Raw genomic sequence first — 72089 nt, forward strand, 5'->3', positions numbered from 1 at the left:
AGCAAGGCACTTGATTTAACCCTATCAAAATCGTTTAAACAAAAATTATATCCAAACAACAAAAGTAACTGTCCCAAATTCCAGTAAGAAAAAACATGAATGTTGTCTTGTGCTTTCCACCCCCTTGCTGTAAACAGGACAATGCAACCATTTTAGAAAAGATGGTTTCTAGGAGTACTCTAAAGAAATATTCTCTGCCATGCGGTTCAAAATAAACCTACAGGACTTTCCGAAAGAACAGAATTAAAAGCTATGCAAACAGATTACTAAAACGTCCGTGTAAATAACATAATGAAAAAAGAAAAACACCCTTTCCCAATTTCTTCCTGGAAAATTAGGATCTTGAATAGGTTATGGGAATCTGGGTTCATACTTTTTTTCTCTCTTGATAACAAGAAAAGTAATAAGCTTGAATCGGCTGCTTTATGGCTTGTCTGTCTCTAATATAATGACACACTCTAGTTTCAATTTGCACTCTGCAATAGTTTAAAGAACATAGTAGTTCATGTGGTCTTTCAAGTTTCCTCGTTATATTGACATTGTAACCACAAAAAGCCCACACAGAAGCCTGGAAAGGTCTACGGTATCTATCTACGTAATTGTGTTAGAACAGTGTGTTTACTGTGTGCGTGTGTCTGGCTGGTTTAGGACCTGGGTCTCTTGCATGCCACAAGAACTAGGCATTAGCCTGGGGAGCTAATGCAAGTCTTCAGTTTTCCGGCAAGGTTACTCATCACGAACATGTGGTTCACTGAAGATTTAACATGTGCAAGGCAAGGTGTAGGCAGTACGGAAAAGAGTGTACATAGATAAAATGTCATTGATTTATTATACAGAAATTATTTTTGGAGGCAATTATTTATGTTTTCAAATTGTTTCACCAATCAGTGATGTGAATATTGTGACGCCAGTATTACAGATTAATAGTTTGATTTGAATGTACACTGTGTGTACAAAACATTAGGAACACCTGCTCTTTCCATGACATAGACTGATCAGGTGAGTCCAGGTGAAAGCTATGATCCCTTATTGATGTCACTTGTTAAATCCACTTCAATCAGTGTAGATGAAGGGGAGGAGACAGGTTAAAGAAGGATTTTTAAGCCTTGAGACAATGTAGACATGCATTGTGTATTTGTGCCATTCAGAGGGTGAATGGGCAAGACAAAAGACGTAAGATGTAAGCACAACTAAATATTAGGAAGGTGTTCCTAATGTTTTGTACACTCAGTGTATGTTGATAAGCAAACTGAAAATGATGTCAACAACTTGTCATATTCTGTTGTGTGGAGTAAGATATCTAATATGATTCTTGATAGCATGCTGCCTCACAGTGACACATTTCTGTTGGAAAATAAAAACAATGATCATTTTCCAGCAGATTACTTCATTTTAGAGTGGTATCGTCTTGCAGCTCATGAATATAACAACATTAATATCAATGACAAAAGAGCTGTAAACCAACGGCTGTTTGAGAAGTAGAAAAGTATCATAGTTCCCCCTGGCCCCGCAATGGCCGGACAAACCTCAAAGGCTGAGGAGGTTAGAGATACCTCTGGGCCCTGCTGCCACAGTGGACCTAAAAAACACAGGCTAAGATCTACATTTCCAGAAGTTGAAGACTTCCAGATCTCATTTCAAAGATGTGGAGCCCACAGCATGCCTGCTGGGTCTGAGAGCACATGGGAAGGCTCATCCTTACACTCCCGCCATAAGATATGTGAAGAGGCCAGGATCCTCTTACCTGTCAATCAGCATTGTTTGTAATTGCCATGCATCATGCTTTGCTGAGGTGAACCTCAGAACACTGTAATGGATCGTGATGGTCTGCTAGCAAACAACATCATGAGAGGAAAACTAATGATGTACATTTGGAAACAGTCAACTCACTCAACCGCATGGAACAAAACAAGCTTCTATATATGGTAGTCTATTTACATTTTATTATGTGCTTGATGGGAAAAACAGAGCCTTCATGCTTGAATTATGGCTTACTGTGTGTGTGTGTGTATGTGTGTGTCTTTGCACGTGCATGTGTGCCTTTCTATATCGTATAATGTAGAGAGCTTTTGCAGGAAAAAAAAATACTCTTCCAGATTGGCTGTTGGCACTGTGGTTTCTTCGACTGAGCTTGGCTTTGCTCTCTGTTAGTTCTGCTTAGGCATTCACCTCTATGTCTCCCTACCATGTCTCCATCTCACCCAGATCAGATTATGTAGGGCCTATAGATGTTTGGAGTCCCTGATAGCTTTGAGTTCAGCTATTAAATTATCTCTGGAGCCTGAATAGCTCAGAGATAGCAATAAAGAGGGTGGAGGTGGAGGGAATCACAGGGGACCAGGAAGTCATGCTGCCGAGTACTTTGAAGATTGCTGAGAATCAGGGCCCTTTTCGATAAAGAGATCGTTTTCTCAGATACAAACTTCCCATGAAATTGTACGCACAAAATCAGTGGTGTATTTGTACTACGGTGATGCAGTTGCAAGCACGGAACGTGAACGTAACCTGTGGTCTGCACACTTCTATCTCTTACCATGCAAAGCTACACACAATAGGATAATATTTGATATTACAATCGGAAGGCTCCACCCACACAAAATAACTTTGTTTGTTCCTCAGGGTCTACTCTTTCGACTGGTTACGTGCACTGTTACACAGACAATGTCCTCGGCTCCCAGTCTGGAAGTGTAGTCAGAGCCCAGGGAGCTGTACAGGATCACAGGCGTGCCGGAGCCAAATTGTACAGAGAACTAAATTGTCCGCCGCCCACTGTCTGCTGCCTGTGGAGAGGGCCCTGGAGAGTGGCTCAGGCTACTGCCGGAGAGCCTGCCTGAGGCCTAGCCTGACACAGTCAACACCCAGATTCGCTTTCTATCCACTGATAATTAAAAGCACTGCTTGGACTGCAAGCCACTGTTTCATACCAGCATAGTGCAATTCAATCTCCAGTGATGTCAGCGCTTTCCCACTTCCGGACACATTTTTTTACTGTGCTTCTGGGTGGACGAATAGAAACCCAGTGTGCTGTGGGTTACATCTTGTGTAGCATTTAAGACTGATGGCATCCAACCGCCCATGAGTGTATGAGCTTACAGACGCCATAGAGGTGTTGTATAGAGGGGCTGTGTTACCTTTCCTAGGACCTTCACCCATTTGCACACAAATAAACACATCAGATTAAAAGGCTGTTGAGTAGAAAGGACTTCCTCAGATAACCTTTGCTATATTCAGTACCTAGCACACTGACTCACAAGGCCGTCAGTCCAACCAATTAATATCAAGATATAAAGAGTGATGTAATGTTTAAAGATAAGATCTCATTTGTATCACTGGATAACTCACTTAAGAAGACATTACCTTTCTATCACAAGATGGATTACTGTGAACGGGCTGGCACAGAATGCACTGCAGAGGGAGAGAGGATATAAGCTGATTAGGAAAGAACTCCTTTTCCTGTACACATCATCCAAGATGGATGAAATGGACTGGCCTGCCCGAAACCCTTCCCCTCAAATTCGTCTTTCCTGGAATGTTGCTGTGATTGTTCCCGCTGATTGTAACACTTCTGTTCACGCAGCTCTTTAAAAGGAAACCTGATCGCTCACAGCCAAAGCTTTCTGCCGAATTCTCCACCCTTTTAACTAAGATGTCTGTGTTGATGTGGTGTACAGTATACAGTATAACGTATTCTGCAGCAGTGCACTTACATCACTGAAATTGATCACATCAACTCGCCTCTGAGCAAGGCAAGGTGAAGTCAGTCAGGAAGAGAATGTACTTAGCAATAAACTCAGATTAATGCTTCCTGAATAATTTAAGAAGGCACAGTTTTGCTTCTGTTTTTTTTATTATTCCGCTTTGGTGAATGGAAAAGTACTTCATACACGAGTGGCAAAACATAAATTGTCTAGCAAAGAAATACATTTAATAAAAATGTGTGCCATATAATAATTTGACACTCAGTCATGTTTTACCTCAAAATCATTTATTGCAATAGATTGCTAGCAGAGCATGATTTATTCAGTGAAAAATGTTACGTGAACAAATGAACAGAATATTAACATAAGCGGAACAATGGGAAACTACTGGGATTAGACTTTCAGTAGCTGTTTAAGAAATGTAAGATATAATATATAGAAAATAAGCTTTACCAATAGGATATTTGACTCGCTCATTCAATTTTTGGTAAATTAATAATTGTGGGAAAGTGTGCTGGAGCATAAAGGAAAAATGAACAAATTATAAAACCCAAGCAACCCAGGTGTTCTATCAATTATATCTTCCTTTATGGGTCAAGGAGACAGAGAATGAGTGAGACAGTGAGCAAGGCCAACAGACATGCCCACAGACCAATCAATTCCTATCACACCATCTTTGACAGACACAGCTGATGTTAGCTTGGGGGCACTTGCTCTGAGGGGTCTTAATCGTCAGCTAGAGACATATGGAAAATCAATACTTTGAAGATGGCGAGACAGCTCTGACCATATTTAGCTCGCTCTATATCAACCTTCAGAGTACAAAAGCAGTCATGAAATGTTACAGCTTTGTGATTCTACAGCCATTTTGTTGTCTGTTACATTCCCTTGACTTTTTGTTTGGCGCCACCGTGACTGAAGCCATTGGATCCATCAAGACGCTCCTAATGGGTAGATGCTTACATACAGAGAAACAGTCACAGTCTAAACAGCTCCATAGCTCAGACAGAAGAGGGACCATGCCTTCTGATGCAAGTCTTTCACGCTGCATATCACGCAACCAGCGAAGGTTCCTGCTGTTGCGTTCTCACTCAGTCCACCTTGAGTCAATCACCTTGAGTCCCCTCACGCAGTACATCTTGAGTCAGTACTTTAGTAATCTAGATCTGAATGGTAGATATTGATGGAGAGGGTGAAAAATGAACCTCAAAGCCGTGAGAGTCATGCCTTTTGGTCCATTGTTTTTTCTCGATCATAAGATCATACCAACTGATAATGATTTTTGTGTACTTTTCTCAACATTAATTTTTAAATGTTGCAGATAGTATTTGACAAATGAAATAAACAGGTAATTTGTTGTAAGTATTTATTATACTTGAAAAAATAAGTTGTATTTCTACCAGGTGAAAATAAAATGGAACATGCTATTTTCTTCATATTCCATAAGCTCCTAGGATATGGAGGGATGGGGATTATTTCCTGGGTGTTCAGAGAGAGAGTTTGTGACCTACTTGAGAAAAAGTGATGAGAGACAGTCTCCCCACATTACACTGAATCAAAGCTTCTCTCTTCACTTGAGGTGCTGTGAGCTCACAGTTACGCAACGCAATACGCACCCTTTTACATACACAATAACGAACTGCCACAATAGAACAGTGTAAAGAATTATTCACTCTCAGATGACTGTGCAAAAACTCCCAAAAATATTCCCCTTCGACATCGGACATAACTCTGATTTTTGTGTATGTCAAGTATCGGTGTAAATGGGAGATTTGCTTTTCAAGAAAATAAAATGTTCTCAAAACATGTAAGTGGAATGAATCATCATGGTGTGAATAGTTTGTCTCTTGGCAGGTAAAATACTAAGAGGATAGGGTAAAGTCTGCTTTGGCTTTACTAAGGCGTTGCCTACCAGTGTCTTCTCTTTCCATTTCTGTTCGGCACTCTACTATGAAAACCATTCTAACCAAAATGTATCGGACACAAGGAAATCAACCCTAAACATTCCACAATTACCACCATCAAGAGCAACATCTTTCTGTTTTCAGTTAGTTTATTGAACGTGACACTTTAAACTTTAATACAATTAATAGCATTTTGTACAGTGCTTTTATATCAATAAGATATAAACCAGTGCCTTGGGCCTTATTGTTTTCCTCTGACTTTGTTCGTTGTTTCATTGCCACAGAGGGAATATAATTTATGCATTGCAGTCTTAGTAAGGGAAGGAAAGGAACTCTTGTTTGATGGCAAAGGGAGGGCAGGAGCCGCATAGAACATGTCATTGTAACATTAGTAGTGCTGATCGTTTCTAGTGATTATAACTTCAAAGTAGCATAACGGCTCTTTAGTAGGTATATGGTTGAAGGGGTGAGTGGTTGACCCCTGAGACTCATTTTAAATATGGAACGGGAACCAAATTCATGTTCACAATGTCATCAAGAGGAAAGAAACATTGGATTCAATCAAACTGTAATTTAAGAGCATGGTGCATTTGGAGCATGACCGGGACCCAGCATGGTGTCCATAAAAGCTAGGATTGGATCCATCGCTCACAATGATAAATGTCACCTCTGTAATGTCCATATACTACTGTACTCAAGGAGGCTGGGATGAAACACAGCCCCCTTTTGACATTTATGATCTGGCTCCCTGTGCCTGGCTTACTAAGGATAGCTAAATAAACACAGGCATGCAGCTGGCGATTGGGTTCCCTTCTCAATGTCAGCTAAGACTTTGTCTCTGAAACTTAAACCCCACCGTTTAGTTTTTTCTTAACGTCTGGAAATTGGCTACTCTTTCAAAATAAAGGTGGATTTACGAATAAGGCCCACATTACACCTCGTATCAACATAGATTTGCCATCTGCATGGCGTTTCTATTTCAAAGTAGGGGAGGCAACAGTCTCCTATTATATGAAGGCCCGTAATGAAAGCCAGCACAACCTTTGCCACATGACCTCGAGACCCACATCTGAATACCCTGCATGCTGTTTGCCTAAAAAAGAGATATGTCTCAGTGACTCAAAGAGTGCATGGAGCTACTGAATCATCAGAGTACGCTTGGGATTTCATAGTTCCCAAAGTTTGATTTAAAAAAAATGGTGGTTCTTAACCAAAACCTTCAACCAAAGAATTGGAAGAATCTAGCTTGTATATATATATATATATATTAGCATAAAGTAATGAATTAAAACCTAACTTCCGCTCTAAATTAATATGATCAAACAACCAAGCAATGTGTATATTTAATCAAGCTTGTGTTTGCATTTCAAAATTAAAATATTGGAAACAATCATGTGATTCTTTTCTTTTAACCCATTGAATCCTACATAAGATGACATATTTCCCTGCGGCGTACCATCGCAAATATGTGATTGGAACAGGAGCAACAGAAGGTACGATGCAACAAACGCGTGTAAACAGCATTGTTGTCTGAATAGCATCTAAACAATGTTCTGTACTGATGGGAAATAAAGGTCTTCACAACTTCACAATTTCACCATTTAGTGTAAAAGATAAACGCTAATTTCATCATCCAAACATCACACGGAACACGTTCACGGCCAAACTCATTTCAAAAACCAGTCTAAATAACAGGTTGCACTGACTAAAAACAAAACATAAGTTAGCGACAAAACAACTAAACTCGTTTACAATGTACCACATCTCTGGTGAGCACAAGGAAGAAATGTAATATTTTTTAGAAAATAGATGCATGTCAGCTAAGCTAACAGATGCTGAATTCTTTATGATGGCATTCACGTTTGTTTATATTTGACAAGCGAAAACTCCCTAATCCCATAATGCCATGGACTATAATACGTAAATAAACAAAGTCAAAGTCAAAGATGTCCAGTATTCAGCATACTACAAATCTTCAATGTACTTGTTACTGTGCATACAAGAACCGGAGAACATGACTTGACAAGTCGTTTACCGTTTTTGACAAATCACAAAGCAAATAAAATGTTATCACCTCACAGATCAAGTCCATGGGGGGTAAAAATGAGGGACGGTACAGTTGAAGTCAGAAGTTTACATACATTTAGGATGGAGTCATTAAAACTGGTTTTTCAACCACTTCACAAATTTCTTGTTAACAAACTATAGTTTTGGCAAGTCGGTTAGGACATCTACTTTGAGCATGACACAAGTAATTTTTTCCAACAATTGTTTAAAGACAAATTATTTCACTTATAATTCACTGTATCACAATCCCAGTGGGTCAGAAGTTTACACACACTAAGTTGACTGTGCCTTTAAACAGCTGGGAAAATTCCAGAAAATTATGTCATGGCTTTAGAAGTTTCTGATAGGCTAAATTACATCATTTCAGTCAATTGACCTCAATCCCATAGAAAATTTGTGGGCAGAACTGGAAAAGCGTGTGTGAGCAAGGAGACCTATAAACCTGACTCAGTTACACCAGTTCTGTGAGGAGGAATGGGCCAAAATTCACCCAACTTATCGTGGGGTGCTTGTGGAAGGCTACCAGAAAAATTTGACCCAAGTTAAACAATTTAAAGGCAAAGCTATCAAATACTAATTGAGTGAATGTTAACTTCTGACCCACTGGGAATGTGATGAAAGAAATAAAAGCTGAAATGAATCATTCTCTCTACTATTATTCTGACATTGCACATTCTTAAAATAAACTGGTGATCCTAACTGAACTAAGACAGGGAATTTTTACTAGAATTAAATGTCAGGAATTGTGAAAAACTGAGTTTAAATATATTTGGCTAAGGTATATGTAAACTTCCGACTTCAACTGTACATGCAATACATACATACAGTACATGCATATGGTATGCTACAGTAGAAACGACAACACGATATACTGAAAATAAGGCTCTTTGATAGGAACGCACACGTGTCCAAAGTTATTATTTGTACGGAAAACAACAATGATGGTAATGCAGGCACCAGCCAGAAAATGTGCAAGGCCTGTTCTGACTAGAGTTGCGCAATGTCTTCATACTTGATATGGGGAAACACTGGGGAAGTGCTTGGGCTCTCGTCGAAGAGAGAAGTTTGTCCGGCTCAGTAAAGCCACATAAATTCAGCAAAAATGAAATGGGGTAATTCTTATGTGAATTAATGAGGAGGCGGAACACACCTCAATTCAAACTTCTTAGAAAATAAAACTTTTTAGAAAATAATTTGAAATTGGCAAGTTGAAACATAGCCTGTAGATAATTAGCAGGCAGCGTACCTTAGTTTGAGGGCAGCGCGGGTTAACTGTTGCGTGACAATCACATTTTGCAACAGTAAGTGCTTTCTGAATTTACGCACGTAAAAAAATCTTGTGTGAAAAGGTTGAAACCCATCAGAGTCTTAGCCTTGTATAAGCCTGGGGAGAGGAGGGTCTCGTCCAAGACATAGGGGGGTCTACTATGCTATATGGAATTGTTTTAATAAGGTTATACCAAAGATCATTTAGCTATTTGACTTTGAATTTTAAGACCCCTTGAAGTATCCCAAAAGTATATTTAATTTTTTTGGGGGGGCCTTACTGCTATTAGCCTATACAAAGGCATTGAATAACAGATAGTCCCCAAAAATATTATCAAAAGTAAGTTTGTTCTGAAGTGTCTCTACTATATCTGAGAGATATAAGAAAGATCAGGAAACATTTGCTATTTTTGTTTTACTTGTTTTTAAGCCCATATTTTTGGCATTTAACTGTCTCCATATACTGTACTTCCATCATTATTTTAACTGGTACCGGGAAATTCAGATGAGTCTTGTGAGGCCTGTGGGCGTCCTAGAGCAAAACAACCGACATGTTCGTGTTTGAGAGAGTCTCACATTTGCACAGCTGAGTCATATACTAGGCCATGGTAGGCCAAACCGTTCGGGACCCTACAGACGACTTTGTGAGAAAAAAGTTTTTCTGGATGTCTCATGGTCTGACAAACACCGCTCTAGCTCTGTCACCTTTCACCGCAGATGCGGAAGTGCGACATAGGTGGATGCGGTGGATTGAGATGCATCCAATACAAAAAAAAACGGATTTCTCTAGCAAAAAAATGACGGATTTGTATGGGAATTGTTTTATTATGCTAATTAATTAATTTCCACGAGGGGCGTGGTTATCGACCATAGGGTTTTTAAAATCAAGAATTTTGACTTTTCTGAAAATAGGTTTATTTAAGGTGTTCTCTTTTGTGTAATTCAAAGCTGTAATGATTATGCATACTGTTACACATACTGTTGCACACTTTTATCCAAAATGTATTTCCTACTTTGATTTTATGGACATCAGAAATAGCCCATGGGGAAATGAGTGATTTAGTAAAATTGCATTAGTCAAGTGCTACAGTAACTTGGGGTTTTGCCAAATCCCCTGGGATACATGAGCATATTCAAATTACTTGTGGACAAATAGCCAGACTGAAAGTTTATATAGTTGTAAGGAAGAATATTACATCAGAAATATATGGTTTAACTCTACAAAGATATTATCCTTTCATGTGAGCTGATTCAAATTATACTGTGGGAAAATAATGGAGCATTTGTTTTCTTTCATAAAGATCAGAAAGATTTCCAATTAAATCTTAACATAGTTCCCTGCCCTAAAAAAGCCTGGCTAATTGCATTTGAAGAAAAACTCCCTGTTACAATTCAATAGGGGGAACCGGAGAGAGCCCTAACAGCAAATTGAAATTGCACTCCCTCTCCCCAGAAGTGAGTTGAAATGCCAAGTCTATGAGAGGCAGACCAGGGCGGAGCAGAATGGAGCAGAGTGGCGTGTTTTACCCAGAGGGGTATGCTCCTCCCTGCACTCATCACTGTACTGTAGGTGCTCCTGACAAGCTGAGGACACACATGGAGAGAGGGGGGAACGGCAAGCTCCCTCCCACAGGCTCTCAGCCAACCCACTGATAGGATCAAGAGATGGCCAGACTGGGGCCCTATGACTCTGCCTGGAGGTCCAGCTCTCCTCTTGTGAAGTCTGTCTTTTAAAACCTTCTTAGGTCGATGTCCGCGCCCCCAGCGGAAATCTAATTAGCATCATAAAAAAATCCCCATTAAAATACGGCAGTTTAAGCTAGAGATTTCTGTTATTTTGCATTGGGTGCGTCTCAATCCATTTCATCCACCTATGTCGCACTTCCGCATCTGCAGTGAAAGGTGACAGAGCTAGAACTGTGTTTTCAGACCATGAGACATCCTGAAAATTGGCCTTCTTACAAAATCATTTGTAGCGTCGTGGGACTTGTCTGAAGTTGGTACAGCCGATCTGCCAACTTCTGTCTGTAGTGTCCAAACTGCTTGGGCTACACACTAATACGGGCCCTCTGTGCAAAGGTGAGACTCACACAAATATGAACATGTCAGTTGTTTTGCTCTAGAATGCTCACAAGCCTCACAAGACTCATATGAAGGTCCCCTGGTACCAGTTAAAAAAATATGAAAGTACAGTATATAAGTGTCACGTATACTCCCTCTCCGGCCTCTAGGTCATCAGGCTGCTGATTATCCCGCACACCTGTCACCATCATCTCACACACCTGCGCCTCATGACACTCACCTGGACTCCATCACCTCCTTGATTATCTCCCTATATCTGTCACTCTCCTTGGTTCTTTCCTCAGGTGTTATTGACTCTGTTTCATGTCGGTGCGTTGTTTGTGTTTCGTGTTTATTTATTAAAACACTCCCTGTACTTGCTTCCCGACTCTCAGCGCCCTTGTTACAATAAAGAGACTGTTTAGTAGCAAAAATAAGGGGTTAAATACATGTAAAAAATATATTTATACTGTATAACAAATCTTTCCTGAACTTTCTTAAATCGCTAAAATATAGGATAGACACTTCAGAACAAACTTCCTTTTGATTTTTCGGGTGACTCTCTGTTGTTCCATTTAGTGAATCTGTTATTCAATGTGTTTGTATGGACAAAAATCATTTTTCATTTTTATACTTCAAGGGGTCTTAACATTCAAAATCAAATAGCTAACTGATGGCATGGTATGAACTTCTTAAAACAATTCAATAGCTTAGTAGAACCCCCTCCCCCAGCTTAGAAACACCCCTTGTTATAGAATCAACTGTGTTACGGGCGCAAGGAATACAACTGAAACTCAGAACTCTATACTCTCCTATACTCAAGGTGCAACATATGCTGGACAATGTTAAGCTATTGTAATTTTATTCCTCAATTTGGATAATCTGTGGTGAATTAAAATCTAAATTCAGTCCGTTTCACATCTTCCACTGCCTGATAGTTTTAATTACTTAATGAGGCTTACATTTATTTATTCTTCATGGTTTGCTGTTGGAAATGTAACAATAAACTCTATTATATGACATCAGCCATTACACTATTACAAATAGGCATTCATGCTTTGCCTGTCTCTCCCTCTCTCCCTCTCCCTCTCTCTCTGTTGCTAGATGACAGAAGTAATTCGACATGCATTGTGACATTTAATAAGGTGACTTCAGTAGGTTTATCATTTCAGAAAAATGTGCATATTGTGATGGCGACTGTGTAAAGATCCACATTGATGACATATAGGATATGTAACATTACATAATGTGTTATATTATCAAGTAAAGACATTTGTACAGGTTAAAACTTTAGATGTTTGCCTGTTTTAACTCTGGCTTCTTTTTCCATGTGTTTCCACATATTCTCTGGAGATAAAGAAAATCTAAACCAATAAGGGCTTAATTTAATCAACTTCAAAACATACAGGTCAATTGGCATATGACTTGCATTACAGCAGAGTTAAATGTCTCATGCAAAACTAATTTAACATGACTACAAGGGCTGCTATTGACAGAACTTCACAAAAGGTAAAAAAACACTTTTTTTTATAATAAGTATGTTTTTAACTGGCACCAAATAGTTACCTGCTGGTGTAGGCCTATGCTTCATCCTATATGTTCGAACATTATTTTAGATTTAGGTAATAGGTGGTTTATTGATGGCTGAACAGACTGATCTTCTGTTGGGTTGGTTGACACCAGTCTCTGTGACTACAACGTACAGTACATGTACACTGAGTGTACAAAACATTAGGAAACCTTCCTAATATTGAGTTACAACCCCTTTTGCCCTCAGAACAGCCTCAATTCACCGGGGAATGGACTCTACAAGGTTCTACAGGGATATGCTGGCTGATGTTGACTCCAATGCTTCCCAGTTGTGTCAAGTTGGCTGGATGTACTTTGGGAGGTGGACCAGTCTTGATACACATGGGATACTGTTGAGAGTAAAAAACACAGCAGCGTTGCGGTTCTTGACACACTCAAACCGGTGCGCCTGGCACTTACAACCATACCCTGCCCATTCACTCTCTGAATGGCACACAAACGCAATCCATGTCTCAACTGTCTCAAAGCTTAAAAATCATTCTTTAACCTGTCTCTTCCCCTTCATCGATAGTGACTGAAGTGGATTTAACAAGTGACATCAATAACAATAACAAGTGACACCAATAACAAGTGACATTGGGGCGGCAGGCAGCCTAGTGGTTAGAGTGTTTGACTTGTAACCGAAAGGTTGCAAGTTCGAATCCCGTAGCTGACAAGGTAAAAATCTGTCATTCTGCTCCTGAACAAGGCAGTTAACTTACTGTTCCTAGTCTGTCATTGAAAATAAGAATTTGTTCTTAACTGACTTGCATAGTTAAATAAAAAAAATAAGGGATCATAGCTTTCACCTGTGCTGTCATGGAAAGAGTTCTTCAAATTTTGTACAGTGTATACACAATACTCTCACCCTGTTAACAACAACCAACGGTAAAATTTTAAATTTGAATCCAAGCTATTTGCATCCAGAGATGCCACCCACATTCCAGTCTATTTAGTCTGGATTCACCTGGTCAGTCTATGTCATGGAAATGTTTTGTACACTCAGTGTACTCTAAGATACATTTCTTAATACATTTCTTAATATGTTCTAAGATAACATACATTTCCAAATATGTTTTTGACCCAAGAACTAAAAGACCGGAATTCAATCAGTACATATAATGGTTCTGCAATGCAGTTCATGCTGTATTAGGACCAAAACATATTGAGCTTGAATGGAACCCATGGTAGGTGTAGACATATCTATAGTTCCCTATTTTCTTTGCTTTGAAGCAATTGAAACCTAGGTGTTAGAAGTGACATCTGCTTTCATATGTTTAAGAACAAATGTTTTTGGGGTGTTTGATCATTCTCTGAGTATTTTGGGCTATATTTTACATGAAACACACTCATTGAGGTGCTTTTTGAATTAATTAAAGTCAGTTATGTAAAGTAAAGTAATTTATTAAAATTAGACTTTCAACATCAATATGTGTCGCTAAACACTTAGTAAAAATGTATTGTAACCTAATTCTGACATTAACATGTAGAGCTGCATACAGTACCAGTCAAACGTTTGGACACACCTACTCATTCAAGGGTTTTTAATGTATTTGTACTATTTTCTACATTGTAGAATAATAGTGAAGACATCAAAACTATGAAAACACATATGGAATCATGTAGTAACCAAAAAAGTGTTAAACAAATCAAAATATGTTTGATATTTTAGATTCTTCAAAGTAGCCATTCTTTGCCTTGATGACAGCTTTGCACACTCTTGGCATTCTCTCAACCAGCTTCACCTGGAATGCTTTTCCAACAGTCTTGAAGGAGTTCCCACATGCTGAGCACTTGTTGGCTGCTTTTCCTTCACTCTGCGGTCCAACTCATTCCAAACCATCTCAATTGGGTTGAGGATGGATGATTGTGGAGGTCAGGTCATCTGATGCAGCACTCCATCCCTCCTTCTTGGCTAAATAGCCCTTACACAACCTCGAGGTGTGTTGGGTCGTTGTCCTGTTGAAAACAGTACAAATAAAGAAAAACCCTTGAATGTCCAAACTTTCCAAACTTTTGACTGATACTGTATATGTCTTGTTTGTCTATACTTTTTCTGCAATTTACTATACACTGTATATTTTTGTAGTGGGTGTATGTACTGTAGCATGATATAAAAGATGAAGATGATTCTATTTTACTTACAGCACTTCAATTAACGCATCCTCTAAAAATAAATCGTTGATTCTGTTTATGTGTGTGTGCATGTGCGTGTGCATGTGCATTTGTGTGAGAATGCTTTTTGCCAAGCTGGCCTTTCTCCAGTGTTAGCCCCTGGGCTTAGCAACAGCACCGCACTGCAACACCGCATTGAGGATCATTTGTCTCCCTTCTTTCAAGTGCATTTACCCAAACTACATCCGGCAGAAAGAGGTTTATTAGGACATAAAGTCAAACTGGCTAACATCATGGTGATGAAATGCCCTAATATCTCATTTTGTAATGAACCCAAAAATATTTGTTGTAATTATAATATCATGCTTCAACAATTGTACAATTGTATTACCATTCCCAGACATGGAGAGGAATTTAATAACAGCTAATTGTCAAAAGCAGTTCTAGTGTTTAGTTGTCTCGTCTGGTAGCAGGACAAAATGGATTATTGCTTACTAAAATACTAAAAAGCAATTACTGATAAGACAATGTCTTGCTTTTTAAATGATGTCTCTGTCTGCAGGCTCAGACTGGTTGCGGAACAGACACCATCAATGAGAGAACTAGTGCCAGTCATCTGTGGCTATTCATCTAAGGAAAGTCTGTATAATTTATAATCAGAATCTCATGCAATTATTTCTACCCGTGGACAACATTTGGAAACAAGATAATCTCATGAAATAAAAAAGTGGGGGAAAATCTATATTGCTGATAAGACTAAGAGGCCTCTGGAAAATGATCAACTAGACCACGATAAAATCAAATAAATGTTTTGCATTTCATCCATGAATTATTGGCCGAGAGAACAACTCCCTCTAGGTATGGGGTATTTAATCTCCCTCTCTCAAGTGAGAAATTCACATCTCTTGCATCACGTGTTGGGCTTACTGGAAAAACTGCTGATACGGAAACCTTTGAGGTACTGCATCTCTTGGAGGAAGAACCTCTGTGTCAATTGGATGCTCTAGGGATACAAATATTTTAGACAACAATGGATGCACTCATGTTAAATATCGGTGTGCCACAAAATCCAGATAATGTCATTTCAGTTCAGGACTTAAACTCAGGGTCAAGTTTTGCTGTCAAATCTAAACGGTTAGATTGCCTAGCTATTCACGAATAAGATACATTTTCTCAGATATTAGAATGATAAAATATTAAGTGTCTATAACTGAAGAGAACTTCCCAAGGTAAGAAAACACAAAGGTTTTCAGATGTATTAATTGAAAGACAAAACTGAGCAGACATTCCTCTCCGTCACACCATCATGATGAGGGTCTGCCTCTGAGAGACTGCAATCTAGAAGATCTCTCTTTGGCTGTGGAATTAGGTTCCTTTTGATTTGGGGCTTTAGAGAAGAGTAAAAGCACCAGCACTCCTGGAGGAATATCCGGACAAGACCATTGTCTCTGCTGCCTGCGGCATAAGCCAAAGGTAGCCACAGAGGGTGAGCACTCTCTGTTTCTTTATCCACCAGCTGTACATGAGTCCCATGCAGTGCCTGGAACAAAAGTAAAATACCTTTTTGTTTAAAAGACAGAGAGAGCGGGAGATACAGACAATGAAAGAATGGCTGCCCATCAGTGGTGGGAAATAATCAAAGCAGCTGTCCACTTTAAGGTCTTGAGGAACAAGTAAAGCTAGGGTACACATATTGGAGAAAAAAATGGTTCACTTACATTGGTTTACATGATTTTATCTCTTTCATTAGTAAAGCATTCATTATGATTATGCATACAGCCATTTATGTTCCACTTTGATATGTTTAGGGTGATGTTACATTACGGTTTGAATGTCACACTAAATGGCAGTACAGTGCCTTGCAAAAGTATTCATCCCCCTTGGCGTTTTTCATATTTTTTTGCATTACAACCTGTAATTTAAATAGATTTTGGGGAGATTTCATGTAATGGACATACACAAAATTGTTCAAATTGGTGAAGTGAAATGAAAAAAATACCTGAATACGGAAAAGTGGTGTGTGGATATGTATTCACAACCCTTTGCTATGAAGCCCCTGAATAAGATCTGGTGCAACCAATTACATTCAGAAGTCACATAATTAAGTTAGATTTTACACAGGTGGACTTTATTTATGTGTCACATGATCTGTCACATGATCTCAGTATATATACCCCTGTTCTGAAAGGCCCCAGAGTCCGCAACACCACTAAGCAAGGGGCACCACCAAGAAAGCGGAACCATGAAGACCAAGGAGCTCTCCAAACTTGTCAGGGACAAAGTTGGAAAAGTACAGATCAGGGTTGGGTTATAAAAAAATATCCAAAACTTTGAACATCCCACGGAGCACCAATAAATCCATTATTAAAAAATGGAAAGAATATGGCACCACAGCAAACCTGCCAAGAGAGGTCCGCCCACCAAAACTCACGGACCAAGCAAGGAGGGCATTAATCAGAGAGGCCAAAGATAACCCTGAAGGAGCTGCAAAGCTCCACAGCGGAGATTAGAGTATCTGTCCATAGGACCATTTTAAGCCGTACACTCCACAGAGCTGGGCTTGTGGCCAGAAAAAGACATTGCTTAAAGAAAAACATTGGTGTTCACCAAAATAAATGTGGGAGACTCCCCAAACATATGGAAGAAGGTACTCTGGTCAGATGAGACTAAAATGGAGCTTTTTGGCCATCAAGGAAATCGCTATGTCTGGCGCAAACCCAACACCTCTCATCACCCCGAGAACCCCATCCCCTCAGTGAAGCATGTTGGTGGCAGCATAATGCTGTGGGGGTGTTTTTCATCGGCAGGGACTGGGAAACTGGTCAGAATTGAAGGTATGATGGATGGCGCTAAATACAGGGAAATTCTTGAGGGAAACCTGTTTCAGTCTTCCAGAGATTTGAGACTGGGAAGGAGGTTCACCTTCCAGCAGGACAATGACCCTAAGCATACTGCTAAAGCAACTCTTGAGTGGTTTAAGGGGAAACATTTAAATGTCTTGGAATGGCCTAGTCAAAGCCCAGACCTCAGTCCAGTTTAGAATCTGTGGTATGACTTAAAGATTGCTGTACACCAGCGGAACCCATCCGCCTTGAAGGAGCTGGAGTAGTTTTGCCTTGAAGAATGGGCAAAAATCCCAGTGGCTAAATGTGCCAAGCTTATGGAGACATACCCCAAGAGACTTGCAGCTGTAATTGCTGCAAAAGGTGACTCTACAAAGTATTGACTTTGGGGAGGTGAGTAGTTATGCACGCTCAAGTTTTCTGCTTTTTTTTACTTACTTCTTGATTGTTTCACAATATAAAATATTTTGCATCTTCAAAGTGGTAGGCATGTTGTGTAAATCAAATGATACAACCCCCCAAAAATCAATTTTAATTCCAGGTTGTAAAGCAACAAAATAGGAAAAATGCCAATGGGGGTGAATACTTTCGCAAGCCACTGTATTTTCATTGTTCAGGCAAACATTTACAGTAGGTTTTGAAGGTTCTCTGAAGTGATGTTGGCTTTAACAGATATTGTTAAAGGAATGTATTATGCATCATTGCTCAAAGCATCCAGGGATGAGAATGTATATGTTCTGGGAAAATGTGTGTCTGCAAGTCATGACCAAATGCTGACGTTTGACACTTATTAAATGCCCGTGTGTTTCTTGCTTCTTGCATCTTGCTGTGGGTGTACAGGTAGGTCAGTGTGATTTACACAGTGATAATTCTACTTTGTATGGATTACAAAGAACCTGAAGCAATCTTTAATAACTCCAAAGAGGATTTGTAAGTATACAAAACATTATGGACACCTGCTCTTTCCATGACATAGACTGACCAGGTGAATCCAGGCGAAAGCTATGATCCCTTATTGATATCACTTGTTAAATCCACTTTAATCAGTGTAGATGAAGGGGCGGAGACAGGTTAAAGAAGGATTTTCCGCTTTGAGACAATGTAGTCATGCATTGGGTATGTGTGCCATTCAGAGTTTGAATGGGCAACACAAAATATTTATTTTCCTTTGAACGGGGTATGATAGTAGGTGCCAGGCACACCGGTTTGTGTCAAGAACTGCAACATTGCTGGGTTTTTCATGCTCAACAGTTTCCCGTGTGTATCAAGAATGGTCCACCACCCCAAGGACACCCAGCCAACTTCACACAACCGTGGGAAGCATTGGAGTCAACATGGGCCATGGGGGAGGGGGGGACTCAATATTAGGAAGGTGTCCATAATGTTTTGTGTCCGTAATGTTTTGTATACTCAGTGTACAACACATTGGATCAACTGTGATTGTCATAAATGTCTATACCATTCTATATACGACAACAAAAATATACGTTTTTACGTCATCTATACACACCACGTCTACACATAGTCTCTCTGACATTGTTAAAATCTTCTGATAAATAGCGCAATATTCTCTGAGCACTGTAAAAGTCTCAAGGGTGAGCCGGAAAGCTGTGATATAACCTTTTCATGGACAACGCCTCAGCACTTGAATTATCTTTTCCCTTAAAACCGCTTGACCTTCATTGCTTTGTGTCATAATGATTTGCTGCTGCCACTGCCCTGCTCATTTCCCCCCATCAGCATCGAGACAGGGGCCTGAGAGTCTAATTGCAGTCAAAGCAACAAACAGCGCCATGTTGACAATCAGGCCTTATTAGATTCCTGCCTGCATTTCCCATTCCTGGCACACAGAGAGGCCACAGTGGAATGAAGCTCATTAATATGCGTAGCATACCAGCATATTATTGAGGCTTTAAAGGGAGGGGAAGATTGCAGTTGTTCCAACGTGACTCCATGGTCCGAAATAAATACATTAAAATACATTGATATAAAGAAAACAGAATAGTGCAACGGGTCAATGATACGGGAGTCATTGTTTGTGCATCTGGCAAACAGATGGCTTTCTGATAAAATATTAGATTGAATGGGTTCAGTGAGGGGTGGGATGTCAGTAGTGTAAAATGTATGGATGGCTGTGACAGGTCACATATTTCCCAAACAGATTAAACAGGTAATGTGGTTAACCAGCACTAACCCACAAGCCTTTGGCCAATGAGAGGTAAACCAACTCCACTTGCAGATGGGCTGTTAATTAGTGAGACAAGACCAAGACCACATCTGCATTCTGCTAATGTGAGGTGTCCCAGGCCTCTTGTTAAGAGATAATACAGTTATAGACACCTGCACAGCTATACAAGTTAATGATAGCCTGAAACAGAGGCAGTGAAGTAAAACACCCCGTTTCTTCCATAAGAAGTACTTGTAAAGCTTCCATACACTGCCTCAAACTTATGATCTAGATTTTCAAAGGGATATTGAAAATAAGATGCATTATCAAGTTTGATTGGGACAATGGTGCTATTTATCAGGGTCTTCACCATTTCTACTGTTTCATGTATTTCCCTTGGTTGTGGTACTGATTGATAACTGCAGCTGTTTCTCTGTGTCTAATGCCAAAAAAAGAACAATGTCTAGAGACATTGACACAATGTGGAGCTGACTTGGAAATCAATACCAAAAAGAAGAGAAATTGACACAAACGGAATTAGTTTGCCTAGGCAACAGTCAGCTTGCGCCACAGGGAACTCAAAATTGGAAAGGCTTTGTCATTCTACCCCACTGTTTATTTGTTGTGTCAAATACATTTTCCAGAATTCAGCTGGTTGATTTGTAGTCAAAGGAATGTATATTTCCAAGCATTCCTAATGATCAACTGTATTAATTGGAAGATTCAGTACGTTCCCAAGATATAGAAATACTATGACTGAATATGAAGTCAACTGATATTCCCAGGAATACTGTAACTCTAAAGCAAAGCGGGTCCACTGTAGGCCTATGCAACCTTTCATCAACATATGGATCTTACTGAATATATTCAAAAGTATTCATTTCATTTCACACAACATTAAACACATTAAATAACTAATTAGGTTAAAATGCAATGCTCATTTGAAAGATCCATTGAAGTTCCAGAAGTTTTTAGCAGTTGTGACTGACCATAGAATTAAAATCAAGTTGCTTTTCCACAACGACCAATGACTGGTGTTTGATTTATAGCGGCATACTGTAGTGCATACCACTAGTCTTGAGACTGTAAATGTACAACTCAATATTTGATTTACTCAATACAATATTGGGGAACCATAGCAAGAATCAATGGCTGTTTGATTTGATTTCCTTTATGACTAAACATTGAGTGATTTATAGCATCATCAGCATCGTATGGATATGCTAGTAACCCGTTTAAGATCTCACGCGCACACCCCATAATTGGGTTACCTAGAGACTCAGAGAGGAATCTGTCTACAAATAGAGAGTAGAATAAACAGGAGCCCTTTATGTACAGCACCACGGGCCGCAAGGATATATACTAAGAACTAGCAGTATTACCTATTTAAAATTAATTCATATTTAGGCTGATATGTGGAGCATGTCAATCATGCTACTAGTAAGATTGTGTTAATGCAATGTTGTTACTACTGTGATTACAGCATTACTACACAGGTATAAGAACATCCTGACCTAAAGTCAAACCTAAAAGAGTTTAAGAAATTGTGTGAGTAGGAATGACAGTAAAAGGTATCAAACCACACAAAATACATACTTTAGGGAGAACAGCATCTGCTTCCCCCACTGTGAGGATTCCTGAGGGAGGATTCCAGTGGGAGCTATGGTGTCAAGGTGGTCCTGTCTAATCTGCTGTTCACTTTGAAGTCGGGTTGGGTACTGTACCTGCTCTCCATCACTGTCATACAGGGTATGCAAGAGGCTAACTGTGCATCCATGCATCACAAGGCCACCCTGCAGAGTCACTTGACTAAACCATTCTTGGAATGCTCTGCTGCCTGCAACAAAGCCACAACTGCTAATGCATCACACACAGTTTATTCCCCAACTGCAAAACTCGATGACGCCGGAGGGTAGGGCTGCCGTCTTATCGGCTCTCAACCAATCATGCTATTTTGTTTTGTTTTTCGCGTTGTTGCTTTTACCGTCTCTTACAACCGAAAAGAGCTTCTGGACATCAGAACTTGGATTACTCACCTCAAATTGGACAAGGAGTTCTTATTCAATGAGTCGGACGCGAGGGACATATTGCAGACACCCGACCAGGCCCCAATCCCTATGATTCGCAGGAGAAGGAAACAGATATTTTGAGGCAAAAGATTTGAGTGCCTTGCAAGGATCAGGTGACGAGTGCTAGCTAAGGTTCAATCGATGGAAAATAAATGGGATGAACTGAAAGCATATCCTACCATACGCATATCCTACCAACGGGACATTAAAAACTGTAATATCTTATGTTTCACTGAGTCGTGGCTGAACGACGACATTAAGGACATACAGCTGGAGGGCTATACATTCTATCGGCAAAACAGAACAGCAGCCTTGGGTAAGACACGGGGCAGGGGCCTATGCATTTATGTAAACAACAGCTGGTGCACGATATCTAAGGAAGTCTCAAAGTTTGCTCGCCTAAGGTAGAGTATCTCATGATAAGCTGTAGACCACACTATATACCTAGAGAGTATTCATCTGAATTTTTTGTAGCTGTCTTACATACCACCACAGAGCGAAGTTGGCACTAAAACAGCTGTATTCCGCCATAAGAAAACAGGAAAACATTCACCCAGAGGTGGTGATCCTGGTGGTCGGTGACTTTAATGCAAGGAAACTTAAATCAGTTAAAATGAATTTCTATCAGCATGTTATATGTGCAACCAGAGGGGGAAAAGAATTCTCGACCACCTTTACTCCACACACAGAGACGCGTACAAAGCTCTCCCTCACCCTCCATTTGGCAAATCTGACCATAACTCTATCCTCCAGATTCCTGCTTACAAGCAAAAAATGAAAGCAAGAAGCACCAGTGACTCGCTCAATAAAAAAGTGGTCAGATGAAGCTGATGTTAAACTACGGGACTGTTTTGCTAGCAAAGACTGGAATATGTTCCGGGGTTTTTCCAACGGCATTGAGGAGTACACCACATCTGTCACTGGCTTTATCAATATGTGCATCAAGGACGTCGTCCCCACAGTGACTGTACGTACACACAACAACAGGAAGCCATGGATTACATTCACACCGAGCTAAAGGGCAGAGCTGCCGCTTTCAAGGAGCGGGACATCTAACCCGGGAGCTTACCAGAAATCCAACTATGCCCTCGACAAACCATCAAACAGGCAAAGCATCAATACAGGACTAAGATCGAATCGCACTACACCGGCTCCGACGCTCGTCGGATGTGGCAGGGCTTGCAAACTATTACAGACTACAAAGGGAAGCACAACCGAGAGCTGCCCAGTGACACGAGCCTACAAGACGAGCTACATAATTTCTATGCTCGCTTCGAGGCAAGTAACACTGAAACATGCATGAGAGCATCAGCTGGTCTGGATGACTGTGTGATCACGCTCTCCGCAGCCGATGTAAGACCTTTAAACAGGTCAACATTCACAGGGCCTCTGGGCCAGACGGATTACCAGGACGTGTACTCCGAGCATGCGCTGACCAACTGGCAAGTGTCTTCACTGACATTTTCAACCTCTCCCTGTCTCAGTCTGTAATACCAACATGTTTCAAGCAGACCACCATAGTCCCTGTGCCCAAGAACACTAAGGTAACCTGCCTAAATGACTACCGACGCGTAGCACTCACGTCTGTAGCCATAAATTATTTTATGGAAAGGCTGGTCATGGCTCACATCAACACCATTATCACAGAAACCCTAGACCCACTCCAATTTGAATACCGCACCAACAGATCCACAGATGATGCAATCTCTATTCCACTCCACACTGCCCTTTCCCACCTGGACAAAAGGAACACCTATGTGAGAATGCTATTCATTGACTACAGCTCAGCGTTCAACACCATTGTGCCCTCAAAGCTCATCAATAAGCTAAGGACCCTGGGACTAAACACCTCCCTCTGCAACTGGATCCTAGACTTCCTGAAAGGCCGCCACCAGGTGGTAAGGGTAGGTAACAACACATCTACCACACTGATCCTCAACACGGGGGCCCCTCAGGGGTGCGTGTTCAGTCCCCTCCTGTCCTCCCTGTTCACTCATGACTGCACGACCAGGCATGACTCCAACACATTTACATTACATTTAAGTCATTTAGCAGACGCTCTTATCCAGAGCGACTTACAAATTGGTGCATTCACCTTATGACATCCAGTGGAACAGCCACTTTACAATAGTGCATCTAAATCTTTTAAGGGGGGGGGGGGGGGGTCAGAAGGATTACTTTATCCTATCCTAGGTATTCCTTAAAGAGGTGGGGTTTCAGGTGTCTCCGGAAGGTGGTGATTGACTCCGCTGTCCTGGCGTCGTGAGGGAGTTTGTTCCACCATTGGGGTGCCAGAGCGGCGAACAGTTTTGACTGGGCTGAGCGGGAACTGTACTTCCTCAGTGGTAGGGAGGCGAGCAGGCCAGAGGTGGATGAACGCAGTGCCCTTGTTTGGGTGTAGGGCCTGATCAGAGCCTGAAGGTACTGAGGTGCCGTTCCCCTCACAGCTCCGTAGGCAAGCACCATGGTCTTGTAGCGGATGCGAGCTTCAATTGGAAGCCAGTGGAGAGAGCGGAGGAGCGGGGTGACGTGAGAGAACTTGGGAAGGTTGAACACCAGACGGGCTGCGGCGTTCTGGATGAGTTGTAGGGGTTTAATGGCACAGGCAGGGAGCCCAGCCAACAGCGAGTTGCAGTAATCCAGACGGGAGATGACAAGTGCCTGGATTAGGACCTGCGCCGCTTCCTGTGTGAGGCAGGGTCGTACTCTGCGGATGTTGTAGAGCATGAACCTACAGGAACGGGCCACCGCCTTGATGTTATTTGAGAACGACAGGGTGTTGTCCAGGATCACGCCAAGGTTCTTAGCGCTCTGGGAGGAGGACACAATGGAGTTGTCAACCGTGATGGCGAGATCATGGAACGGGCAGTCCTTCCCCGGGAGGAAGAGCAGCTCCGTCTTGCCGAGGTTCAGCTTGAGGTGGTGATCCGTCATCCACACTGATATGTCTGCCAGACATGCAGAGATGCGATTCGCCACCTGGTCATCAGAAGGGGGAAAGGAGAAGATTAATTGTGTGTCGTCTGCATAGCAATGATAGGAGAGACCATGTGAGGTTATGACAGAGCCAAGTGACTTGGTGTATAGCGAGAATAGGAGAGGGCCTAGAACAGAGCCCTGGGGGACACCAGTGGTGAGAGCACGTGGTGAGGAGACAGATTCTCGCCACGCCACCTGGTAGGAGCGACCTGTCAGGTAGGACGCAATCCAGGCGTGGGCCGCGCCGGAGATGCCCAACTCGGAGAGGGTGGAGAGGAGGATCTGATGGTTCACAGTATCGAAGGCAGCCGATAGGTCTAGAAGGATGAGAGCAGAGGAGAGAGAGTTAGCTTTAGCAGTGCGGAGCGCCTCCGTGATACAGAGAAGAGCAGTCTCAGTTGAATGACTAGTCTTGAAACCTGACTGATTTGGATCAAGAAGGTCATTCTGAGAGAGATAGCAGGAGAGCTGGCCAAGGACGGCACGTTCAAGAGTTTTGGAGAGAAAAGAAAGAAGGGATACTGGTCTGTAGTTGTTGACATCGGAGGGATCGAGTGTAGGTTTTTTCAGAAGGGGTGCAACTCTCGCTCTCTTGAAGACGGAAGGGACGTAGCCAGCGGTCAGGGATGAGTTGATGAGCGAGGTGAGGTAAGGGAGAAGGTCTCCGGAAATGGTCTGGAGAAGAGAGGAGGGGATAGGGTCAAGCGGGCAGGTTGTTGGGCGGCCGGCCGTCACAAGACGCGAGATTTCATCTGGAGAGAGAGGGGAGAAAGAGGTCAGAGCACAGGGTAGGGCAGTGTGAGCAGAACCAGCGGTGTCGTTTGACTTAGCAAACGAGGATCGGATGTCGTCGACCTTCTTTTCAAAATGGTTGACGAAGTCATCTGCAGAGAGGGAGGAGGGGGGGGGAGGGGGGGAGGAGGATTCAGGAGGGAGGAGAAGGTGGCAAAGCGCTTCCTAGGGTTAGAGGCAGATGCTTGGAATTTAGAGTGGTAGAAAGTGGCTTTAGCAGCAGAGACAGAAGAGGAAAATGTAGAGAGGAGGGAGTGAAAGGATGCCAGGTCCGCAGGGAGGCGAGTTTTCCTCCATTTCCGCTCGGCTGCCCGGAGCCCTGTTCTGTGAACTCGCAATGAGTCGTCGAGCCACGGAGCAGGAGGAGAGGACCGAGCCGGCCTGGAGGATAGGGGACATAGAGAGTCAAAGGATGCAGAAAGGGAGGAGAGGAGGGTTGAGGAGGCAGAGTCAGGAGATAGGTTAGAGAAGGTTTGAGCAGAGGGAAGAGATGATAGGATGGAAGAGGAGAGAGTAGCGGGGGAGAGAGAGCGAAGGTTGGGACGGCGCGATACCATCCGAGTAGGGGCAGTGTGGGAAGTGTTGGATGAGAGCGAGAGGGAAAAGGATACAAGGTAGTGGTCGGAGACTTGGAGGGGAGTTGCGATGAGGTTAGTGGAAGAACAGCATCTAGTAAAGATGAGGTCAAGCGTATTGCCTGCCTTGTGAGTAGGGGGGGAAGGTGAGAGGGTGAGGTCAAAAGAGGAGAGGAGTGGAAAGAAGGAGGCAGAAAGGAATGAGTCAAAGGTAGACGTGGGGAGGTTAAAGTCACCCAGAACTGTGAGAGGTGAGCCGTCCTCAGGAAAGGAGCTTATCAAGGCATCAAGCTCATTGATGAACTCTCCGAGGGAACCTGGAGGGCGATAAATGATAAGGATGTTAAGCTTGAAAGGGCTGGTAACTGTGACAGCATGGAATTCAAAGGAGGCGATAGACAGATGGGTAAGGGGAGAAAGAGAGAATGACCACTTGGGAGAGATGAGGATCCCGGTGCCACCACCCCGCTGACCAGAAGCTCTCGGGGTGTGCGAGAACACGTGGGCAGACGAGGAGAGAGCAGTAGGAGTGGCAGTGTTATCTGTGGTGATCCATGTTTCCGTCAGTGCCAAGAAGTCGAGGGACTGGAGGGAAGCATAGGCTGAGATGAACTCTGCCTTGTTGGCCGCAGATCGGCAGTTCCAGAGGCTGCCGGAGACCTGGAACTCCACGTGGGTCGTGCGCGCTGGGACCACCAGGTTAGGGTGGCCGCGGCCACGCGGTGTGAAGCGTTTGTATGGTCTGTGCAGAGAGGAGAGAACAGGGATAGACAGACACATAGTTGACAGGCTACAGAAGAGGCTACGCTAATGCAAAGGAGATTGGAATGACAAGTGGACTACACGTCTCGAATGTTCAGAAAGTTAAGCTTACGTTGCAAAAATCTTATTGACTAAAGTGATTAAAATGATACAGTACTGCTGAAGTAGGCTAGCTAGCAGTGGCTGCGTTGTTGACTTTGTTAGAAAGTGTAGCTGGCTAGGTAACCTCGATAGCTAGCTAGGTAACCTCGGTAACTGGCTAGATAATTAGTCTAAACTACACAATTGTCTTAGATACAAGGACAGCAAAGACAACTATGTAGCTAGCTAACACTACACTAATCAAATCGTTCCGTTGTAATGTAATAGTTTCTACAGTGCTGCTATTCGGTAGAAGTTGGCTAGCTAGCAGTGTGACTAGGTAGGAGAACGGCAGCGCGGCGGACGAAAATAGCTGGCTAGCTAACCGATAATTACTCTAGACTACGAATGTAATAGTTTCTACAGTGCTGCTAACACTACACTAATCAAGTCGTTCCGTTGTTCCGTTGAATGTAATAGTTTCTACAGTGCTGCTATTCGGTGGCTAGCTGGCTAGCTAGCTAGCAGTGTTGACTACGTTACGTTACGTTAAAAGAACGAAAATAGCTGGCTAGCTAACCGAAACTGGCTAGCTAACGCAACTATCTTAGATACAAAGACAGCAAAGACAACTATGTAGCTAGCTAACACTACACTAATCAAGTCGTTCCGTTGTTCCGTTGAATGTAATAGTTTCTACAGTGCTGCTATTCGGTGGCTAGCTGGCTAGCTAGCTAGCAGTGTTGACTACGTTACGTTACGTTAAAAGAACGAAAATAGCTGGCTAGCTAACCGAAATTAGTCTAAACTACACAATTATCTTTGATACAAAGACGGCTATGTAGCTAGCTAAGATCAAGCAAATCAAACCGTTGTACTGTAATGAAATGAAATGAAATGTGATACTACCTGTGGAGCGAAGCGGAATGCGACCGGACAGCAAGGGGGACAGGGGGAGTCTTTGACAATTCTCATTAAGTTTGCAGATGACACAACAGTGGTAGGCCTAATCACCGACAACGATGCGACAGCCTATAGGGAGGAGGTCAGAGACCTGACCGTGTGGTGCAAGGACAACATCCTCTCCCTCAACATGATCAAGACAAAGGAGATGATTGTGGACTACAGGAAAAGGAGGACCGAGCATGCCCCCATTCTCATCAACGGTGCTGTAGTGGAACAGGTTGACAGCTTCAAGTTTCTTGGCGTCCACATCAACAGCAAACTAACATGGTCCAAGCACATCAAGACAGTTGTGAAGAGGGCACAACAAAACCTATTCCCCCTCAGGAGACTGAAAAGATTTGGCATGGGTCCTCAGATCCTCAAAAGGTTTTAAAGCTGCATCATGGAAAGCATCCTGATGGGTTGCATCACTGCCTGGTATGGCAACTGCTCGGCCTCCGACCGCAAGGCACTACAGAGGGTAGTGCGTACGGCCCAGTACATCACCAGGGCCATTTTCCTGCCATCCAGGACCTCTATACCAGGCGATGTCAGAGGAAGGCCCTAAAAATTGTCAAAGACTCCAGCCACCCTAGTCATAGACTGTTCTCTCTGTTACCGTACGGCAAGCAGTACCGGAGTGCCAAGTCTAGGTCCAAGAGGCTTCTAAACAGCTTCTACCCCCAAGCCATAAGACTCCTGAACAGCTAATCAAATGGCTACCTAGACTATTTGCACCCCCTACCTCTACGCTGCTGCTACTCTCTGATATTATCTATGCATAGCCACTTTAATAACCTTACCTGCATGTACATAATTACCTCAATTAACCTGACACTGGTGCCCCCGCACATTGACACATTGACTCTGAACCGGTACCCCCTGTATATAGCCCCGCTATTGTTATTTACTGCTTCTCCTTAATTATTTGTTTTTCTTATCTCTGACGTTTTTGGGGGTATTTTCTTAAAACTGCATTGTTGGTTAAGGGCTTGTAAGTAAGCATTTCATTGTAAGGTCTACCTACACCTGTTGTATTCGGCGCATGTGACAAATAAAATTTTATTTTATTTGATGTTGTATTCATATTTATATGTACAATAAGGCAAAGTACTGGGTATGTTTAAAAATAAGGAGTATTACTGTTGTTTCAACAGTAAAGAAATGTATATGCACTAACGTTCACAAGTCCTCAACTGGCAGCTTCATTAAATAGTACCCACAAAACACCAGTCTCAACGTCAACAGTGAAGAGGCGACTCCGGGATGCTGGCCTTCTAGGCAGAGTTGCAAAGAAAGAGCCATATCTCAGACTGGCCAATAAAAATAAAAGATTAAGATGTGCAAAATAACACAGACACTGGACAGAAGAACTCTGTCTAGAAGGCCAGCATCCCGGAGTCGCCTCTTCACTGTTGATGTTGAGACCGGTGTTTTGCAGGTACTATTTAATGAAACTGCCAGTTGAGGACTTGTGAACGGTAGTGCATATGCATTTCTTTACTGTTGAAACAACAGTAACACTCCTTATTTTTTAACTAGACACTCTAATGTACTTGTCCTCTTGCTCAGTTGTGCACCGGGGCTTCCCACTCCTCTTTCCATTCTGGTTAGAGCCAGTTTGTGCTGTTCTGTGAAGGGAGTAGTGAAGGGCAATTTCTCGCATGGAATAGCCTTCATTTCTTAGAACAAGAATAGACTGACGAGTTTCAAAAGAAAGTACTTTGTTTCTGGCCATTTTGAGCCTGTAATCAAACCCAGAAATGCTGATGCTCCAGATACTCAACGAGTCTAAAGAAGGCCAGTTGTATTGCTTGTTTAATCAGGACAACAGTTTTCAGCTGTGCTAACACAATTACAAAAGGGTTTTCTAATGATCAATTAGCATTTTAAAATGATAGACTTGGATTAGCTAATACAAACGTGCCATTGGATTACAGGAGTGATGGTTGCTGATAATGGGCCTCTAAGCCTATGTAGATATTCCACAAAAAAATCTGCCGTTTCCAGCTGCAAAAGTCATTTACAACATGAACAATGTCTACACTGTATTTCTGATCAATTTGATGTTATTTTAATGGACAAAAAAATTGCTTTTCTTACAAAAACAAGGACATTTCTAAGTGACCCCAAACTTTTGAACGGTAGTGTATGTGATACCAAAAATAACACTGTGCAGTCGGTGCATCTGTGCTGTACAGTAAAGTAAAATATATGTATTAACATATTTCCAGCTTCCGGATTAGGCGTACCTATGGGTATTGAGTAGGGCTGTTAGGGTGACCGTATTTGACTTCTATATCTACAACAAGCGATGCCTCTTCCAGTACATAGTGGGAAACTGAGTGAAAATCTACCAAGGTCAATTGATTTCCGAACATAAATGTTCTCAACAGCTTGATTTTCAGAAGAATGGAACAACATATTGCATGAGCTTAACCCTCCATGTGTGCTTTACTACACTAGCGTGTCTATTTTCAAAAGTGCTTAACTGGAAAGTGCCTCTCCACATTACTCTACCTGCACAAGAGACTACCAGAATGGTTTGCACTCTGAATATAATGTACAAAGACTTTGTTTAATTTAATTTAATTTAAGAATATTTTCTGAATTACAGTTACATGGAAAGGATTCCGGTCTTTATGCAAGTAATTTGTCTGTGGCAGACGCTGTTGGTCTGGGAAGGCAGCAGAGTGACACCAGTGGGTTCTGGAAAAAGGTACGCTCTTAGAAAAAAAGGTGCTCTCTCGAACCTAAAAGTGTTTTTTGGCTAAACCTTTGAAAACCCATTTGTGGTTCCAGGTAGAACCTTTTTTTGGTTCCATGTAGAAAGAACCCTTTCCACAGAGGGTTCTGCATGGAACCCAAAAGAGTTCTACCTGGAACCAAAAAGGATTCTACCTCCAAAAACCGGTTGCGTCCAATTTTGTTTACATTTTACCATTGTGGCGCGTATCCACTTTCTATGCATTTACCCATGGCCCACTACCTAATCTCACACCAATACATACGATTTACAAAATGGAGTTCATCAAACTCAGTACAGCATGTATATCTCATCAATTCTACTTTCAGTAGTGACATTTACATTTTAAGACTATACATTTTCATTTTATTTTCCTTTCCTATTTTTTGTTGCTTCAGCAGGATTACAAATCAAAGTAATGCTTTATGGGGAGGACACTTTTTCACATGGCCTCAATTTGGGATTTCATTTCTAACAGCCAACAGTCCTGCACATAAGGAGTGTGTGTCTAATTTGAAGGGCCTCTGGATGTGGAGTATAGCAGATAGACTGAATACATGGAGTGTATCTCACTTTATTCGAGAAGATTTGTAAGGATTTGCACAAGACCCTGCAATAACCACACTAACTACTATAACCTACTGCACTGTGTCAAATCAGGTTTATATTTTAATATATTCATGTGTTATGGTTTAATATGGAACAGTGTCTAATGGCACTGTAATTTCGATGTATCTTTACAACGCCTCCTCAGTGGTGAGAGTCTAATGGTTGAAAGGATGGCACCAGCCTTAAAAAACGAATTTGACACACATCTCTGCTATTCATAGGGAAATTGGGCCATGACGTCTTGGAATGGGGATACTTTCATATTCTTCTATTTTCCCTTGTGTTGTGCACTTCACCACAAAAGCCTCTTTGGGGGGTAATATATTTCTCTCTCTGTTTTTGCCGAATACATAATTGCAATGGAAATTTTCATAGTTATGTGGTTGAACATGGTTTCAAGGGCCTGGACCTAGAGTTTGCCTCTCCTTGAATGGAACTGGTTACAAAGAAGTGCACTCATAGCCGTGACTGTGATGGTTCATGGTGACTCCACTGTCAGAACTCATCAGCCAACGCAAGTGGAAGAGAGGACTGTGGATCATGGGTACTGGGTATTTTATTCATCACTTAATACTATAGTGCTTTTGGAAGCTGTAAAGCAAAATTCTCTGTATACAGTATGAATCAGCATTACTGCTTGTGGGATGTGGTGAGAGACATTGATTTACCTCTGCCTTTGCTAACTTAAATAAAAATGGGGATACTATCCCTGATAGGGACCTCATGAATTTGTGGTTGAACTGAATGTACGTATTTGCGGTCTGAGCCTAGAGTTTTCTACAAAACGCGAGATTATATGCACACAGAGACAACTTTTTTTTTTCACCACAGCATAATTACTGTGTTTTTACTTTCAACTGAACTCTTAGTGAAGTTCAAACATATTACTAAAGACTGACATTTTGGAAGGTTCATCACATATAATCTACAACCTTAAACAGAAAGGTGACACTAACCATCCAGAGGAATTTATTTGGATAATGTAAAAATCCTTCTGTTTTCATTTAAATGGCTGAGAGCTCAAGGTAATTCAATTCAAGGACATTATTAAAACCAAATGACTCATATGAATAGGAATTTAAGTTTGCAGAATTATACTATTTGAACTTACCTGAAAACTTTCCTACAACATAGCCTCAAAACTCACCTTTTCTATTTTTCAAATGGCTTTTAGCCCAAAACATATTTCATGCTTGCTTCTGCTTACCAGATTATGCATTTACAGTTTTACCTCACACGCAGCTGTCCACAAGCAGTGCCAGACCAATTTTAAGTATTACTAAGGAATACAGAATTATCTGACAAGTTTCCCAAGTGTCTGTATTTGTAACGTGTGTCGTCGTCGGATGAAGAGGAATCGGACCAAAGCGCAGCGTGGTAAGTGTTCATTACTTTTTATTAAAACTGAACATTTAACAAAGTGAATAACCGAAACCGAAACAGCCCTGTCAGGTGCAAAACACTAAACAGAAAACAACTACCCACAAAGCATAGGTGGGAAAAAGCTACCTAAGTATGGTTCCCAATCAGAGACAACGATAGACAGCTGTCCCTGATTGAGAACCATACCCGGCCAAAACACAGAAATACAAATCATAGAAATAGGAACATAGAATGCCCACCCAAATCACACCCTGACCAAACCAAAATAGAGACATAAAAAGCTCTCTACGGTCAGGGCGTGACAGTATTGAACCCCATGGATATGTTAGGTATGTTGTGTCTAAAAGGCAATCAAATGGAACATAGTTGTATTTTTCTTAGAATAGGAAAATAATCTATTTATGTTTTCTCAAATTTGAGTATGAAATAAGCTATGCACTAAAACTCTGTTTTACGTTACTAGAATTCTACTACTTGTTCATCATTTTGATTTATTTGTTTTAGATCACAACAAAAGTGACTTCAGAAAGTATTCACACCCGTTGACCTTTTCCATATTTTGATGTGTTACAAGGTGGGATTAAAATGTATTTAATTGTCACTTATTTACACAAAATACTCTGTAAAATAAATTGTAATTTATTTACATTTCTAACAAATAATACACTAATATATCTTGATTACATTCAAACCCCTGATTTATTTGCCACATTTTTTGTGCAGTTTTAATTTAGTGCCTTATTGCAAACAGGATGCATGTTTTGAAATATTTTTATTCTGTACAGGCTTCCTTTTTTTTCACGCTGTCATTTAGGTTAGTATTGTGGAGTATGAACAATGTTGTTGCTCCATCCTCAGTTTTCTTTCTATCACAGTCATTAAACTCTGTAACTGTTTTAAAGTCACCATTGGCCTTATGGTGAAATCCCTGAGGGGTTTCCTGCCTCTCCGGCAACTGAGTTGACTGGGTGTATTGATGTGTAACCTTTTTTTAACTAGGCAAGTCAGTTAAGAACAAATTCTTATTTACAATGACAGCCTACACCGGCCGAAACCGGACGACGCTGGGCCAATTGTGCGCCGCACTATGGGACTCCCAATCACGGTCAGTTGTGATACAGCTTGGATTCAAACCAGGGTCTCTGTACTGACGCCTCAAGCACTGAGATGCAGTGCCTTAGACCGCTGCGCCACTTGGGAGCCCCGAGTGATACACCATCCAAAGTGCAATTAATAACTTCACCATGCTCAAAGGGATATTCAATGTCTGATTTTTTATTTTTACCCATCTACCAATAGGTGCCCTTCTTCGCGAGGCATTTGAAAACCTCCCTGGTCTTTGTGGTTGAATCTGTGTCTGAAATTCACTGCTCGACCTTTCAGATAATTGTATGTGTGGAGTACAGAGATGAGGTAGTCGTTCAAAAATCATGTTAAACACTATTGTTGCACACGGAGTGAGTACATGCAACTAACAAAGGGTTTGAATACTTACTGACTCAAGACATTTCAGCTTTTCATTTTTAATGAATTAGTAAACTTTCAAAAAACATAATTCCTCTTTGACATTATGGGGTATTGTGTGTAAGACAGTGACAATTCAGGCTGTAACACAACAAATGTGGAAAAAGTCAAGGGGTGTGAATACTTTCTGAAGGCACTATATACAACCTCCCCCCCCTAACCACCCCAACACTAAAAATCTAATAGTTAATTAACATAAACAGACCAACAATCAGCATTTCATAAGACAATATAATTGGTACTATGGTTGGTACTATTGTCAATAATAGTAGAAAAATAACAAATTAAAAAAATTAACCCCCCCCCCCCGAAAAAAAGCAAGGTATCCTTTGTTTGGTGTTGGCTTAGACAGTGGACATGTATTGTATCTAAACTGTTATTGTTTTCATTAATGTTCTTGGTTTTTCTTGGTTAAATCTTGTATTCGTGGTGTTGGCATCTTGGCATCCCTATTTGCATTGCGTTTTCACCTTCTTTATGTACATGGCACACACACGCACATTCTCCCTCTCCTTCTCTCCCACACACACACACGCAGACACGCACACACTCATGCATACACACACTTCGCACTTCTACACTCACATGCTTGCACCCATTCACACACGCATCCACCGGCACACACACGTGTCCACCCACACCCCTCTGTTTAAAACATGTACATTTTATCTACTGTTAGGGCAAATAAATACACTATTTCATACTATAATGTCATTTATTAAAACTTTTTTTTATCGTATCTCAAAAATAGTAAATTGTTTTTTTATTCTAGGAGTATCATTTCCGTACTATAGATTTCATTAATTGTTTCTTTCCACTTGCTTATTTGTTGTGCCTGCGGTTGAAGTTATTTTCTAGTAATGTGTTTAAGTGCTATTATTCTCAGAATTCTGAAGAGGACCCAGCAACTACTTAAACATAGGACAGACATTGCTTTGAAATCATATGCAAATGTATGAAATCTGAAAGAATAATGTGTGAAATGCGAGATGAGTTATTTGGATACGGTATGGGAAATCTGCAGGTCTTTGTTCAGAAGCCAACACACATCATATTGAACCAGAATCATATTCAGACATGCACCAAGGAATACCCTGAGAAGATTATCAGACACAGGCTGAGCTATGTTCCTTGGATTTTAGATTTGGCAAAATATTAAGGTATCGGAAGGGAGATCTGTTGGACTTGTTACTAGGCTGTCGTTTTTTCTCTTCGATCTCCAGTCAAATTGTCAGCAAATATAGGGCTTTGTATATTCAACACCTGATTTGTTGGACTGCAGGGGATAGGAGGAATGGGTGGTTAGAGTTGATGTGGCAGACAGCCTTGTTTGTAGGAGTGAGCAGTCAAGACAGAGCCGTCCCCGGGGTGGGGGGTGGGCCCCAAGAATGGACTCTTTTTTTCCCTCCTCTCTCTTTCTCACACATACTCTTTCTCTCCCGCTGTCTTTCTCTCAACATGCAGACAACAGGCATACCCTTTCACTGACTGTTTCTGTGCAAGACATGACACAAAAGAGCAATGCAGAGACAAATGGTCTGTGGTAAAGACATATCAACTCAAATCCCCACTGTCTTTTTCAAAATCCAGTTCCAAGTTTGAAATCTGTGCATTATGAAATCTGTCAATCCATTATGAAGGCACTTACGTGAAAAGCACTCAGGTGAAAATTTGTGCTCCAACCGCACCAAGTGACAGACCATATATGGCTTTTAAAAAAATATATTATTATGAATTTTTTTAAACCTCTATGGATGCTAGCTTCTATTGCTGGGCTTTTTCATGTGTGTTTTTCTTCCAAACTGGCTGTTCTTTCACCAGTGGCTGGAAATCTAGGCTTAGCAGCTGTGGCCATCAGACCCTGGCCCACCTCAGAGGTCTCGCATGGAGCCTACCTGTCACCTCTTTGCCATCCCTCCCTCGCTGGTCCGCCTGCCTGCCGGAGCATCTGGCCCCCTCTCTATTGGGAGTCTGGCCTAGCCCTCTACTGCCTCCCTAGTGCTGCCCACCATTGCCAGGGTATCAATTTATATCATATTAACTTTCCCAAGCAGCACCAGGTGCTCGATTAGGGGACAGGCCCTGGGCCAACTGCAAGGCAGCACTATTCAATAAATCATTCTCCATTACGTCCTGGTGCCTCTCCTCACTAGACTCTCCCCACTGCTCTCTTTTAATGCCATGACATGGTGAGGCTCCAATGACCCTGAGCGGACCTGGATCCAAGAGAGAGAAAATACTATTTTCTCAACAGTTTTCATGGATTATTCTGAAGAATTTAGCTGCCACCTTAACAATTAAGAGGAGGTAAAAGTAAAATGAACTTGGCATAATGAATAAAGTGGCTCTAAAATCCTTGTAGCTGCAATTACAAATGTTCTATGTTACAACAGTGTGAGAAAACAAGGCCCCAAGTATTGTAATCAGGAGCAACCGAGCCGAGAATCACTGAAAACAGTTTCTGGTCACATCCAGATTCAAACCAGGTCTATTGTATGTCCAAGTCTGTACATTTGGTAAAACAGGTTAAACAAAGCATTAAGAACATCTCTAGACAATCTGATACAGGCGCTAAACAGTAAATCAATAGGGTTAGTAGTGAAAGTCAGTTTATTCATGACTGACCCACATATGCTCCCTTCGAATGCATCAAAAGGCTCATTGTCCTCGTTTATATCATCTGAGACTTTTTATAGGTCTACTCTGACAGCCTCATACATGCTCTTGCCAGTTGAACTTCCTGAACCATTATAGTAAGTAAATCCTGTGCAGCAAAAGCATCTAACATGGGACTACATTTCATTGCCCCCCCCCCCCCCCCCCCGCGAGAAAGTTGTATTCAATGTGTAATTGTACCTGACAATACAGGACTGTTCATTTTAAACTCTTCATAATTTCCTTAATAGCAGTCAGCTGCTGGTGTTTCCTGTCGAAAGTGCACAGAATGTTGTTCCACCAGGACCTCTTCCAAGTAAAACAGCTCAAACTGTCAGTTTTCCAAAGATGGAAAAAGAGGGGGTGAGGAGCTGGGATCGTGTTCCAGCCAAAGACATTTATTTGAACTTTCAGACTGCTATTCTACAATTTTAACTCTTCCGTACCGTACAGACTAAATAGACTGGAATGTGGGTGGCATATCCAGGCATCTCTGGATGCAAATAACTTGGATTCAAATTTAAAATGTTACGGTTGGTTATTAAACAGGGTGAGTTTTGTTTATATACACTGTACAAAACATTAAGAACGCTTTCCATGACATAGACAGACCAGGTGAATCTAGGTGAAAGCTATGATCCCTTATTGATGTCACTTGTTAAATCCACTTCAATCAGTGTAGATGAAGGGGAGGAGACAGGTTAAAGGAGGATTTTATTTTTTGTGTGCAGTATGTGTGCCATTCAGAGGGTGAATGGGCAAGACAAAAGATTTAAGTGCCTTTGAACGGGGTATGGTAGTAGGTCCAGGCGCACCGGTTTGTGTCAAGAACTGCAACGCTCAGTAGTGGTGCATTATGGGTAAAAAAAGTAATATTACAACCTATGTGTTGTGATAATTGTGTTGTTTGCTCTATAACCGGTTAATTCATATACCTTCCGACCATGATATATAGGCCTAAAGCCAAGACAATAAGAAGACACAGTGGCAGAATAAATTCAATCATACCTTTGATTTATTACAGAATCGGATGGCAACCTCTGTCCGGTTTAGTCCACAAAACAAATTGCATGTAACAGTTACATGACCTACAGCATGGTCAAGCAAGTTAATGTTTCCGACATTTTCGGACCACTTAACAACTATTGATTTAGAACCAGAGAGAGTTACCGCAAGTCACAACTGGAGAAGCTGTCTCCATTTTTCCAGAACCAATTCAACATCATCAAATCACCTCTGCTTAGTGTAATACAGTGACAACTAAAAGATACCAAGAACAATTTAGTCCAATCAACATAAGCTAAATATGATGTGGCTGTACATGATTCTGATGTGTGTGTGTGTGTGTGTGTGTGTGTGTGTGTGTGTGTGTGTGTGTGTGTGTGTGTGTGTGTGTGTGTGTGTGTGTGTGTGTGTGTGTGTGTGTGTGTGTGTGTGTGTGTGGATTCATGCAAGTAGAAAAATATGTTGACTCAGCCTACTTGCAGAGAAACGCCAATGCCATCCTCATCTCTTTCATGTTGACAAAACAGTCTATCACTATCATACAGTACACACTTTAATTTTTGTTGTCCTAGGCTACCTGGCTAAAATGCTTGCTCGCTAGCCTAACTTCCATTCATGGTCAACGTTAGCTAGTTAACATTAACAGGGGCACAACAATATATGAATGAATGGTTGAATCAGACTCGCTGTTATAATCATTGGCCCGTACGGAGAATTAAGTAAAGTGCCTTGCAAAAGTATTCATCCCCCTTGGCGTTTTTCCTATTTTGTTTCATTACAACCTGCAATTTAAACTGATTTTTATTTGGATTTCATGTAATGGACATACACAAAATATTCCAAATTGGTGAAGTGAAATGAAAAAAATAACTTGTTTCAAAAAATTATTAAAAATGTAACGCGGAAAAGTGGTGCGTGCATATATTTTCAACCCCTTTGCTATGAAGCCTCTAAATAAGATCTGGTGCAATCAATTACCTTCAGAAGTCAAATAATTAGTTAAATAAAGTCCATCGTTGTGCAATCTATGTGCCACATGGTCTCAGTATATATACACCTTTTCTGAAAGAGTCCCAGAGCCTGCAACACCACTTAGCAAGGGGCACCACCAAGCAAGCAGCACCAAGAAGACCAAGGAGCAATCCAAACAGATCAGGGACAAAGTTGTGAAGAAGTACAGATTAGGGTTGGGTTAAAAAAAAAATCAAAAACTTTGAACATCCCACGGAGCACCATTAAATCCATTATTAAAAAACTGAAAGAATATGGCACCACAGCAAACCTGCCAAGAGAGGGCCGCCCACCAAAACTCACGGACCAGCAGACAGGCAACAAAGAGACCAAAGATAACCCTGAAGGAGCTGCAAAGCTCCACAGTGGATATTGGAGTATCTGTCCATAGGACCACTTTAAGCTGTACACTCCACAGAGCTGGGCTTTACGGAAGAGTGGACAGAAAAAAGCCATTGCTTAAAGAAAAAAATAAGCAAACACTTTTAGTGTTTTCCAAAAGTCAGGTGGGAGACTCCCCAAACATATAGAAGAAGGTACTCTGGTCAGATGAGACTAAAATTGAGCTTTTTGGCCATCAAGGAAAACACAATGTCTGGCGCAAACCCAACACCTCTCTTCACCCCGAGAACATCATCCCCACAGTGAAGCATGGTGGTGGCAGCATCAGGCTGAGGGGATGTTTTTCATCGGCAGGGACTGAGGAAACTGGTCAGAATTGAAGGAATGATGTCTTGGAATGGCCTAGTCAAATCCCAGACCTCAATCCAATTGAGAATCTGAGGTATAACTTAAAGATTGCTGTAAACGAGCAGAACCCATCCAACTTGAAGGAGCTGAAGTAGGTTAGCCTTGAATAATGGGCAAAAATCCCAGTGGCTAGATGTGCCAAGCTTATAGAGACATACACCAAGAGACCTGCAGCTGTAATTGCTGCAAACGGTGGCTCTACAAAGTTTTGACTTTGGGGGGGTGAATAGTTATGCACGCTCAAGTGTTCTGTTTTATTGTGTCTTATTTCTTGTTACAAACCCCCAAAAAATCTATTTTAATTCCAGGTTGTAAGGCAACAAAATAGGAAAAATGCCAAGGGGGTGAATACTTTTGCAAGCCACTGTAAAACCACAAGCCTAAATCCCTATTTCCATCCATGGCTAATTTAGGAAAGGGCCAACTTTAGCTAGCTACTGTAGCTAGCCACCAGAGGACAACAACACAGTTGTTTCTGTCAATGGCGTATTCAATTTGATAGTGACACCAAAATCCAATCTGGCTTCCCCTGACACTTTTTTTTGGTGCGCCAGGATCATTCACAGTTGAGCTAGCTCAGTTTAGCTAAACGCTGATTGGCAAATTTGTTATAATTTATTTTTAGCAAGGGGGGCCAAATACTTACTGGCTTCCCTTGCATTCCATTCAATGCTACAGGCGACAACAATTTAATACTCGTTTGGACCAGACAGTATAAGATAGATGTGCTACACGTAGAGAGACAGAGGGGCACTGTTTCGCTCGCTCGGATGATTTCTCCAGTGAGATACATTCAGCCTCTTGCGAATTGAATGAAAATTATGAAACACAGAGAGACGAAAGATAAATTATTATAATATGTTTTTTTCTTGGTACATTTTTGTGGGATGCCTGGCTTTCCTTGGCATCCATGAATACACACCACTGGCAATGGTGCTGGGTTTTTCATGCTCAATAGTTTCCCGTGTGTATCAAGAATAGTCCACAACTGTGGAAATCATTGGAGTCAACATGGGCCAGCATCCCAGTGGAACACTTTCGACACGTGGGGTGCAGCTCAATATTATCAAATTAAATCAAATTATTTTTGTCACATGTGCCGAATACAGCAGTTGTACCTCACAGTGAAATGTTTACTTACAAGCCCTTAACCAACAATGCAGTTTTAAGAAAAATTAGTGTTAAGTAAAAATTGATATGTAAAATGTTTTAAATTAAATTAACAAATAATTAAAGAGCAGCAGTAAAATAACAATAGTGAGGCTATATACAGGGGGTACCGGTACAGAGTCAATGTGCGAGGGCACCTGAGAGTTTAGGTAATTGAATATGTATATCTAGGTAGAGTTTTAGTGTCTATGCATAGATAATAACAGAGAGTAGCAGCAGCGTTGGTTGTGGGGGCAATGCAAATAGTCTGGGTAGCCATTTGATTAGCTGTTCAGGAGTCTTATGGCTTGGGGGTAGAAGCTTTTTAGAACCCTCTTGTCCGTAGACTTGGTGCTCCGGTTCCGCTTGCCGTGCGGTAGCAGAGAGAACAGTCTATGACTAGGGTGGCTGGAGTCCTTGACAATTTTTAGGGCCTTCCTCTGACACCGCCTGGTATAGAGGTCCTGGATGGCAGGAAGCTTGGCCCCAGTGATGTACTGGGCCGTACGCACTACCCTCTGTAAGGCCGAGCAGTTGACATACAAGGAAGTGATGCATACCGTCAGGATCCTCTCAATAGTGCAGCTGTAAAACCTTTTGGGGATCTGAGGATCCATGCCAAATCTTTTCAGTCTCCTGAGGGGGACTAGGTTTTGTCGTGCCCTCTTCACGACTGTCTTTGTGTTCTTGGACCACGCCAGTTTGTTAGTGAAGTGGACGCCAAGAAACGTGAAGCTCTCAACATGCTCCACAACAGCCCCATCGATGAGAATGGGGGCGTGCTCGGTCCTCCTTTTTGTGTAGTCCACAATCATCTCCTTTGTCTTGACCATGTTGAGGGAGAGGTTGTTGTCCTTGCACCAAACGGTCAGGTCTCTGACCTCCTCCCTATAGACTGTCTCATCGTTGTCGGTGATCAGGCCTACCACTGTTGTGTCATCTGCAAATGTAATGATGGTGTTGGAGTCGTGCCTGGCCGTGCAGTCATGAGTGAACAGGGAGGACAGGAGGGGACTGAGCACGCACCCCTGAAGGGCTCCCGTGTTGAGGATCAGCGTGGCGGATGTGTTGTTACCTACCCTTACCACCTTGGGGCGGCCCGTCAGGAAGTCCAGGATCCAGTTGCAGTGGGAGGTGTTTAGTCCCAGGGTCCTTAGCTTATTGATGATCTTTGAGGGCACTATGGTGTTGAACGCTGAGATGTAGTCAATGAATAGCATTCTCAAATACAGTTGAAGTCAGAAGTTTACAAGCACCTTCGCCAAATACATTTCAAATTAGTTTTTCACAATTCCTGACATTTCATTCTAGTAAAAACTCCCTGTCTTACGTCAGCGTAGGATCACCACTTTATTTTAAGAATGGGAATGTCAGAATAATAGTAGAGAGAATGATTTATTTCAGCTTTAATTTCTTTCATCACATTCCCAGTGGGTCAGACGTTTTCATTCACTCAATTAGTATTTGGTAGCATTGCCTTTAAATCGTTTAACTTGGGTTAAACGTTTCAGGTAGCCTCCCACAAGCTTCCCACAATAAGTTGGGTGAGTTTTGGCCCATTCCTCCTGACAGAGCTGGTGAAACTGAGTCAGGTTTGTAGGCCTCCATGCTCGCACACACTTTTTCAGTTCTGCCCACAAATTTTCTATAGGATTGAGGTCAGGGCTTTGTGATGGCCACTCCAAAACCTTAACTTTGTTTTACTTCAGCCATTTTGCCACAACTTTGGAAGTATGCTTGGGGTCATTGTCCATTTGGAAGACCCATTTGCAACCAAGTTTTAACTTCCTGACTGATGTCTTGAGATGTTGCTTCAATATATCCACATCATTTTCCTCCCTCGTGATGCCATCTATTTTGTGAAGTGCTCCTGCAGCAGAGCACCCCCACAACATGATGCTGCTACCTCCGTGCTTCACGGTTGGGATGGTGTTCTTCGGCTTGCAAGCCTCCCCCTTTTTCCTCCAAACATAACGATCGTCATTATGGCCAAACAGTTCTATTTTTGTTTCATCAGACCAGAGGACATTTCTCCAAAAAGTACGATCTTAGTCCCCATGTGGAGTTGCAAACAGTAGTCTGGCTTTTTTATGGCGGTTTTGGAGCAGTGGCTTCTTCCTTGGTGAGTTTTGTCGATATAAGATGGTCCCGTGTGGCTCAGTTGGTAGAGCATGGCGCTTGCAATGCCAGGGTTGTGGGTTCAATTCCCACGGGGGGACCAGGGTTCAATTCCCACGGGGGGACCAGGATGAATATGTATGAACTTTCCAATTTGTAAGTCACTCTGGATAAGAGCATCTGCTAAATGACTTAAATGTAAATGTAAGACTCGTTTTACTGTGGATATAGATACTTTTGTATGTGTTTCCTCCAGCATCTTCACAACGTCCTTTGCTGTTGTTCTGGGATTCATTTGCACTTTTCGCACCAAAGTATGTTCATCTCCAGGAGACAGAACGAGTCTCGTTCCTGAGCGGTATGACGGCTGCGTGCTCCCATGGAGTTTATTCTTGCTTACTATTGCTTGTACAGATGAGCGTGGTACCTTCAGACATTTGGAAATTGCTCCCAAGGATGAACCAGACTTCTGGAGGTCTACAATTTATATTCTGAGGTCTTGGCTGATTTCTTTTAATTTTCCCATGATGTCAAACAAAGACGCACTTTGAAGGTAGGCCTTAAAATACATCCACAGGTACACCTCCAGTTGACTCAAAATAAATCAATTAACCTATCTGCAGCTGCTAAAGCCATGACATAATTTTCTGGAATTTTCCAAGCTGTATAAAGGCACAGTCATCTTACTGTATGTAAACTTCTCACCCACTGGAATTGTGATACAACATTGAAGTTACTTAGCTCGTCTGGTAGGCTCGTGTCACTGGGTAACTCAAGGCTGTGCTCCCCTGTAATAGTTTGCAAGTCCTGCCACATCCGATGAGCGTCGGAGCCAGTGTTGTATGACTCAATCTTAGTCCTGTTGTAATGGCTTTCGTCGGTAGAAGGAGAGGAGGACCAAAGCGCAGCGTGGTGCGTATCCATAATTTATTAGAATACTTCTCAATATGAACAAAAACAATAAACAGACGAAAAACGAACGTAGCTACAGTCCCGAACTAGTGAACACAGAAAAACCAGGAACACACAAACAGGAACAATCACCCACAAACCAACAGTGAAAACAGGCTACCTTAATATGGTTCCCAATCAGAGACAATGCAAAACACCTGCCTCTGATTGAGAACCATATCAGGCCAAATGACAAACCTCAACATAGAAACACATAACATAGACTGCCCACCCCAACTCACGCCCTGACCATACTAACTAAAGACAAAAACAAAGGAAAATAAAGGTCAGAACGTGACACCTGTATTGACGCTGTGCCTGTTTGATGGTTCGTCAGAGGGCATAGCGGGATTTCTTATTAGCTTCCGGGTTAGAGTCCCGCTCCTTGAAAGTGGCAGCTCTACCCTTTAGCTCAGTGCGGATGTTACCTGTAATCCATGGCTTCTGGTTGGGGTTTGTACGTGCGGCCACTGTGGGGACGACGTCATCAAGTCTGTGACTGATGTGATGTACTCCTCAATGTACTCCTCAATGCCATCGGAAGAATCCTGGGAAATATTCCAGTCTGTGCTAGCAAAACAGTCCTGTAGCTTAGCATCAGCTTCATCTGACCACTGTTTTATTTGCCGAGTCACTGGTGCTTCCTGCTTTAGTTTTTGCTTGTAAGCAGGAATAAGGAGGATATTGTAGAATCATGGTCAGATTTGCCAAATGGAGGGCGAGGGAGAGCTTTCTACGCATCTCTGTGTGTGGAGTAAAGGTGGTCTAGACTTTTTTTTCACTCTGGTTGCACATTTAACATGCTGGTAGAAATTAGGTAAAACTGATTTAAGTTTCCCTGCATTAAAGTTCCCGGCCACTAGGAGCACCACCTCTGGATGAGCGTTTTCCTGTTTGCTTATGGCCGTATACAGCTCATTGAGTGCGGTCTTAGTGCCAGCATCGGTTTGTGGTGGTAAATAGACAGCTACGAAGAATATAGATGAAAACTCTCTTGGTAAATGGTGTGGTCTACAGCTTATCATGAGATACTCTACCTCAGGTGAGCAAAACCTTTAGACTTCCTTAGATTTTGTGCACCAGCTGTTGTTTACAAATATACATGGACCGTCACCCCTTGTCTTACCAGAGGCTGCTGTTCTATCCTGCCGAAAAAGTGTCAAACCCGCCAGCTGTATGTTATTCATGTCGACATAAGATATTACAGTTTTTAATGTCCCGTTGGTGGGATAAACGTGCTCGTAGTTTGTCTATTTTATTACCCAATGATTGTACGTTGGCTAATAGGACCGATGGTAAAGGCAGATTACCCACTCTCCGTCGGATCCTTACAAGACAACCAGACCTACGTCTCCGATATCTCTGTTTCTTTCTCCTGCGAATGAGGGCCTTGTCAGGTGTCTGGGGTAAATCCTTTGTGTCCGACTTGTTAAAGAAAAAATATATATTCTTCCAGTATGTGGTGAGTAATCGCTATCCTGATATCTAGAATCTCTTTTCGGTCATAAGAGACAGTGGCAAAAACATTATGAACAAAATACAGTAAGTTACAAATAATGGGAAAAAACACACACAATAGCACAATTGGTTAGGGGACCATCTCCTCCAGCAGCCATCTCCTCCGGCGCCATTCGGAAGGTGTTCTTAATGCTTTGTACACTCAGTGTATATTTCCACCACTTCAGATGAAATTAACTCTGTACTAAAAGCACACAAACATCCTGATACTGTCAAAAATTCACAGATGCAAACATAAAAACCCTTGAACCAAGATGCCACTGCCATGCACCTTTGCTGGCCGCTGCAAAACAATATGTAAATGAGACAAGACCCCTCACTGTCTCGGTGACCCTGCTCTTGCCCCGAGTCATTCTTATCTTTGAGTGTCCTCTGCAACGGAACACTGATTTTAATATACAATTGCAACCTGGCGCCGTTCGCCCCGGATTAATTTATGCTGATTAGCTGAACAGGCAGAAGGTGAAAGGACCTATACAATCTTGACTGTGGCGATTAGCAGCCTTGAAGTGACTCTTTCCTAGTCCCATACCTTTTGCTGTACATGGCAGACTAATTAGAACAATGGCAGAGACTGGGTAATTACGTGAAATAGAGACGATAGTGCTCTCTATCGTATTCAACAATAGAGTTGTATGGCTCACTTAAAAGAGACATCTTAATTGCCATCTGATTGTACGCCTCTCTGGCCTGTAAAGGAGCAGGGTATGTCCTTCAGTTTCTTCAAGCTCCGACTAAATTGAAATGCGCAATAAGATTATAAAGAGCCTGTTGATATGCTAAGTTGCATATATGTCAAGGAATTTATATTCCAGTCCACAGTTGGTTGGGATATATGCCTCAGAGAAAGAATGCATTAAGATTGCACTTTCCCTTACAACCATGGTTTAATAAAATACATGACCTTTTAGTTAGGTCTTGCTGTGAACTTTTACACACTGAAAAAGGTCCTGCAGTACTCATTGACTATGAGAACAAAGGCCGGTGAAATCTAATGATGTGGAGATGGTGAACAAGGTGGTCCACACATGGCATAGCAGCACTGCGCTCACCTGAATGGCACTCCATCTGCTGATGGCTCCGTCGCTGGGGAAACAAAACAAGGCACAGGCAGGGCAGCTACAGTACCATCCACACCATCTGCAGCACATGGAGACAGGAAATCGGAAATCAAACTCAGCAACTAGCATGACTTTGTTGATTGTTTCGCTGTCTAGAGAATGAACAGTATGAAGTGCAGCTACAGTATATATCATGAACACAGATTCTTAAAATGACTTTATCTCTGATGGCACATAAGGTCATGACCAAAACAAACAGCTTTTAATTTCACAATCTCGGGACTCTTTTGAATTGATTCAAAGGAAAAAACAGTTGGTGTTGTTTTGGGAGCCATGAGTCATTTCACAGGTGGTTTAAAAAACCCGTGAAATGCCATCAGTGCATGTTATTGACACAAAGCCATTAATGTTGTTTCTAATAATTTTTGTATGTTTACTTCCAGTGATATTTTTAGTTATTACGAACCCAAGCCAAGCAGTGCAGCAGCAGCTCTGCAGGTCATTGGAGATTGACTGGTCATGCCTCACTGAACCTGTCACTATGAATGTATGTTATTTTTTTCTTATAAACTGCAGTGAGCCAACCTGGACTATGCTGTCATTGTCCAGTCATTACATAGGGATAAAAACAGATATGGCGGCACCCTCCACTGACAGAATATGGAACAGAGAAATACTGCCTAACCAAATGCTGCAGACAGATAAACAGAGCACACCATCTTTTCAGGGCAAAACAATGTTTTACCTGCATCCAACAAATTACAACCAATTTCTACTTCCGTTTTTTTAATGCCAACAGACACGTTTTGCCAAAACGTGTTGACGTTGATTGATTCCTAATTTCCGAATCCATCTAAGTTAGACTGATAATACATTCTCAACTCATCACGGCACATTTTAGCGCTACATTGGATAACTTCCATGTCTGGATGGTTTATTAATTATGTTAATCTCTTGAAAGTAAATAAGACATACCTTAATTCTAATGAAAGGGCTGGAGGATAGGGTGGTCAATTAGTTGATGAAGAGGCTTCATTATCCATAACAGCCCTGGAAAAGCATCAATCATGGTGGGGATGGGATGTCAAGAAGATGTTTCATGTACCATTAGTCCATTTTCTTTAATGATATGCTATGGCTAATGATACAAGAATCAAAAGGAGAAATGAAAGCATGCAGTCACAGAATCCACTGTATTGTATTGAATGTTCCACCAAAGAGAGAGAAGAGTGAAGCCTCTATAGAAAACTCATCCAAGCATATTTGCAATGCATGAGCTGAAAGCAAAGAATAGCTTGCACAATAATGATTTTTCAGAAAGAGGCTCCTATATCCTTGTCCGCAATACAAATTGCTATTCAGTTTAACAAAAACTAGTATTTTGTCATGAATACTGTATGTTCTGTTTCCTTTCAGTAGTATTGTTTTCTCCAGATAAAATAAACATTTTGAAAATATGAATAATGCATCATCTGCAACTATACTCTTTGCATTCAAGAGTCCTCTCCTCCAGGTAGTTAACCCTGTGTGTCTTTAGGACTGACTTTAAGGCCAGACATTAGCAATAGCTAATGCTCTACTACAGTCAATGCAAAATGGCCAAAATAATCATCACAAATACATGGCCATGAGTACTTCTGTGATAGCGCCATCATTTTGCCGTTGAGAAGCGGGCATATCAAATGGTTCATTTACACTTACAGCTGTGAGTGGAATATTATCGATGAAAACAAGCAGCTCGTTCACATTAAAGATGTAGAGGGGAGACTTCAGGTGCAAACCTGGGATTCATTTTAATATACAAATCAATAAGAGTAACAGACCTAAACCTAAAGAGGAAGTCAATTAGGTTGAATTCTAGTGGGCCAGAGGGGGTGTTGTGGGAGGCAGCAGTAGCATGGTAATAGTAGTAGTATGCTCTTGAGAGGAAGACAAAATCAGTGTGTTCCGACATGGCCAACCAATAATGAAGTGAGGCTTGAAACCCTATTCATGGGTGTAAACAGTGACATCAAAGCAGGTTCTTTCTCTGTTGATGAGAAACCTTTCTTTTCTGTCAATCCATATCACTGTGTTACCATAGATACAAGCCAATGTCCCTGCTACAAGCTACATCCTCCCGCGCTTACTCATCTCCACTCTACAGGTATCAGTTCCGACGTGGACACACTGATAGTACATGACAACAAAGCACAGTGATGACATGACAGAGTGCCTGTCTATTAATGTTGTCTATTTGACACATTACTTCCTGCAGTGGCCATTATGAGGAGGGGAGGAGGGTGGAGTTTATCCTTTAATAACAAAGCCAACTCCTGCTGGCAATATATCATCAAAGATCCCCTGAATTGACTGGAAGGTTTCCAAAATCTCACTGGTAATTGTGACGGGACTGACAGGTTATCTGTTGAGGGAGAGATAATTAAGAGAGCCGAACTGTCGCCGACGAAGGACTCAGTAGTAGCTAATTCAAATCATCTGTGCCTGAATTGGAAAATCCATGCGGATCTGTCACTCACTGAAGCCCACAGCTCGTATTGACAGGGCCAGCAGTTTCAATAATAGAAACAATTGGGCGACAGAACTACACCATTGAGTTATCAACAACTCTCACACTTTATTTGGCATGCACCAAAAAATATAGACACCTGAAACATTTTATTCTGGGGGGGAAAGGTAACATAATACTGAGGATTGAAGTTTATGGTTGACAGACTGTACTGTGTGAATACAAAGCTACTCATAAAAAACAACTACTAGGATTGTGATGAAAAGAAGGCCATGAAAACAGACGGTGAAGATCCCCCTCAATTCCACACATAATGCTGGTGAGAGTATCCTAGTAGCCATGCAGTGCCCTTCACAGAAACCTAGATGAACATGTGAGATTAATTATATGATTAGCTCGGCATGCCTATATGTCCTTCAAGAACCTGCTAGAGGACAGCACGTCCACAAAGGCCTGAGCTGTCTGATAAAGAGCATGATGAATCTAGCCAGACACACCAAAGTGAGGAAGTGCTCGTTATCACAGGGATTACACATATATATTCTGGAAACAGACAAGGGACCACATGGAACTGCAGGAACCATAGAAAAACAGTAGACATCAAGTCTGTATTTATTTTGTGGGGAACAGGCAGGCAGATATGTGTGGTTCTGCAGTTTAAGAATAACAGTCAGAGAAGAGGGGCATTAGCAGGCAGGGAACCCCTTTCATCCTTCGTGTCTGAGATAGAGAGGATCTGGGTGTGTGATTGTTCCACTATACATTTGTGACCAATGGCATCATGTCCCTCAGCTGGTGTTTCCTCAGTCTGTCAGAGCCTCTTTGGGAACGGAGAGAGGGGAGAGGATGGATGAGTGTCGTAGGGAAACCGTGGTGAACTTGTGAGGACACAATTATGAACCATTTATACTATTCACATAAACCACTCTGAGAGAACAAATATAAGTGGAGGACCAGCTTTAAATCATTAACTTGTGTTTCAAAACTTTTGGTTTAAATGGCAAAGATTTTGTTCACTCTGAAGCACAACAGAAGATATACTGAAACACAACAGAAGATATACTGAACACAACAGAAGATATACTGAAACACAACAGATGATATACTGAAACACAACAGAAGACATCCCCTCTCCAAGCTCTCGCTAGAAATGCGGAGTGGAATGTTCTACCTTCCCTCTGTAAACACTTGTGTGAGTTACAGAGAGGCCTCACGGGTTGGTTTACGGCATCCATCTCGCAAACACTCATTCTTCTCCATCCTTTTAAACAACAAATCCTTTCTCCTCAAACTTGCAGTTTGAGCTCACAGGGCCCTTGAATGAGGAAGGATCTAGGACATACTACAGTAGAGCCATGTTAATATCAACCTGGCCCTTTGTCCTTAAATACATCTGACTGACTAGGCTAGCGGAGCATGAAGCGGCTAATGATTTTGTTTATAATGGATGTGGCTCTTGGTTGCATGCTATCAACAACAAAAAAAGCCTAAGGGCATTTTGGATCTCCGGCGCCACTGAGCCTTGGTTGTTAATAATTGATAAGCCCTTGCGTTCATCAGCTGGCCAGCTAGACCACAGAATATGGTAGTGGTTCATATTCATCAAGGTATCATTGGCTTAACTGCTGGCATGTTTTAGGTGTAATTGAATTTGAATTATCTATATTTAACTATAATAACAGTATTGGTATCTCTAAAGTGGTCTGTAGAAAATTGCGTTGTTTAGAAGGAATGCAAGGGCAAATTGAGCTATTGCACACGCGTACTTTACAGAGTAAGCGTTCCCTAACGGAAATATGCAAATAAATGCTAGAACGAGGCAATAGGATCTCGGTAGCTCGTGCTTGGCTCTGCCCACCACCTTGCTTGTTCTACCCACTATGATTCATTTGCTCCCATTGGAATCGACAGGCTCTGGTCCATCATGGGTTAGTTATACAAATTGTTGGTTTAACTGTCTGAGATCCTGCTGCTAATTATTCTCCTCAATCAAACAGATGACTATTCATTACAGATGAGCGTAAGAGAATGATCATATAACCTCGTAGGGTGCCAGCCCAATGGAAGCATAAACAGCAGCAAACTCTTCATGTAACAAGTGTTGAATTTCATGTAATATAACTCCACAAATTCTAAATAGTTCCCATGCCTGATGTTAGTGTACATTCCTTTTGTTGTTGTAAGTGCTCTTTCTAATGTTGCACTCTTCTTTCTCCTTCTGCCTTCCCCCTCATAAACACCCCCTGCCCCCTTTCCTCTTCCCTTTCCGCTGTACCATATGGAACAGATAGGTGACAGTGAAATTGTCCCGTGAAAATCAGAATCAATTCTATATGTTAAAACAAAGATATTTTGTTTATATGGTCACTTACATTTTGTTATAATGGCCTCCCACCAATATATTGTTTCAGTTATTAGCTTTCTATCTGTTGATTTATGAATGCTGCACATGCTAGGTATTTTACTGTACATTTATTTCGTCATCGGACTAGCATGGCTATTCCTGTCCCCTTTCGTTGTTCATTTGTACTTTACAGAGGAGCTGGTGCATAAGGGCTGCACAACGTTTCATTTATGGTCGTTGTTCGTTTCTTCATCAGGTATGTCATGTGTTTTTGTTCGTCAAGTTATGTTGATGATATTTACCGTCCATGGTTAGCTTTGTTTGCAAACGCACGTCATTACTGTACGTAACACCGGGACGTCATTGAGAGAGTTGGCAAACCTAGGCCCTATAGGCTACATTGCACATTTGTCATTCATTTCAAACTCAACATTGCACTATATTGCATTATTGTCAAATGAGATCATTGTTACTCTTTTAACCCTTTCTACTGAGGACTTGGCGCATAAGGGCAGCCCAACATTTTAATCTATGGATGTTGTTACTGTAGTTTCTTTATGAGACAAAAGAAGATCAACACCAACCCTGATCCTGTGGTTATATATAAGCTGAACAAAACACAGAGGCAATCTACACCGGTCACACTCATACTTATAGCTTGTTCACACAGAGGGGAATTGACACAATCCAATTGCCTCTCAGAGGGATCTGATTAAGAACTTTATATTACTTTGTATTGCAGCCCCATGCCAATCACAGGCACAAACAAACCTCCAGCATTGACAGAGGCATTTAAGCCACGCACAACTGTTGAAATTGCTCAGTCTGCCATTTGAGTGACGGATGACAGTGTGTCAAGGCCTGGGTGTGCAATGGCAGCTTGCCCCTTCCTCCTCCCCTTCAGCGATGTCCCGTGCCACGCCGATTTCAATTAAGCTTGAGCTTCCGAACAAAGGTGAGGTGTCCTCAGAGTCATCAGCTTGCAGCCCGAGCCAGCGCAATTCACCTGTGATTCTCATTAATGCAGAAAAAGAGCTCCGCCAACCCCCTGCCAACCCCCTGCCAACCTCCTGCCTTGCCGGGTACTGGCCGTCACATCCGGCTCTCAACCCCCACCACCGTCCCCCCACAGTCCCCCAACAGCCCTTTCTGTTATCTGCTGACACCACATGACCATACAAGTCTACAGGATAGCCTGTCTCAGGCAGTGGCTAATTGGGGAAAACAACCAGAACAAGCTATTAGGAGACAGCGTTATTACCTCCGCCTCAACCCCTAATATCCCATCTGTGCTGCCTGTGTCATTCATTACTTCCCTGTGTCCCACACTGTGTTGCTCTACTACACCCAAGGTGGACAGCTGCCTCCAGGGAGCATACAGACATCCTCACACTGCTTCACACCCACACACCCACACTAATGTAGGACTACGTAGGCATTCATATGTGCATATACTATATTCCACCCACAGATATGAACAATACGGTGAATTGAACATAATTATGACTACTGATTCTGCTACTCCACGCCACCTCCAAATATACAGTTTATAAAGCAATAATGGTTGATCTCTCAGAAACACACAATATGCACTCACCACAGGCACAGAGAGAGATTTTCACACCATCGCTCTGTTTAACAAACTGAAGCAGATGTATTCAGTGATATTACAGGGGTTTCTCCACAGTCTCCACACGTTGGTGTGTTCCCTGGCGACGAGAGGGCTTGCCCATTTCCTTTCTGGAACGCGACTGCCTTTCTGTTTCCAAGCCTCTTGAGCAGATCCCTGCTCCTGGCTACCTGTCCTGACTGTCTGGCTGCATGGGCCTATGAAAAACAACCCTTCCCTGAGAATCATTTCAACTCAGTCCAGATTGAAGGTTGTTTGGCCCTAAGTCACTAGCTTGGAGAGGTATCTATTGAAAGCTGCAACCATCAAACGTGTTTATTTAACCCTCATCAGCCATTGGACAGTGCCAAGAAAATGTGCATATTACAATATGAGGGCTGATCTTATTTTTGAACCTCAATTGCTCCACAGTCATTTTGAATACCTATTTGATGTGCTGACAAAACAATGTTACCCACTCTCACCAATTTAAGTATTTCAATAAGCAGCCCTGTACACAGTATCCTCACTAACATGTCGTGGCTTTTCTTTTTTAAGAATGAACAGTACTCATGTGGAGTCATGTGGAACATTTCCCTCCATTTCTCCCCACACAAACGGAATTGTTTGCTGTGAACATTGCTTCTTAACGTAACTATGCTATCGCAGGGTGGTCCCATCAAACATAATATCTTATATCATGTAAAAGAACAAACGCCAGAGGCTGGAAAGTCATTTTCTCAAGTATTTTTTGCCATTTGTATATTTTTGTAAATACAACCCTGGATCCCATCCTTCTGCATCACTTACACTGGAAGTAAATACCAACAGAAGAGACCAATCCGTCTCAAATGTTGCTGCTCCACACCAAATAAATAGGCTGCTGGGTTAACACTGGGTTAACAGCTTTTGGACAGACAAGGAACATTATTCTATTAGTCTATCAAACATACCCATCTAATTTACCCTGAAATATTCAGATAACAATGTCATCTACAATATATTTGCACTATAGGCCTATACATAGTTTGTACCATAAATAGTTCTGCCTGAACAAAGATAATGTAAAATACTTCAAATACTTTTGAAGGGATAAAGAAGTTATTTCAATTGGTTTAAAAAAAAAAACACATTAAATATACCTTTTTTTGTTTTCAGAGACAGGAAGCATCCACAATCAAGCCATCAATCACCTACTGTCTCAATCTCCTATTTTAACTCCCCACAGCCCACCGCCTGCCAATCCACATGGGTTTGTTCAATCAGAGGCTTGTCAGCTGAGAGAAAGAGAAACACCACACAAAACAAAACGCTCAACTGCCAGCCACTCGGAGCTGCAGATTCAACTGTGGAGCTGTCACTTGTTCATCCCACTCTCTGAGATCACTCATGCTATACAACCCACACCATGGCAACTGAGCACCCACAACACACTTAGAAGATACTTTTAAAAGGCATCTACACTTCTCCAAGGCTTCTACAATGAAAAGGTAGGCCTACCACATTCATGTATATTTTACTATTTAAAAAAAAATGTGTTCTCAGTTCAATGTTTTGTATTGCTTGCATTTTGTGTGTGTGTGTGGGTGTGTGTGGGTGTGTGTGGGTGTGTGTGTGTGTGTGTGGGTGTGTGTGCTCTTGCACCTGCTTCTATGGATATATGGGCCATGTAATGATGGGCCATGCATTCTGTGCGATTCTCTCTAATCCAGAGAAATTCCCTCTCCTCGTCTGTTGATCAGAAGGAAGGCTGTTATTAATGGCGTCTGCAGAGTCAGCATGGAGCATTGAAAGTTACCTTCGTCGCATAATTAGAAATAAAACTCTGGAGTCTGCAAGATACAAGTGAGTGCTCTTCCCTTACTCGCTGTGGTTAACATCACTGTTCATGTTGATTCATTAATAAATCCATTGATCTATTCACTTGAAGGCCACCCTCAAGGCACCGTACAAAAAGAGGTTTCACATTAAAATCTCATAAAGACCAACTCAAATTAGGAGCGCTAGTCTTGTGATAATAATGGCAAGACACTCAGTAAATACTCCATTCTAATTATTTACATAATTGTCAATGAATCACCAATCTCCCAGTCTAAATAGTGGCCTGACTTTTGCAGCCTTGCTGAGCAGAAATTCCATCGCAGTGTATGGGAGTGTGTGAGTCCTTCAGTTGGGTGCTCTGGCATTGTAGCACTGCCACACCAGACTGTCCGATCGATGCCTAAAGGATACAGGCTTCTCCGATTTCAAACAGTGGGCATAGCGTGTGGTCAGGTTCAATTGGGTAATCAATTGCCAATTTTACCCGGGCTCATATATGAAGCTGCGGAGAGCAGATCATCAACAATCTGTGATGTGATTGTGGGGAGAGGCGACGCGAGGGAGGTTGCCTGTGACAGACTGCTTCCCCACTGCTGATGCTAATAAATAAGAGGTACCCCAGAGGCCATGCATGATGTCTCTCACCTCATCACCAGCCCAAATGTATGGAAATGTATGCATGTCACTGATTTATTGGAACCAAAGGCAGTGGTTGCCAGAAACAGAGTTTCTGTCACTTTTTTTGAACATTCAAAGTTAGACTCTAAAATAAGGCTTCCCAGCTTGAATTCCACTTCCAGACTGACATATGGTTGTGTGTTGGTACGTCAGTCAGCGCATATGCTATATCATAGCTCAGGTACAGTATATGGCATAGCATCTCTCCTGACATAATTATTGTGCAACACATTCCCTATAGGTAACATGAATATGTACTATGCATCCAAGGTGCACAGGGTACATGAAAGTGGATGTAGATGTGAAGTGCATCCCAGATCTCCATAGACCACAGAGGCACACCAGTGCTTGCTCAGCTACTGTAAGGCATCTTGTTAACAGAAGTTACATTGTCACACAGCTGATGAGCTGCACAGACAGAGGAGGTCAAGCTGTCTCGCTGGTGTAACAGGCAGTACAACATAGCATGTTGATACATGTTGACATTAGCACAGAGCAAGGGGCACCAATCAAATGGGTTTGTTTCCAGGTTAACAGACAGATAACATTATTGTTGCTACTGACTGCAACCTCTTACATGGTATAAATCCCTGCAGGGTTTCACCATTTCACCATTGACCCTGCTCCTCAGGTACATGTACGGGCCAATAATGTGCAGGCTCAGACTATCTATTATGTAATGGCTCACGACGTCAATAAATCTGTATTGCGATATGACAGCAAGTCCTTCTGATTTATGATAGGCCTAGTGTACACTGGGTCATATAAGAGACTCTAGGTTTTTTAACAGCTCCATAAGAATAGCATACTGTATATGGCACAATCCAAAGCCGAGTACAATTCTGCTGTCTGATGATCTCGCACATCTAGAAGGAATTTTAATTTGTCTAAACGTTACACATGATTGAATGTTGATTTATGTGAAAAAAAGGCCCTGCTGTTGATTATCTTTGAAAACTTAGGGAAATGTTTCAGCGATTCCAAAGAGCTAGGACATCCAGGAATGTCTGATTGGCTATACATTTTTTGTTTCAACTGTATCTCCTCAATTTCATCATACAGCAGAAATAAAAGCAGGTGTCAACCAGCCGTCGGTCTGTGTCTCATGTGACAACATCAGAAATAACTGTTCTCAGGTTCAGATAGAGATTTCCTCTTAAAGTGCTCTGGGGATTTTTAAATCATACGGCTTACGTAAAGTCTTGTATAATCAGATCTATTTCTAAAGGACTTATACAGTACTGAATGACAAGAGTTTAACTCTGCACTGAATGACATGGATGTGAAGGTCATTGGCTGGTCCGTTGGCAAATCATAGAGGTGATAACCGATGCCAACTCCAAAACAGTTCAGGGCTAACTGCAGTATCAAAACACATAGAAATGGTGTCAGAGACCTGCTTTTCACTAGGTGTCTGGATTCAACCCAAGTACCTCAGCACTGCATCAGTTTCTTCCCATCCACAAGGGCTTTAGTTGCTATCAGTCAGTCAGTCACTTCTTTGGAGGTATTTCTGAATCTGGCCAGGATCCCTTGTGTGGGGGCCCACACCCTGCTTATAGATGTAGGCTATTACTGAGACACCAGTTAATTATCTCTAAAGGTACAATTTAATCAGTCTGAGGAGAACTAATAGGAACTTCGAATTTGAAATACAATTGTGTCTTATCTTGAAAAAAGATATATAATTCCCATTGAAGGTCGTACTGTGTGTTTGATGGGTATCTAAATGTCAAATCATGTTGAAGAGGTGAATGACAGAGGTGGCAAGGTGTAATAAGGTGCACGTTGAAGCTACTACTGATATTCAAACGGTAACCATAATCTGATGCAGGTATACAAATGATGTGCTGTTCCCCCTTCTTTAAGCAATGCAAATGCACTGTTGTGTGAATGCAAGACCGTAATGATTGTCTATCCCAACATTGCACTGAAATAATCTTCTGTCATTTGATGCTTTGATCGGTTTTGTCAAAACCAAGTTAACTCACTTGAGACTAGCTTGTCTTTAATTAGAGACAATGAAAGAAGTGTGTACGGTGGATCTGCGCCTTGTATAACGGCTTCCTCATCACTTCCAATTCCAGAAGAGAGATTATTCCTATGACCCAAAACATACTGTATGTCAAAGTCCGACAGCGACCCAAAAAGGTGTAACAGTTTTATTTCTCCTTTCAAAATATGACTCACCAACAAGAACAGCCTCCACAGCTCCCAAACAGGAGGTTCAAAAGAGTTAACCAGGAAGTCACAGTGCAATGTCGATATTTTGAGAGGAAAACGGCATGATACACAAAATACAATATATGCCTGCTGCTTTCAAGATACTTCAATGCTACCAGTAAGGCAAATATACTCTCTTTCAGAGGTCTGTCACTTTAGGTATTTTGTCTTTTGCCTAATTTCTGTAACCAATAACCTCCATAGCAATATACTTGACAGAGGAAATAAGTAATTTACCTTCAATTATCCCTTCCCATTTTCTGCAGGCTGTGCTCCAGTCACAATTGATGATCCCCCTCATGCCACGGCAAACAGCCAACGCAGCACGCATTGCAGCAGGCTCCTACTCTGTCCAATGAACATCTGAGGCAATGTTCATTTTTAATGGAGAATCGATCTGTGTAAATCAGAGGCAGATAGGGCCCTTTCTGGGATAATCTGATAAGAAAGCTTGGCATTCCCAGCCCTATTTACAGCTGGGGCCTGCTGGAATTAGTGGGGCTGCTCTTTGGTTCCAAGGCTCTAGGGTAGAGAGGGAGGGGGTGATAAGGTGGGGTGTTGTTGGGAAAGAGAGGTGGAAGGGGTAATCGACAAATCTATTCCTACATTTGGCTTGTCTGGCTACCAGGGACTGAAGGATTTCAGATGGAATGACCACTCAGAACAAAGGGCAACTTCGTACCATGTGCATTTAATATGTTAAGCAGACCAGTCAAATAAATCCACAGACATTGTTGCATAGATACTATGAAATGCTATCTGTGGAAGTTACAGATAACATTTCGGGTCAGATACCCTACCAAAAGTACACCATCCACACTTCATTGTCTTATGCATGTGTATGTATTTTTGTAATAGCCATGTACATGAGTGGAAGTGCAAATGCTCCTTGGCTCTAAATTAAATGCAGGTTATAACTTGTCTTCAGCACCCTGTATGTCTTCCAGTCTGATGTCGCAGTGACTAGATGGCAAATTAACCTTTTTACATCATGTTTATTGACTACTCACAAGCTCTCCTTGACATCTTTCCAATATCCTCAGTTAAAAGAAGTGTTCCATATCATTCCCCGTATGAAGCTGCACAAATTAGACCTTCCTCACAGAGATGGGCTTCTCGGGCAGGCTTTAACTACAGTTCTCTCGATGAACGTCTCTGTGGCCTTCTAGATTCACTGACAGCTCATGTTTGTTGTCAAAGACAGGAAATACAACTGAATAGAATGCATTTCAGCATACTAAAAGCTGTAATTTCAATTGGACCTTTAGAAAACAAGTAGCGTCTAGTGAGATGGACAAAACAACAGAAATAAAATGTTTTTGTCCAATTATGTATAGTTTTGGGGTGGATTTTCTGTAAAGGTCAACAGAGCTAGCTCTGAAGCCTTGTAGCCTGTCAACAAATGCACCATAATGTATAAATTTAGGAAAGGAGAGACAGGGGGGATGGACGACAAATAAGGTCAATGAGGATTGGACAGCTTGAGGTGTCTGTCAGTGTAGGCTCAGATAATAGACTTATTGAAGACATACTGTAACATGCTAACCCCTTAACCCTGTACACGGAGAATCATAGAGCCAGCATTAGAATGAGGTGTTATCAACAACATTTGTGGTCAGCAAAACATATCCTAACAATGACTCCACACTTTAAGAGGAATTGCCTTCTCCTATTACTGCTATATGGAAATATGAGTCATATACAATGTGTATATTACTGTACTATTAGTAACCCAGCATGCACGCACCCACACACACACACACACACACACACACACACACACACACACACACACACACACACACACACACACACACACACACACACACACACACACACACACACACACACACACACACACTTTAAATAGGCCATTTATTTATGCAGTATTCATGATATGCCTCTGAGTAAGGGCACATGCCTAGTCTACAATACAGGGCAAAGGATTAAAGAGAACTGGCATCTATCAATCTATCTATTGATGGCTGTCTTCCTTTTAATATTCATCCCGATACCAAATTGAATGCTTTCTCATTCCCATGAATAATTTACATTCACACTCTTACAAAGAATGCATACATTCTCATTTCATATTTGTTTTCTTTCTCTGCTGAAGGCTAAAAACGACCTCCATTATTGCTGAGGGATTTTCTGTCAACCCCAAATCAGCTGGGAAAACAGTATTTGATTCTACCATCCATCCGCCGTATTACGATAATATACAAGTAAATATGCGACTGCTGTGCCACTGGTACTCTAGCAAACTCATTTATTCCCAAATGCCACTTGACCACCCTGTGGATTCACAGTGCAGCAATGAGGCTGGGGCAAGAGACTGCCTGCCCACACACACACTTGTTCACTCAAACTGAGTGCTGTACCCTTATCCAACCAAACCTGTTGCAGCAGTACTAAAAGCCTGTCACATATGGATCCATGAACACCTACAAGATGTTTGTGTGTGTGTGTGTGTGTGTGTGTGTGTGTGTGTGTGTGTGTGTGTGTGTGTGTGTGTGTGTGTGTGTGTGTGTGTGTGTGTGTGTGTGTGTGTGTGTGTGTGTGTGTGTGTGTGTGTGTGTGTGTGTGTGTGTTCATCTGATTGCAATGTGTGTGTCACAGCCATTCGGGGGGTGTGGCTGACACATTACTGTAAGGTTGAAGATGGACAGATCACCGATTGGTTCGTCTGTGTTAGGTGACACAGGCATGTGCTTGGAATTACTATGGGATGGGCAAGGGATGTATTCACTGCAGTGCAGCTCAGACTAATGGAGTGCAAGGCTGGTTCAGAGTAGCAAACAGATAGAGGAGGGGATAACATCCTCACCTCAGCACTCATTACTGTAGAAATCACAGGTTATACAACATGTAATATGCAGGTTCACAGTCTCTCAATCACTATGTCACAGACCTTGCTGTTCATCAGATTTCACAAATAGGATAGTCACTATTTATTTAATTTTTTTTAACCTTTATTTAACTAGGCAAGTCAGTTAGGAACAAATTCGTATTTACAATGACGGCCTACCAAAAGGCAAAAGGCATCCTGCGGGTAGAAATACATTTAAAAATACATTTAAATAAATTTAAAAAATATATAAATATAGGACAAAACACACATCATGACAAGAGAGACAACACAACACTACATAAAGAGAGACCTAAGACCTCAACATAGCAAGGCAGCAACACATGACAACACAACATGGTAGCAGCACAAAACATGGTGCAAACATTATTGGGCACAGACAACAGCACAAATGGCAAGAAGGTAGAGACAAAGCAGCCACAACTGTCAGTAAGAGTGTCCAATATTGAGTCTTTGAATGAAGAGATTGAGATAAAACTGTCCAGTTTGAGTGTTTGTTGCAGCTCGTTCCTGTCGCCAGCTGCAGCGAACTGAAAACAGGAGCGACCCAGGGATGTGTGTGCTTTGGGGACATTTAACAGAATGTGACTGGCAGAACGGGTGTTGTATGTGGAGGATGAGGGCTGCAGTAGCTCTCTCAGATAGGGGGAGTGACGCCTAAGAGGGTTTTATAAATAAGTATCATCCAGTGGGTCTTGCGACGGGTATACAGAGATAACCAGTTTACAAAGGAGTATAGAGTGCACTGATGTGTCCTATACGGAGCATTGGTGGCAAATCTTATGGCCGAATGGTAAAGAACATCTAGCCACTCGAGAGCACCCTTATCTGCCGATCTATAAATTATGTCTCCGTAATCTAGCATGGGTAGGATGGTCATTTGATTCAGGGATAGTTTGGCAGCTGGGGTGAAAGAGGAGTGATTACAATAGAGGAAACCAAGTCTAGATTTAACTTTAGCCTGCAGCTTTGATATTTGCTGAGAGAAGGACAGTGTACCGTCTAGTCATACTCCCAAGTACTTGTATGAGATGACTACATCAAGCTCTAAACCCTCAGAGGTAGTAATCACACCTGTGGGGAGAGGGGCATTCTTCTTACCAAACCACATTACCTTTGTTTTGGAGATGTTAAGAACAAGGTTAAGGGTAGAGAAAGCTTGTTGGACACTAAGAAAGCTTTGTTGTAGAGCATTTAACACAAAATCCAGGGAGGGGCCAGCTGAGTATAAGACTGTATCATCTGCATATAAATGGATGAGAGAGCTTCCTACTGCCTGAGCTATGTTGTTGATGTAAATTGAGAAGAGGGTGGGGCCTAGGATCGAGCCTTGAGGCACTCCCTTGGTGACAGGCAGTGGCTGAGAAAGCAGATTTTCTGACTTTATACACTGCACTCTTTGAGAGAGGTAGTTAGCAAACCAGGCCAAAGACCCCTCAGAGATACTAATACTCCTTAGCCGGCCCACAAGAATGGAATGGTCTACTGTATCAAAAGCCTTGGCCAAGTCAATAAAAATAGCAGCACAATATTGCTTAGAATCAAGGGCAATGGTGACACCATTGAGGACCTTTACGGTTGCAGCGTCACATCCATAAACTGAGCGAAAAACAGATTGTATACCCGAGAGAATACTATAGACATCAAGAAAGCCAGTGAGTTGATTTTAGACAAGTTTTTCCAACACTTTTGATAAACAGGGCAAAATAGAAATAGGCCTATAACAGTTAGGATCAGCTTGATCTCCCCCTTTAAATGAAGGACGAACCGTGGCTGCCTTCCAAGCAATGGGAACCTCCCCAAAAAGGAGAGACAGGTTAAAATGGTTGGAGATAGGCTTTGCAAAGATAGGGGCAGCAACCTTAAAGAAGAAAGGGTCTAAACCATCTGACCGAGATGTTTTTTTGGGGTCAAGTTTATGGAGCTCCTTTAGCACATCGGACTCAGTGACTGCCTGCAGGGAGAAACTTTGTAGTGGGGCAGGGGGAAAAGAGGGAGAAGCATCAGGGATAAGTCGCATTAGAAGGGGTGGGAGGTGAGGAAATGTTGGACGGGCAAGGAGGCATGGCTGAGTCAAATAGGAATCCTGACTTAATTAAGTGGTGATTAAAGAGCTCAGCCATGTGATTCTTGTCAGTAACAACCACATCATCAACATTAAGGGACATGGGCAGTTGTGAGGAGGAGGGTTTATTTTCCAGGTCTTTAACCGTTTTCCAGAACTTCTTGGGGTTAGACGCACAGAGAGAGAACTGTTCCTTAAAGTAACTAACTTTGGCCTTATGGATAGCCTGAGTGCACTTATTTCTCATTTGCCTGAGTATGCGTGTGCCGAACCATTCGCCAAATTCAATTCTTGAGGTGGCATAACTCTTCAAGATCACTCTCAAACCAGGGGCTGAACCTGTTTTGAATTCTCATTTTATCTATGGGCGTGTGTTTGTTAACAATACCACTGAAAATGTAAAAAAAGAAGGTCCAAGCATCTTCGACAGATGGGATCAAGCTGATTCTATACCATTTTACAGAGGCCAGTTCATGAAGGAAGGCTTGCTCATTAAAGTTTTTTAGCAAGTGTCTATGACAAATCAGGACAGGTCGTTTCACTGAGCAGCCACTGTAAAACTGTCACGTTCTGACCATAGTTCTTGTGTGTTGTGATGGTTTTAGTGTTGGTCAGGACGTGAGCTGGGTGGGCATTCTATGTTGTGTGTCTAGTTTGTCTGTTTCTATGTTTGGCCTAATATGGTTCTCAATCAGAGGCAGATGTTTTGTGTTGTCTCTGATTGTGTCACGAATCCCGCCGAAGATGGTGCCTCTTCCTGTTCGGGCGGCGCTCGGCGGTCGTCGTCACCGGCCTACTAGCTGCCATCGATTCTCTTCTTTTTGTTTCTGTTAGTTTGGGCTGATTGGGTGCACCTGTTTTGAGTTTAGTTTTGTGGGTAGGCTATTTAAGGGCAGTAGGCCCGCTGGCTTTTGTGCGGGCTTGTTATTCTGTTTGTGGTGTTTGTATTTCGTGTGGATTTTGTCCTTGTTTATTGTGGACTGGATGTTGACGTGCCCTTTTGTTGTGTGGCGTAGCCGTCTCGTTTATATTCTATTTTGTAATATTAAAATATATCCACTTGCTCGAAACTACCCTGCTCTCTGAGCCTGACTCCTTCATTCACCATTGGAAACGTAACAGATTGGGAATCATATATAGGTGGCTTGTTTTGTGTTGGGATTTTGTGGGTGGTTGTTTCCTGTCTCTGTGTTTTCTCTGCACCAGATAGGGCTGTATCGGTTTGCCACATTTGTTATTTTGTAATTGTTAAGTGTTCACTGTTTTCGTTTATTAAATATGTTGAGCACCAAATACGCTGCGTCTTGGTCCGATCCCTGCTACACCTCCTCTTCAGACGAAGAGGAGGAAGGCTGCCATTACAAAAGCAGTGATCACTAAGGTCATTACAGAAAACACCAGACTGATTCCTATCAGGATTATTTGTGAGGATAACATAAAGAAGAGTAGCCTTTTCTGGATGTTTGGAGTCATACTTTGTGGGATTGGTAATAATCCAAGAAAGATTTAGGGAGATTTAGGGAGTTCCCATTGCTTTATTAGTATTTCTATGACAACAGTTTTGTCACACAACGAGGAAAACAATCTATTGTTTGTGTTTCCTGACCTAGCTGGCATATTATACTTTACGTCTGTAGGTCCATTACACGTTTACAGTGCCTTGCAAAAGTATTCATCCCCCTTGGTGTTTTTCCTATTTTCTTGCATTACAACCTGTTTTAAAATAGATTTTTATTTGGATTTCATATAACAGACATACACAAAATAGTCCAAATTGGTGAAGTGAAATGAAAAAAATGACTTGCTTAAAAAAAAAAAAAAAATATGTATTCACCCCTTTTGCAATGAATACCCTACATAAGATCTGGTGCAACCAATTACCTTCAGAAGTCACATAATTAGTTAAATAAAGTCCACCTGTGTGCAATATAAGTGTCACATGATCTGTCACATGATCTCAGTATATATACACCTGTTCTGAAAGGCCCTAGTGTGACCTGAGATATCTCTGTTTTCTTTATATTTTGGTTAGGTCAGGGTGTGACTAGGGTGGGTTCGTTAGTTTTTGTATTGTCTAGGGTTTTTGTATGTCAAGGGTTGTTGTAGGTCTAGGTGTTTTGTATGTCTATGGTGGCCTGATATGGTTCCCACTAACCTTGATATGGTAATCACTAACCTTGACCAACTTCATCAGATGACAGTCTTATAACAGCAGGTTATACAATACACTTATGTTTTGTTCGAAAATGTGCATATTTAGAGCTGCAAACCGTGGTTATACATTGTGAATATGTAGCATCGATTCACCAGAATGTCCGGAGCTATTTTGGACACTCACCTAATCTGACCAAAGAACTCATCATAAACTTTACATAAAAATACTTGTTGTATGGCAAATGAAAGATACACTGGTTCTTAATGCAACCGCCGTGTTAGATTTTTTAAAATAACTTTACCATAACAAACAGCCTGCGTTATTGCGAGACAGCGCCCGCCAAAACGGCAGAGAATAGGAATCAACATTTTTTTAAATTGTTCTTACTTTTGTTGAGCTTCCATCAGAATCTTGTACAAGGAGTCCTAGGTCGAGAATAAATCGTTGTTTGGTTTTAGAATGTCCTTTTCTCCTGTCGAATTCGTGCCACAATGTTTATGACGTTCCCATTTTCTCTCGACGCAAAGAACGGAAAACTCAAAAAGTCCAAATAAACGTTGAATAAACTGATAGAACTCGGTTGAAAAAACCTGCTTTACGATGTTATTATCACATGTATCAAATAAAATCAGAGCCGGAGATATTAGCCGTGTATACCGAACGCTTATCATAAGACAATATGGTGGTGCTTCTCGCGCCTTGGTAGACAAAGGAAATTCTGGACACGTCATTCCAAGAGCTCTTGTTCGACCTCAGATCAATCTAGACACCCCATTCCACCTTCCACTGCCTGTTGACATCTAGTGGAAGGCGTATGAAGTGCATGCATATCGATAAATATTAGGCAATTGAATAGGCAGGCCCTGAAACAGAGCCTCGTTTTCAGATTTTTCACTTCCTGTCTGGAAGTTTGCTGCAAAATGAGTTCTGTTTTACTCACAGATATAATTCAAACAGTTTTAGAAACTTGAGAGTGTTTTCTATCCAATAGTAATGATAATATGCATATTGTACGATCTAGAATAGAGTACGAGGCAGTTTAATTTGGGCACGATTTTTTCCAAAGTGAAAACGGCGTCCCCCTATTGACAAGAAGTTAAATAAATAAGAATGTACGTATACCACGCTGCGCCTTGGTCCGAACCTTATAACGAAGGTGACAGAAGAACCCACCACAAAAGGACCAAGCAGTGTTCAGCAGGAATGGACCTAGGAGGAGATTTTGGATGGAGCAGGACAGGGTGGTATCGCCTTCCGAATGAGGAAATAGAGGCAGCAAAAGCGGAACAGCGATATTACGAGGAGAAATACCAACGAGGTAGGCCACAGAAACCCCAAGAAGATTTTTTTGGGGGGGGGATATAGAGCCAGTCAGGGAGTCGGATGAGGAGTTCGACGCAAGATTCCGGAGAGAGGTGCTAGCATGGAGAGCGCTGCAGAGCGGGCGTGCTGGGGAGCGTGTGACTGGTCAGACACCGTGTTACGCAGTGAGGCACACTGTGTCTCCAGTTTGCATTCATAGCCCGGTGCGCTCTATTCCAGCTCTTCGCACTTGCCGGGCTCAAGTGAGCATCCAGCCAGGACGCATTGTGCCAGTTATACACTCTAGACCTCCAGTGCTCCTCCACAGTCCAGTACGGCCTGTGCCTCTTCCCCGCACTCGCCTTGAGGTGTGTGTCCTCAGCCCGGTACCACCAGTTCCGGCACCATGCATCAGGCCTCCAGTGCACTTCCACAGTCCAGTACCGCCTGTGCCTCTTCCCCGCACTCGCCCTGAGGTGCGTGTCCTCAGCCCGGTACCACCAGTTCCGGCACCACGCATCAGGCTTCCAGTGCGCTTCCATAGTCCAGAGCTTCCGGCGACAGTTCCCAGTCCAGAGCTTCCAGCGACAGTACCCAGTCCAGAGCTTCCGGCGACAGTACCCAGTCCAGAGCTTCCAGCGACAGTACCCAGTCCAGATCTTCCGGCGACAGTACCCAGTCCAGAGCTTCCGGTGACAGTTCCCAGTCCAGAGCTTCCGGCGACGTTTCCCAGTCCGGAACCTCCAACGACAGGCCACAGTCCGGAACCTGTAACGACGGGCCACAGTCCGGAACCTCCAACGACGGGCCACAGTCCGGAACCTCCAACGACGAGCCACAGTCCGGAACCTCCAACGACGGGCCACAGTTCGGAACCAACGACGGGCCACAGTCCGGAACCTCCATCGACGGGCCACAGTCCGGAACCTCCAACGACGGTCCACAGTCCGGAACCTCCAGCGGCGATCCCCAGTCCGGAGCCTCCAGCGGCGATCTCCAGTCCGGAGCCTCAAACGACGGTCCACAGTCCGGAACCTCCAACGACGGTCCACAGTCCGGAGCCTCCAGAGACGATCCCCAGTCCGGAGCCTCCAGCGACGGTCCCCAGTCCGGGGTCTCCAGCGACGGTCCCCAGTCCGGGGTCTCCAGCGACGGTCCCCAGTCTGGGGTCTCCAGCGACGGTCCCCAGTCCGGGGTCTCCGGCGACGGTTCCCAGTCCGGGGTCTCCGGCGACGGTCCCCAGTCCGGGGCCTCCGGCGATGATCCGCAGTCCAGAGCCTCTGGCGATGATCCACGGTCCGGTTCTACAAAGGCGGAGGGATCAGCGTAAAGAGGGGGGGGCTGCATCCAGAACCGGAGCCGCCACCGAGGGTAGATGCCCACCCGGACCCTCCCCTATAGGTTCAGGTTTGCGGCCGGGAGTCCGCACCTTTGGGAGGTGGTACTGTCACGCCCTGACTTGCGATATCTCTGTTTTCTTAAGATTTTGGTTAGGTCAGGGTGTGACTAGGGTGGGTACATTAGTTTTTGTATTGTCTAGGGTTTTTGTATGTCACGGGTTGTTGTAGGTCTAGGTGTTTTGTATGTCTATGGTGGCCTGATATGGTTCCCAATCAGAGGCAGCTGTTTATCGTTGTCTCTGACTGGGGATCATATTTAGATAGCCATTTTCCCTTTGGTGTTGTGGGTTCTTGTCTATGTGTAGTTGCCTGTCAGCACTCGTTTGTATAGCTTCACATTTCATTTAGTTTATTTTGTTAGTTTGTTCAGTGTTCATTCTTTAAATAAATAAGAATGTACGCATACTACGCTGCGCCTTGGTCCGATCCTTATAACGAACGTGACACCAAGGGTCTGCAACACCACTAAGCAAGGGGCACCACCAAGCAAGCGGCACCATGAAGACCAAGGAGCTCTCCAAACAGGTCAGGGACAAAGTTGTGGAGAAGAAAAGATCAGGGTTGGGTTCTAAAAAAATATCTGAAATTTTTAACATCCCACGGAGCACCATTAAATCCATTATTTAAAAATGTATAGAATATGGCACCACAACAAACCTGCCAAGAGAGGACCGCCCACCAAAACTCACGGACCAGGCAAGGAGGGCATTAATCAGAGAGGCAACAAAGAGACCAAAGATAACCCTGAAGGAGTTGCAAAGCTCCACAGTGGATATTGGAGTATCTGTCCATAGGACCACTTTAAGCTGTACACTCCACAGAGCTGGGCTTTACGGAAGAGTGGACAGAAAAAAGCCAATGCTTAAAGAAAAAAATAAGCAAACACATTTGGTGTTCGCCAAAAGGAATATGGGAGACTCCCCAAACATATGGAAGAAGGTATTCTGGTCAGATGAGACTAAAATTGAGCTTTTTGGCCATCAAGGAAAATGCTATGTCTGGCGCAAACCCAACACCTCTCATAATCCCGAGAACACCATCCCCACAGTGAAGCACGGTGGTGGCAGCATCATGCTGTGGGGATGTTTTTCATCGGCAGGGACAGGGAAACTGGTCAGAATTGAAGGAATGATGGATGGTGCTGAATACAGGGAAATTCTTGAGGGAAACCTGTTTCAGTCTTCCAGAGATTTGAGACTGGGACGGAGGTTCACCTTTCAGCAAGGCAATGACCCTAAACATACTGCTAAAGCAACACTTGAGTGGTTTAAGGGGAAACATTTACATGTCTTGGAATGGCCTCGTCAAATCCCAGATCTCAATCCAATTGAGAATCTGTGGTATGACTTAAAGATTGCTGTACACCAGCATAACCCATCCAACTTGAAGGAGCTGAAGTAGTTGTGCCTTGAAGAATGGGCAAAAATCCCAGTGGCTAGATGTGCCAAGCTTATAGAGACATACCCCAAGAGACTTGCAGCTGTATTTGCTGCAAAAGGTGGCTCTACAAAGTTTTAACTTTGGGGGGGTGAATAGTTATGCACGCTCAAGTTTTCCGTTTTTTTGTTTATTTCTTGTTTGTTTCACACAAAAAAATATTTTGCATCTTCAAAGTGGTAGGCATGTTGTATAAATCAAATGATACAAACCCCCCAAAAATGTATTTTAATTCCAGGTTGTAAGGCAACAAAATAGGAAAAATGCCAATACTTTCACAAGCCACTGTAAGTGTGGAACTGATCTTTGCTACGGAGACTGTCGTTCTTCTGTCAAACAAAGTCATGTCGATGTATAATTATTTACTGTATGTCAGAAAGAAAAGTTGTGCTTTTTTTACAGACTTACTTGAAGTACCATACACCAGTCGATAATGACAGATGGCAGGGAATGTCTTTGTTGGTTGTTCACATTTGGTGCAAAACTCGGAATACCTACTTACCTACAACGTAATTTGTTTCTGGAGTATCATAGTGACAGTGACAGTGCAGCGTTTTTCCATCAGCAACATCCTGTAACAGAGACATTACCTTCAGACTGTGTTATTTCACTGGAAGAGGAAATAAGTGCTACAGGTTGGTGGGAAAGCAATATAGCCGAGAATCGTGAGAGGCAATACGGCAGTTATGACAGCACAGTCACCTACATTATATCACCCACTTACAAAAAATACTAGTATACCATAGTATGAATACTAAAGTATTCACTTGTGTTTTGGTAGACTTTACTATTGTATTTATAGTTTACTATAGTATAAATATTGTAGTATATACTGTAGTAATTACTGTAGTGTTTTTGCGGACATTACTGTAGTACTTACTGTTGTGTTTTTGTTTTATTATCTTTGACATAAAAGTGGGGTCTTTCTCCTTGATCTGTAGGCAGGTAGGGCTGGGGTCTGAAAGGACAGGTTCAGAGTTTCTGCTACCGTTTCGACAACCTGTAGGGAACACAATCTATGGTCTATACTTGTAAGTTTCTCACTCATGGGTGTCACAAATTGAGCTATGTGCGAGGGGGATGGGCAGTGTATACGCAAATGAAATACTGTAGTATTACTATAGTTAAAATACTGTCGTGTTTTTGTTGACATTACTGAGGTATTTACTACAGTGTTTTTTTTGCAAACAATACTGCAGTATTTACTATTATTCTACAGTATATTACAACAATATATAGTAAGCATTACACATGATTGAGGGATACTACCGTGTGTAATAGTATTCTACAGTATACCTCAGTTTAATTCCACAGTAAGTACTGTAGTATTCTATAGTAAACTGTAGTATTTATTCCTGTGGGCAGCATCGAGAGTATGTTGAGATGGGATTATTGCTCTTGGTACTTCTACAGTGAAGCATGACATGGTGGTAATGATGAAATATGGATGCTAACACAATCCAATCAACACCTGCGCTCTCGTTGGCTCATGTTTGTTTATTGAAATCAATTCACCAATCCTGCTATAATCACATGCTTTATCCTGACCCTATGGTTATTATTAAAGGAGACAATAGCTACTAATTCTCACAGATACAGCAGCCCACGAGACAAACGTTTCTGTCATTATGTAGCTATGTGCTCAAAGAGCATGAATGATAGAAGATGCTCTAGAAGATGTTGAATATTGAATTGTGTTTCTCTTCCTCAAACTGTCATGGCTGTAGGCCTACACTGAATTAGGGTATTTTGGCGATAAAGGAGGATACAACAAAGGCCTTCCCAATATGAGCCCCTCCTGCGATGCTCAATAGGACCCTGCAAGCCATTCAGTGATGATAAAACATGTATAAAGTGCAGCTTTGCTGTTTTGAGGTCCTAATCGCAGAGCACCATTGTTTCAGTAGGTCTCTTATCTACTGCCCTATCCTCTGATGCCTCCACCATCATCACCCCCCAACCCCCACCCCCGCCCAACATTGTCTTTATGCTTTATTCATGTCCACTTTATCCTGTATGTATAGTGCATAGGAAGGGAAGAAGAGTTCACGACCTTGCTGTTATTGGAGTTATAGATACATTTTTAAAAGCATAGAGACTTATTGGTTGGGGATGGAGCAAAAGGCACTAAAGTGTGATTTCAGTTTCTTATCTCTGGGCTTAAAGTCCATTATGCCAGGCTTTGTGTCTGTTTGTACACTCACCGCTGAAAAGGATGATTGCACTCGAGGGCTTGCCAACAGGGAGTGGAGGAATGTGATCAAAGCACCATTTATTCACATACATATTTCATCGAGATGCACCAGTGGAACCAATGCAAGTGCATCAAATTATAAGCAAGCTACAGTAAAGGGGAAATGATTGGTTGTTAGCTTGAAGTGTGCCTAAATGCATACAAACAACAAATCTTTAGTTCTTCTGCGTTTTCTACAAATCTTTGTGTATTTTAATAATAATTATGTTGCCTTTCTATTCAACCACAAAGGTTATAATGAGCAGGTAAATAGCCAGGTGGGTGTGTTTGTTTGATGTTAAAGGTGTGCTTTCGCTACATGTAAAGAGCCCTAGAAAAAAAATGTGTCACTCCACCGTGTTCTTTTATCCCACAGTAATTGCAGGGCAAAGGCAAAGCCCCTCTCAGACATTATCATTGGGAGTGATGGGCTATGCAGGTCTCTGTAAAGGAGGTGCTGCTGTACATCCGTACAACATGTCTGTTTGCTTAGTCCCAGGAATCTACAATCAGCCTAAGGTATCCCGTTGTCTTTACAGACACTTCCTCCACCTCAGCAGTAATGGCAGCCTTCAAACCCTCTCACCTACTCCCCTTTTTCTCTATATGCATCGTAATGACCATTTTCAGAGAGCACGTTGCATCTCTTCCAATGACCTGGTGAAATGATCAGGCTGATCCATACCAAGATCATACCCTTTAACACAGGGGCTCTTCACTAGATGTGATTGCTTATAGGTTTTTACAAAACCTATGGCTGGCTGTTGGCTTTCCACCTTTACAGCGCCTTCAGAAAGTATTCACACCCCTTGACCTTTTCCACATTTTGTTGTGTTACAGCCTGAATTTAAAATGGATTAAATATACATTTTGTGTCACTGGCCTACACACAATACCCCATAAATCTTCTTATGGCTTGGGGGCAGTATTTCGACGTCTGGATGAGAAGCGTGTCCAAAGTAAACTGCATGTTACTCAGGCCCAGAAGCTAGGATATGCATATAATTGGATTTGGATAGAAAACACTTTAAAGTTTCAAAAACTGTTAAAATAATGTCTGTGAGTATAACA

The sequence above is a fragment of the Salvelinus namaycush genome, chromosome 30 (genome assembly GCF_016432855.1).
Source record: "Salvelinus namaycush isolate Seneca chromosome 30, SaNama_1.0, whole genome shotgun sequence".
NCBI classification, from domain to species: domain Eukaryota; kingdom Metazoa; phylum Chordata; class Actinopteri; order Salmoniformes; family Salmonidae; genus Salvelinus; species Salvelinus namaycush.